This window comes from Equus caballus, chromosome 21 (genome assembly GCF_041296265.1).
Source record: "Equus caballus isolate H_3958 breed thoroughbred chromosome 21, TB-T2T, whole genome shotgun sequence".
In the NCBI taxonomy this organism is placed as follows: Eukaryota; Metazoa; Chordata; class Mammalia; order Perissodactyla; family Equidae; genus Equus; species Equus caballus.
Genome location: NC_091704.1, coordinates 9,242,990 through 9,315,078, shown reverse-complemented (window position 1 = coordinate 9,315,078; position 72,089 = coordinate 9,242,990). Strand labels below are relative to the sequence as shown.

General features: G+C 35.6%; 1 protein-coding gene, 1 non-coding gene and 2 pseudogenes across 2 annotated transcripts; 2 read left to right on the top strand and 2 right to left on the bottom strand.

The window, feature by feature from the left end:
* The first annotated feature begins 19,695 nt into the window (after positions 1 to 19,695).
* Positions 19,696 to 20,658, top strand: LOC138919870 (olfactory receptor 2T29-like). The gene has a single exon (XM_070246458.1). It carries the CDS (start codon positions 19,696 to 19,698, stop codon positions 20,656 to 20,658), a length of 963 nt encoding a protein of 320 aa, XP_070102559.1.
* Positions 20,659 to 40,908: 20,250 nt separating this feature from the next.
* Positions 40,909 to 44,809, top strand: LOC138919960 (olfactory receptor 4C16-like; annotated as a pseudogene).
* A 3,655-nt stretch (positions 44,810 to 48,464) lies between these two features.
* On the bottom strand, positions 48,465 to 48,594 carry LOC138919979 (small nucleolar RNA SNORA18). Its single transcript, XR_011430560.1, has one exon. It is a non-coding gene; the product is annotated as a small nucleolar RNA SNORA18 (small nucleolar RNA).
* Positions 48,595 to 50,781: 2,187 nt separating this feature from the next.
* Positions 50,782 to 51,710, bottom strand: LOC138919920 (olfactory receptor 4C16-like; annotated as a pseudogene).
* Between the last annotated feature and the right edge of the window lie 20,379 nt (positions 51,711 to 72,089).

Sequence of the window (72,089 nt, the reverse complement as noted above, 5' to 3'; positions counted from 1 at the left end):
AATTTATAAAAGCTCTAGACCAAAAGGAAAACAATTAAAATACAGAAGTATGTCCTGTGGACTTGGAAATAGGTAAACTAAGTGAAAGTCAATTCAGAATAGCTATCATCAAAAAAGTCAATGAGGTAAAAGGAAATATAGAGAAACAAATCAATGACTTCTGAAGTTACTTCACAAAAGAGATAAAAACTATAAAGAAGGATCAATAAGAAATACTAGAGATGAAAAATACAATGGGTGAGAGAAAACAGAATATGGACTCCCTGAATGCCCGTGTAGACAACAAAGAGGAGAAAATTAGCATAATCAAATATAGACAGGTTGAATGACTCCAGACAGAAGAAGAAAGAGAACTAAGAATTTAAAAAACTGAAGAAAATCTCAAAGAAATACCCGACTCACTGAGAAAATGCAACTTAAGAATCATCAGAATTCCTGAGGGAGTGGAAAAGGAAAATGGAGCAGAAAGTGAGCTCAATGACATAAGAAGAAATGTGTGTGGAGGAAGCTTTCAGATCTCCTACATTTGTCAGTGTAAAAAGACCTACTCCAAGGCATATAGTAGTAAAAATAGCAAAAATGAGTGACAAAGAATGAATACTCAGGGCAGCAAGGCAGAAGAAAATAACCTATAAAGTAAGCCCTATCAGACTTTTAGCAGATTTCTCTACAGAAACCTTACAAGGTAGGTGAGATTGGAATGGCATATTCAAAACTTTAAAGGATAAAAATCTTCAGCCCAGAATACTCTATTCTGCAAAAATATCCCACAGATTGAGGGAGAAATTAAATCTGTTCCAGACAACAAAAGCCTAGGGATTTCATAGCCACAAAAGCACCCACACAAGAAATTATCAAAAAGACCCTCAGACTTGAAAAAAGAAAAAAACGGAGAAAGGGGTCACAAAATACACAGTAGGGAGACAAATAGATAGAACCAGAATAGGATAGCAAATATTCAACTATAGCATTAGGCTAAAGGGTAGGAAATTACCAAAGCAAAGACAATCTTATCACTGTAACCACCTTAAACACAAGTTGGAATGAGAGATGAAAATAATAATTTAGGAGGGGAGGAGGAAAAGGATTGAATCAATTTAGCCTAAGAAAGTAACAGGCCACCATAAAATGGACTATGTTACGCATGATATTCTGAACACAAACTGCAGGGTAGCCACTAAACTAAAAGAAAGAACAGAGACACAAAACATAAATAAGGAAAAAGATAAAAACCAAGCATAAGAAATTACAGAGGTCAAAACACAAAGGAAGAGAAACAAAGGAACCACAAGAAACCCAGAAAATAATGACAGCAGTAAGCCCTCATGCATAAATAATCACCCTCAATGTAAATGGATTGAAGTCTGCAATGAAAAGACAGAGAGTGGGAAGATGGATTAACAAACAAGATTGAATAGTTTGTTGACTCCAGGAAACAGACCTCAGTTCTAAGGACAAACACAAGCTCAGAGTGAAGGGGTGGAAGACAATACTCGAAGCCAATAGCAAACAAATGAAAGCAGGTGTTGCAATACTTATATCAGACAAAACAGATTTCAATATAAGGCAGGTGAAGAGAGACATAGAGGTCCAATACATAATGATCAAAGGGACACTTCATCAAGTAGAAATAATGCTTATAAATATCTATGCACTCAACACAGGAGCACCAAAGATCATAAAGCAACTATTAACAAACCTCAAAGTAGATATTAAAAATAACACAATAATAATAGGGGACCTCAACATCCCACTCAGATCAATGGACAGACCATCCAGACAGAAAATCAACAAGGAAAGAGTGGAGTTGGACAAAAACCTAAAACAGTTGGACTTAATAGACATATATAGAACACTTCACCCAAAAACAGCAGAATACACATTCTTCTCAAGTGCACATGGAATATTCTCAAGGATAGATCATACGTTGGGAAACAAGGGAAGCCTCTACAAATTTTAAAAAACTTGAAATAATAACAAGCATCTTCTCCGATCATAATGCTACAAAGCTAGAAATTAAGCACAAGAAAAAAGCTGAGAAAGGCACAAAGATGTGGAGACTAAACAATATGCTATTGAACTAGCAATGTCTCATTGTAGAAGTTAAATAAGACATCAAAAAATATCTGGAGACAAATAAAAATGCTAACACACAATACCAGCTCATATGGGATACAGCAAAAGCTAAATTAAGAGGGAAATTCATTGCAATAAGGCACATCTTAACAAAAACGAAAAATCCCAAATGAGCAATCTTAAACCATACCTAACTGTATTAGAGATAGAAGAACAAACAAAGCCCAAGGTAAACAAAGGAGAGAAACAATAAAAATCAGAGCAGAAATAAATGAGATTGAAACAAAAAGGGCAGTAGAAAGGATCAATGAAACGAAGTGCTGGTACTTTGAGAAGATAAATAAAATGGGCAAACCTCTAGCCAGAATTACAAAGAAAAAAAGAGAGAAAGCTAAAATAAACAAAAGCAGAAATGAAAGAGGAGAAATAAGAACGGACTGCACAGAAATACAATGGATTATAAGAGAATACTACGAAAAACTATATGCCAACAAAATGGATAACCTAGAGGCAATGGATAAATTCTTGGATTCCTACAGTCTCCCAAAGCTTAGTCAAGAGGCAGACAATTTGAACAGACCAATCACAAGGAAAGAGATTGAAACAACAATCAAAAGCATCCCAAAGAATAAAACGCCGGGACCAGATGGCTTTCCTGGGGAATTCTACCAAACTTTCAGACAGGAGTTAATACCTATCCTATTCAAGCTATTCCAAAAATTTAGGGAGGATGGAACACTTCCTAACACATTCTATGAGGCCAAGGTCACTCTGATAGCAAATCCTGACAAGGACAGCATGAAAAAAGAGATCTACAGGCCAATATCGCTGATGAATGTAGATGCAAAAATTATCAACAAAATTTTGGCAACCCGAATTCAGCAGTTCCTCAAAAGGATCATACATCATGATCAAGTGGGATTCATACCAGGGACACAGGGATGGTTCACCATCTGCAAATCAATCAACATGATACACCACATCAAAAAATTGAGGAATAAAACCACATGATCATCTCAATAGATGCAGAGAAAGCATTTGACAAGATCCCACAGCCATTTATGATAAAAACTCTGAACAAAATGGAGATAGAAGGGAACTACCTCAACATAATTAAGGCCATATATGACAAAGTCACAGCCAAAATCATATTCAATAGGCAAAAACTGAGCACCATCCCACTGAAATCAGGAATGAGAAAAGGATGCCCTCTACCACCACTCTTACCTTACATAGTACTGGAGGTTTTGGCCAGAGCAATCAGGCAAGAAAGAGGAATAAAAGGAATCCAAATAGGCATGGAAGTAGTGAAACTCTCACTGTTTGCAGATGACATGATCTTATATATCGAAAACCCCAAAGAATTGATTGGAAAACTTTTAAAAATAATCACTAACTACAGCAAAGTTGCAGGGTATAGGATCAATTTACATAAATCAGTAGCATTTCTATACTCTAATAAGAAACTAACAGAAAAAGAACTCAAGAACACAATACCGTTCACAATCTCAACAAAAGGTATAAAATACCTCGGGGTGAATTTAACTAAGGAAGTTAAAGACCTATACAACAAAAACTACAAGGCATTTCTGAAACAAATGGATGACAACATAAAGAGATGGAAAGACATTCCATGTACATGGACTGGAAGAATAAACATAGTTAAAATGTCCATTTTACCTAAAGCAATCTACAGATTCAAGGCAATCCCAATCAGAACCCCAATGACATTCTTTACAGAAATAGAGCAAAGAATCCTAAAATTCATATGGGGCAACAAAAGACCCCAAATTGCTAAAGCCATCCTGAGAAAAAAAGAACAAAGCTGGAGGCATCACAATCCTTGACTTCAAAACATACTACAAAGCTACAGTAATCAAGACAGCATGGTACTGGTACAAAAACAGGTGCACAGATCAATGGAACAGAATTGAAAGCCAAGAAACAAAACCACACATCTACAGACAGCTAATCTTTGACAAAGGAGCTGAGAACATACAATGAAGAAAAGAAAGTCTTTTCAACAAATGGTGCTTGGAATACTGGACAGCCACATGTAAAAGAATGAGAATTGACCATTCTTTTTCACCATTCACAACAATAAATTCTAAATGGATCAAAGACCTAAAGGTAAGACCTGAAACCATAAAGCTTCTAGAGGAAAATGTAGGCAGTACACTCGTTGACATCAGTATTAAAAGGATCTTTTTGGACACCATGTCTTCTCAGACAAGCGGACCAAGAGAAAGAATAATCAAATGGGACTTCATCAGACTAAAGTGCTTCTTCAAGGCAAAGGAAAACAAGATTGAAACAAAAAAACAACCAACTAACTTGGAAAATGTATTTGCAAGTCATACATCTAACAAAGGGTTAATATCAATAATATATAAAGAACTCATACAACTCAACAACAAAAAATCAAACCACCTACCTGGTTAAAAAAATGGGTAGGAGATATGAACAGGCATTTCTCCAAAGAAGATATATGGATGGCCAATAGGCACATGAATAGATGTTCATCATCCCTGATCATCAGGGAAATGCAAATCAAAACACCACTAAGATATCTCCTTACACCCATAAGAATGACAAAAATAACCAAAACAAATAGTAACAAATGTTAGAAAGGTTATGGAGAAAAAGGAACCCTCATACACTGTTGGTGGGAATGCAAACTAGTGCAGCCACTATAGAAAACGGTATTGAGATTCCTCAAAAAATTAAAACTAGAACTACCATATGATCCCGCTATCCCACTACTGGGTATCTATCCAAAGAGCTTGAAATCAGCAATTCCAAAAGTCCCATGCACCCCAATGTTCATTGCACCGTTATTTACAATATCCAAGACGTGGAAGCAACCGAATGCTCATCAACTGGTGATTGGGTAAAGAAGATGCGGTGTATATATACACAATGGAATACTACTCAGCCATAAAAAATAACAAAATTGTCCCATTTGCAACAACATGGATGGACCTTGAGGGAATTATGTTAAGTGAAATAAGCCAGATATAGAAGGACAATCTCTGTATGACTCCACTCATTTGAGGAATTTAAAAATGCAGTCAAAGAGAACAGATTAGTCGCTACCAGGGGAAAGGTGGGGTGGGGGCTGGACACAAAGGGTAAAGGGGTGTACCAACAACACGACTGACAAACGAAAATGTACAACTGAAATTTCACAAGATTGTCACCTATCATTAACTCAATAAAAATTAAATTTAAAAAAAAGGACAAGCCACCAACTGAGAGAAAATATTTGCAAATCACATACCCAAGAAGAGGTTAATTTCCAAAATTTATAAATAACTCATACAACTCAATAACAAAAAAATGAACAACTCATTCAATAATGGGCAGAGGATATAAACAGACATTTTTCCAAAGAATATATACACATAGACAACAGGTACATGAAAAGATGTTTAACATTCCTAATTATTAGGAAAATGCAAATCAAAACTGCCATGAGATATCACCTCACATCTGTCATAATGGCTATAATTAATGAAAAGAAATAAATGTTGCAGAGTATGTGGAGAAAAGTAAACCATCATATACTGTTGATGACAGTACAAAATGGAGCGGCCACTATGGAAAACAGTATGGAGATTTCTCAAAAATTAAAAATCTAAGTGCCATGTGATCCAGCTATTCCACTACCGGTTATTTATCCAAAGAACATAAAGTCAATAATTCAAAAAGACTTCTGCAGCACTATGTTTATTGCAGCATTATTTACAATAGCCAAGACATGGAAACTACCCAAATGCCCAGAAAAAATGAATGAATAAGGGAGATGTAGTATATATACAATAGAATATTAGTCAGCCATAAAAAAAGATATAATTGTGCCATTTGCAACAACATGGATGAACCTTGAGGGTCTTATGCTAAGTGAAATGTCAGACAGAGAAAGTCAAATACTATATGATTTCACTCGTGTGGAAGATAAACAAGCACATAGATAAGGAGAAGAGATTAGTGCTTATCAGAGGAGAGGGTAGTGGGGGAGGGCAAAAGTGGTAAGGGGGCACATATTTATGGTGATGTATAGAAACTACACTATTGGTGATGAACATGATGTAGTCAATACAGAAACTGAAATATGATAATGTACACCTGAAATTTACACATTGTTCTAAGCCAATATGACTTCAATAAAATAATTTTTAAAAAAGGAAAATAAAAATAATCTGCAAAATTTATTTGAAACACAGTGGAACATACAGACATAAAATATTACTCTAAATAACCCTAAGGAAACCCCAAATTCTTCATTCTTTGAGCCAACAGGCCATAGCTCTGGACATATATATGAGTAGGATACATAAGTGGATAAAAATGAAAGGTATCAATATCTGGCAACATTTTATCTCAGAGTAGATTATTAAGTCAATCATCTGTATTATGTTTCACCTATCACTCTAAAAATAGCCACCTATCAAATTATTTTTAAAAAGTAGGTAAATGATTAATTTCAGCTTTTATAGAAATGGCAGGCCTTAGTCTTGGTCATTGTGGGTAAAATGCATCTTATTGGTACTGGGGAAAAAAGGAAAAAGTGAGAATAAAAATTAAAATAAATTATTTGAGAGTATATTCTCCAAAATATTTGTATTATAACTCATTTTAAAATTGCTTTTGTGCTAATAAATGGTCATTACTATTATTATTATTGCTTTTGGTGAGGAAGATTGACTCTGAGCTAACATCTGTGCCAATCTTCCTCTATTTTTTCTATGTGGGTCACCACCACAGCATGGCTTGATAAGTGGTGTAGGTCCACACTGGCAATTCAAACTGGTGAACCCCGGGCTGCTGAGGTAGGGTGTACGTACTTAACCACCATGCCACTGAGCCAGCCCCTAAATGCCCAATTTAAATATACTTTGAGTTATGGTAGGATAAGATGATGACACTTATTATTGAAAGTGCAAAGGTTTTGTGTATTTACTGTGTGAAATTTAGAAAATTTGTTTCTTTCTGACCCTTAGTTTGTTCACAAGGAAATGAGCATAGCAATAATAATAATGATAATGATGATAATAATAATACATAGTTTATTTTGAAATAGATATAATAAGGACAAAATGGGACAAATTAAACACAAATACTTTGTAAATTCCTTCACTTAGTGACCCCCACTATGTGTCCAGGGCTATTTAGTCACTCTACTTGTATGAGGCTGTGAATTATTTTGTTCAGAAATCCCTGAGTAATTCGTTAGGAATGAGATAGATTCAAGTGTGCCCAGAAAATTTCTATTGCAATGGGTTCTATTGTGACAACCTAAGCCCATCGATAATGACTTTCCCAATTCACTTGGGATTTACTATATTCTTGGAGGATTAAAAACAAATATTTCCTTTTCCCTGTTATTTTCTTGCTCTGTAGTCTCAAGTGGATTGGGAGCATGCTGCATGGAGCCCTTGTAATTCACGCCCCTGTGTCTGGAATAGGCAAGTGACATGGGGAAGGAAATTAGCATTTGCCTTCAAATTTAACATGAAAATTCTAAGCTGAACAATTGAAAGCATTATTTATATGCTTGGTTATTGAGTCAAATGAGTTGCTAATGATTATTTTGATTGGCTGTCACTGAATACATCAATCTAGTCATTTAAAAATTGACTGTGAGGTTTTAAGTGTTTTTCAGCCAGCATAGAGTATGTTGTTCTTTTGCTGTTTAAACTTATGTAAGCCATCAAATTAACTTTAATTTTTTAAAAAAATATTTAAATTTTTGTCGTTAATGTGACCTATTTTTTATGATTCTCTGGTGTCCCTTCTGATTCTAATGGTAGGATTTAAAATTAACAGGCTTCCCATGTAAGTTCTAGGGCACCCTTTTTCCTAAAGAGCATAAATACCAAAGTGGTTTTTTTCTGAAAACCACTGTCTGTCCCCTTGGTCGCATATTCCCCACTCCCTTCCCCACCAGGCACCCAGCCTTGCCTCCAGAAGACCAAGGGCTAGGCATTGGCACCTCCCCTTCAGTCCGAAGGCCAGCTCCTTTAGGGCTCTGCTCTGCTGGAATACCCTCATCTCCAGCAGGCTCTGCCCAGTGGTTCATTCGCCCTCCTCAAGCCACCTCAGCTGCAATTGTTCCTTTTGGGCCAGGAAGCCACGATACTTCTCAAATCTAACCTAAACTTCTACCCCTCCATTTCCACTTTCTCCCTGAGTGACACAGTAAATCAAATCATCAATGATGGGGGCACAGTGTCTGGCCTGGCTTCTGCCTTCATGTGTGGGATAGTGAAGATGGAGAAGGCAATGTCCTGAGTGATCTCCACTCTGAACAGATTGGGTGCATTTTAACAACATGCAGAAATAAGGCACCACTCATATGAGAAGTGGCCTGGTAGAATTTTTGAACTCAGAGTTTGAGAGAGACTGGTGGATTTGGCTTCCGATTTTTCCATGGACTTGGAGGCAAGGCATATCAATTTAAAAAGCAAAAGCAAATTCACTTATTATTTTACCCTCAAAATGAGTTTATTCAGGAATAGCTAAAAGAATTGAAATTCAGAATGTGGATGCTATGGCTAGCCACAGGCAAATCCAGAAAACAAAGGAGAGGCACTTACTTTTATAGAGAAAAATGGGGATCAGGGAGGGCTGTTCTAAACAAAAGTCCATTGGGGGAAAGTAACAGTTCAGGGCAGCAATGGCTTCTCATTGACTGAGCTGCAGCATTTCTCATTGGCTGGGCTGTTGCCTGATGGGGAGAGAAATCTTCCTTCAAGAATAATGTAGTTTTATTTCCTGTCAAAGTTGCTGGTAATATCTCTTCCTGTTTAGTTTAATTGACAATGTATGATAGGGCATGAGAGCTCCCCATGCAGGCCTTCCCAACTCTAATTTCATTAAGGTTTCTTTCATTAGTTGGCAATTTTCCTCTTTTGATCAAGATCTTTCTCCAAAAGCATTGCTGATCAATAGTCAGGTTCTCTGCAGGTAGTGATCTTGTCCCTCAGTGCCAAGAAGGACCTTTCCTGGTTGTCATGTCCAACACTGGAAGGAAAGTGCATAGTATTCAGAAAATATTTAGTTTATGTCTGAGTAACAAGGGAGAGGGAGAACTCTCTGGCATTTCCCATCTAAAGTCTACATTTCTCCAAGGTGGTAGGCTTTGGAGATCATCTCGAAGTGCTGAGCCAGCATCACCTTATTGGACATGTCATATTTACAGAGGTTCAACAGGCAATAAGTAAAGAACTTTACAATAAGTATACATAGTAAGATTAAGAGCAATAGTATAAACCCAATTTACAAGATGGTTCTAAATCAGGGGCTCAGACTTAAGTGTAACCAGCTGAATAAATCAAAAGACAATTGGTTATGTGGTGAAATTTGTTGTAGCAAATGTTCTTGCTCTCTAATATTATGTAATTGTGTTTCTATGTCCCTGAAGGCATTTGCCAATGTGCAACAGGAGGTGTTTGCTACCACAGGGATGCCTCTTTGCTCAGCAAGTAGATAATCAAGGGGCATATGATTATCTAAAGCTACCTTTTCCAATGAGTTAAGTGACCATTGCTGAGATAAAATAAATTTGGGTGTGGAGTCAGTTAATAACCACAAGTTAATATTAATTTATGGAGAACTGACATCTTCCTGATGTTGAATTATCCTTCCTGAGAATAAAATAAATTATATTAACTTGCTATGGATTCCATAACCAAGTACCACTAACTGGGCGACTTAGAACCACATAAATTTCCTGTCTCACCATTCTGGAAGCTGCAAGTCTGAGATCAAGGTGCCAATAGGACCATGCTCCCTGTGAAGGAGCCAGACAAAGTTCCATCCCAGGCCCCTCTCCTAGTTGTGGTATTTCCTTGGCTTATGGAGCAACACTCCAATATTCACATGGTGTTCTCTCTGTGTGTGTCTGTGCCCAAGTTTCCCCTCTTTGTAGGGACAAAAGCCATATTGGATTAGAAGCCCAGCCTACTCCAGTGTGACTTCATCTTACCTAATTGCATCTGCAACAAACCTACCTCCAAATAAGATCACTTCCGAAGCACTGAGGGGTAGGAATTTAACACAGCAATTTGGGGGTGATGTAGTTTGGACCATAAAATTTTCTCTCTGGTCCCCCCAAATTCATGCCCTTCTAATATGCAAAATATGTTATTCTCTTCTCAATACCCCTGAAAATCTTAATGCATTCTAGGATCAACCCTAAGTTCATAGTGTCATCCAAGTATCCAGCTCTGAGAGAGTTTCCAGGTATAATTCATCCTGGGGAAAAATTCCTTTCTCTCTATGAACCTCTGAAACCAGATAACACATTATCTACATCTAAAACATAATAATGAGACAGATTTAGGATAGACAGTCCCATTCTAAAAGTGATAAATCAGAAATAAAACAGGAGTCATGAGACTGAAGTTAGTCGGAAACCTCGCCATGTAAATTTCATTAGGTTTTCAGACAAGAACAATGCTCTTTGACTCAAGTTTTTTGTCCACCAATATGATGGCTCCACTCCTGAGCCCTGGGCAGGTAAGTTTCCATTCCTTCATGTCTGTGCTTGTATCTTTCAGGATTATTTTCAAATTTTCCTCATATAAGTCTTACACATTTCTTATTGAGTTTAATTCCTAAATGTCTTATCATTTTTGTTCCTTTTATAAATGAGATTTTCTCTCCATTACATGTTCTACTGCACTATTTCTTGTGTATGTGAAGATAGTGATTTTAGTATCTTTATTTTATATCCTGTTACCTTGTATTTTTTGTTGTTATACATTTTTAAAGACAAAACATGGTAAATCAATACCCTGTATCTTTCTAGAAAGTGAAACATCAAATGATGAAAAACACTAAAAATTGGAACAGAGGGTTGTTCTTTATTGTCAAAGTTAAATACAGATTTTACAGTATAGTACATTTCATTAATACATGAGACTGAACTAAAATATGTAATGAAAATATTCAAATGAATTATTGGAATCAGTAACAGATTTTAAAAATGCAGAGCCATGCAGTTACATAAAGATCAATAGCTATTCTGTCACTATTAATGCTTATTAAGTATTTACAAATTGGAAAATATTCTTTTCAAATTGCTCATAAAACAAACATCTTGAAATATTCCGGAATAATCTCAACTATTACTATGGAAGAATTTTAGGAAAAAACTTTTAAAAAATCAGGTTTAGCTTCTAACCATTTGAATAAACTGTGAAGACAACCATATTTCTAGATGAAAATCCTCAAAAGTTTAACAATATTAATCCTTCTTAAGTATTTATTTTAATTGCATTCTAATAAAAATTCTGTTAGATCTTTTGGGCCAGCCCAGTGGTGCAGTGATTAAGTTTGGTGGCCTGGGGTTTGCCTGTTCAGATCCCAGTTGTAGACCTATGCACTGCTTATCAGAGCATTCTGCGGCAGGAAGCCCACATATAAGATGGAGGCAGATGACCACAGAAGTTAGCTCAGGGCCAACCTTCCTCAGCAGAAAAGAGGAGGATAGGTGGCAAATGTTAGCTCAGGACTAGGCATCCTCAAAAAAATAGGAAAAAAATATATTCTATTACATCTTCTGAACTTGACTGAGAGATTTAAAAGATCAACCTAAAGAAACAAACAGGCAAGAAATTCCCAATTTTGAATGTGAATATAGGGATAACAAGGAGAATTGTCCCACTAGATGTTAAAAATTCTCATGAACAACATCAATAAAACACGATATTTTAAAGGCATTTGGCATGAGGTGATTGGAAAAGAAGAGGTGAGATGGAAATTTAACCACATCTACACCGGTTTCTGGTGTAATACACCCACTATCCCTTCTCATGCAATCCCATTGCTTCTTCCACACATTGCTCATCCCCTAAGCCATGACCTCAGCTCTGTCCTCTCCTGTGAACTCCTGACTCAGGCACCCAGTGGCCTTGCCTCATCTCCATGCACATGTCTATTGGGAAATTTGAGTCTCAAACTCAGTTCTAAGTTTCCTCTCCAGCGTGCCCAGCCCCAGTGTCCTGAGTGCATCGATAGCACTTCAACCTAACATCACCACCCCTTCACTCAGCCACCACGTCTCTCACCAGGACTCACTCAAACCACTCTTTGCATTCTTGCTTCCTGGACTTTTTTCTCCATCAAGCCTCCAGTGATGCTTCTGCACCTAAGTCCTATGATGTCCTTCCTCTCTCTCAATCCTCCAGTGACATCTCAGAGTGGGATTTACCAAGAGGCAGGAGAGTAAAAGCTCTGAAGGCCTTCACTCTGTGAGGCTTTGTGAGTGCTGGCAGTTTCTGGGAGTTGTAGCATGTTATGGTGGGGAGGACAAGCCAGGCTGCAGTCAGGACAAAAGAGAGTGTGAGCATGTCTAGTAAACTGTCCTAAGAGATAATAGAAGAAAGAGACCACTGATTGTTTGTGATTTTCTTTCCTTTTCTAAATGCACATTCACTCTTTGAGTTTTATACATGTCTTTTTTAACCATTTCGCTAAACAAATCTTGATCATCTCTGGTCTTTCTGAGGCTCCTCACAATCCTGGAGGACCTGCCTCTTGGCTCCATGTGTAACCTGATTTTCTATGTTTCTCTAACTTTCTCACCATAACCTGTGGTAATGGATCTTCTTGTCGCTAATCACACATGGCAAGTGAGATTCTGTCTCATGGTCTTTACCCTTCCTGTTCCCTCTGCTTAAACATCCCTGCCCAGACGTTTAATGGCTGACTTTGTTGTTTCATTGATGGATCTGATGAAATTTCACATTATGCATAAAAAAAATTTCCTCATGATTTTCACCCTGCTTTTAACTTTATTCATTGTAGTTATTAATACCTGACATAATGTTGTGCATATAGTAGTTTATTGTCTTCATTTACCACTAGAATATGAGCTGTATGAGGGCAGAATCATTATTTTCACCATCATGAACCTAGAAGAGTGGTTGGAACATAACTGGTACTAATAAATATTTTTGGAATGAATGAATGAAAAACGGATCATTTAGCACTTTAAGTTAGTCTCTGCTTGCAAACAATCGTGTTAGAAATCCATTTCATATCACACCCCCAATAAGTTATTGCTGCATTAGAAGTTAAATTTCCAAAAAACTGCTCAAGCTCATTATTAAAAATATGTAAAGGTGAAAATATTAATGATCCAAAAACGTGTGAGGACTTTCTAAACACAAAGTTGCTGAAAGAAATCATTAAAGTTAATATATTTAACTAAATATTTTTTAAAATTCTTATGGAATAATATATCAAAATTAAATTAAATAAAAATATTATAGTCTATACAACTCACAGAGTCACGATTAATAATATGTAAACACTTTTATATTTATAAAGAAAAGCTTTCAATACAAAAAATGGACAAAAGATATAAACATATTTCACATAAGTAGTTACAAGGGTAAACATACGAAAATCATATAAACGTTAATAATCTAGAAAGGTAGGTTAAAGAAGGATTTTCTTTTCCTATTGACTGAGACGAAAAGGCACATATGATTTAATGCTAGTGCAGGTGAATTTTGAGGTCAAAGCATAATTTGTAGAAGCTTTTGGAAAAGCAATTCAGTTTTGTGTATGAAAAAACTTGAAACTTTATATACCCTCCAGTAAATTGTCTTAGGAAAAGTTACATTCAGAGAATGCTTTCTGTATAAGCACTTTTATTTTAGCAAAACTTATAATTTAGAAATCTGAATGCAATGTCACTATTCAATATTAGAGGGGATTGTAACTGAGGTATAATTAATTTCATAGGACATTAACATCATTATTTATTGTCCAATCATATGCAAACACTATGCATTTCAAATTGAAGAGGTTTAATGCAGGCTTTTGGTTGCGGAGGTGGCAAAAGGCTGGAGAGAAGGCTGGGGAAGCAGCAAGGGGAGTGTTGTCACCCAAGGACCAGGAGTCCTCAGCAACCTTGGAGCCCCACATCCCCCTCACTGCTGAGCTGATGAGACCCTCCCTCTTCGGGCTACTTCTGGGACCCTCCCCTGCTGCAACCCAGATGACTGCATCCCAGCAATGCCACTGAAATTGCCTTTGGGGTGCTGGATCCCACAGCTGCTGCACAGTCCTCAGCTGCCTACAGCTGTTGCAGCAGCCAGAGACCATCACCAGAAGCAGGAAAAAAGATGCAAGTTCTTTCTTCCTCCCACTCTTCAGTGCTCCCAAGCGACTGAACATTCAGAGACTTATAGGAAACCAAGTGATAAAGGAGTCTGGATGAACCATCTGCAGCTGAAACCCAGGAGGGCACAGCTGGCTCCAGACTGCAAGTGTGGGCCTTACAAACAGAAGTCACAATCTGGACAAAGGGTGTCATGAACAAAGGATGGCATGGGAAAATGATCAACATAGTTCCACAACACACATACAAAACAGGCTCTGAAACTTGACTACAAGTTCCATGAGGGTGGGTTTGCTTCTATCTTGTTACCTGGTTTATCTCTACTGCCTGGTGCATGGTATATACTCCATAAATATTTGTAGTTTGAATGCAAGATATAACATTTAACGCATGATTTTTGTCTGGGTAATTGCATTATGGTTTAATTTTAAGGGGATAATCTTTTGTGCTTTTATATTTTTCTATAATTAGCATTCAACATTTAAATTAAAAACAAGTGCCCTAAAATGCAATGCAATGTTGGGACAACATAGATTACAAATGAGTGACAGAAGAAAGAGGACAATAAGTAACCTAATGAAGAGTGATCCAGACAAAGGTGTAAAGGAGACCACCTCAGTTTTAGTCTCAGTCACAGTAGTGATTAGTGGTGCTGTCTTTGATACACCAATTAGACTAAGAGTTTTAGAGTCTGCATCTGTGAAAGATGATAAGAGCAATGTCAATACTTCACAGAATAATTTTGAAGATTAAATGAGGACGTATATACATGCATACAAGAAAACTGTGTTGTAAAGTGAAAAAGGCGAAGGCTATACATAAAATAAGACACAATTCATAGATAAGATTTTATTGGTGAGGTGTGATTTGAGATTATTGCTAATATTGGTTAAGATTTCTAGTGTACAATAAAAGGAGATAAGAAAAAAGACATGAGAAGAAAACCACAAAAGTGCAACAGACATTTTTATTAGCTTTTTAAGCTGTCTTAATAGCACTCTTTTTTGAAGTCCCATATGGGATTTATCAACAGAAAACTTTCATCCACTCCTTTAATGGGCATAATAAAGCCAGAGATGATGTCACTCTACTCTCTCTCTTTATAGAGTTAACAACAGCCACACTCCAACAGCTCATCTAGTTGAGGATTGTGACATCACCTGATGCTGAGTTCAATCAGGTAGGATGACAGAACCGCAGGAGCAAAAGGGTAACAATTGTTTTTCACCTGTTCTGCTTCTGACACATTCTGTTAATTCTTGACCATATTTCCCTGATCTTTTTCCTATCATCTATTTTTAAGGAGAAAAACAAATGTGCATTTTTTAAACTTTTATATATCACTTGTTTTCTGCAACTTACTAATAAATCAGCTTTTGATTTCCGATTATCTGTGAGCAAAAGAATATATATTGCTCTTATATTATTGGGCAATAACTTTGTTTTATTGAGACTGAAATTTTACAGGAAAAGAGGGTCTTATTTTATTTTGAGTGGGGATTATTTCTGCTAGTCAGAACACTGAAATAAATGTCTCAATCATATTTGTGTTTTCCAGATGAAACAGAGAGTGAGTGGTTAATACCCACAGTGTAGACTGTGCAGGGAGGACTGTGTTCCTGGAGAGCTAAGGCAGCAATCCAGGCTCTGGGACCCACACTTGAGCTGAGACATGGGTTCTCCATCGGCCGAGTTGTGTGGTAGTAGGCAGATGTCCTGGAAACCCAAGTTTTTGTTTTTATCTGTAAAGGCACATAATAAGTTGCGTAAGTACCTCATAGGCTCTCAGGGAAGATAAAATGTGCTAAAGCAATAGCACAATTGCTGAGATGCTATCAGCTTCAAATAAGTATTCAATATTCTTCGACCATCACTATTAATAATTCCTCAAGTTAAGTATGCACTAAGCTGTTTACATTAAACTCAAGGAATTGGATAGAGCAGATTAAGAATGAGCAGGGAGGCCAGTTGCCTTGTAGACAGTATACCTCTGTCTGTCTGGTGTCCTAGGTGGGCTGCTGGGGTGACATGATCACAGTCACTGCCATTTACAAAAATGCAACAAAGTTTTGCCCAGAACCCCCGTCAGCCCTCCCGCTCTCCCTCCATTCACTCACAAAACAGCTTTGAGGTCTACACATGTGCTAGTCACTTTGCTGGCCCTTCCTCCACTATGACAACAAACATAGACCCAGTCAGCAAGTGTGTTTTGTGTTTATTAGACTGTTTTTAAAATTTGCACAGAGCTCAGCTTTCATCTGCTATGTGGGGTGGAATTTGATAAGCTTATTTCTTTAATGCTATGTGTCCCAGATTTGTTGGATATTTATATTGACATCAAATTCATTTTTACTGCTGTCTCATGTTTCAGCACCACAGAACATGGGACTGTTACTAAGTTGAATACTGTAATTGGTCTTTGGAATTATTGCAAGAATACAAAATGTATTTGAAACTTGGAAATTGAAATATGCTTGTATTGTAACCACTTCTAAACTCTTCTCAGAAAGAAGTGTCAAATATTCCTCTTGTTCGTAAGGACTTTTACAATTTAGCACTTAACATGTCATAAATTGAAAAATTGCAAACATTTAATCTCCGTAAGAGAAAAGTTAGAAAAAGCTATTACTGATTTTATTCAGAAAGACCAAACGTAGTTTGCTTCTATTGTTCTTTCTTATTTATTTTTGTAGCTCTTTTAAGACTACTTTAAATCATATTTATATAATATTTCTCCCTGAAAAGACTGATGTGACCTCCTTATCTGTAACTAGGTTTAATTCTTTTCTTTGATTCATCTCCAGCATCTAACACATACATAGGCTGTGATCAGCCAAATAGAAGAGGAAACAGTGAAATGGAGTCAGAGACATCTCAGTCACATTCAATTTTCCTTTCTACATCTCATTTTCCATGAACAGCTGATTTCTATAGACAATATAACAGATTATATTTGCAAAACCAGCTGACGCCCTCTTCTATAAATGGCAATGACCTTCTAAACACTAGTCCTTCTCCCTGAAATTTAGAACAAATGGTACAAGCTTTAAGGAGATGGAGTTGGAGAAGCGTGTACTAGACAGAACTGTGATGAGATTCTTCATAAACTTCTCCTTAATCAGGGTTAAAATAAGAAACACGTATTACATATTTATTTATATTTCATATTTATATATATTTATACAGATATACATATTTATGTAGAGTTTATATATATTTATATAAAGTCTTCTATACATGTATATAGTCTGGGACTACAGAAATTATTAAAATTAAATTCGTTTTTTGAGTTAGGTTTTCTTTTTTTATGCTTTATTCTAAAAATTTGTTTAACACTCATTTAACACATTCAAGCTCGGTGATAGTATTGGGGCTGCAAATATGACTAACAAAGAATTTAAAATAATGAACATATATATTTTTCTTAGTGTAACTGAAACAGCTAGCCTTAAACTGAGGAAATTTCACATCTAATTTGCAACTTCCAAATATACAATATAGTGTTATTAGCTATTATTTACAATAGTGGCGAGGCTGTATAGTACATCCCCATGACTTATTTATTTTATAACTGTGTTTGTACTTTTTTGACTCCCTTCACGCATTTTGCCCACCTCCACCCTTTGCCTCTAGTAACCAGCAATCTATTCTCTGTATCTATGAGCTTACTTTTCTTTTTTAAGATTCCACACATAAATGAGATCATGTGGTATTTGTCTTTTTCTATCCTACTTATTTGACTTGCATAATGCCCTTAGGTTCCATCCATGTTGTCACAAATATAAAGATTTTATTATTTTTATGGTTGAATAATATTTTATTGTATATATAGGTGTGTGTTATATGCATATATACACACACATAAATATATATGTATACCACGTTTTCTTTATGCATTCATCCATCCATGGACATTTAAGTTATTTTCATATATTGACTATTGAAAATAGTGCTTCAATGAACAAGGGGGTGCATATGCATCTTTTCAAGTTAGCGTTTCTGTTTTCTTCTGATAAATTACCTAAAAGTAGAATTGCTGGAATCTGTGGTAGTTCTACTTTGGATTTTTTTGAGAAACCTCCATACTCTTTTCAATAATGGCTGCACCAATTTTCGTCATCACCAATAGTGCACAGGGGTTCTCTTTTCTCAACATCCTCACCAGCATTTGTTATCTCTTGTCTTTTAGGTGATAGTCATTCTAACACGTGTGAAGTGATATCTCATTGTGTGTTTTACTTGCATTTCCTTGATGATTAGTGATGTTGAGCATCTTTTCACCTATCTGTTGGCCATCTGTATGTCTTCTTTAGAAAAATGTATATTCATATCCTTTGCCCATCTTTTAATAAGATTAGTTACTTTTTTGATATTGAGTTGTATGTCTTCTTTTTATATTTTGACTATTAATGCCTTATCAGATATATGATGTGCAGATATTTTCTCCTATTCAGTTGATTGCTTTTTCATTTTCCAAATTCTTATATGTATAAATAGATACTAAGATTGGTGAACCAGAGTAACAATCTCATAAGTCAGTAATAGTAACAGCCATCTCTTACATAGATTCTGCTCAGTAAGTACTGTAGATAGCAATTCTTTAAGCTTACAGTATATATGCTTATTCATCTGCAACTAGTAATGTTCCTAGCACTTTCATCATTTTACCTCATTTAACCCTCACCATATCTGAGATCAAACATTATTATCCTCTTTTTTCATTGAGTAGACAAAGAGATGGTGGGTAGAGGATGAAGTGGACCCACAGCCACAGTCCAGCCTCAGAGTTTGGGCTCCTTACTTGGTGCCCCTAGAATATCCAAGAGGTTGGCTATTGGTGAAAAGCCAGACTTGTTTCTGTGATTTCACACAACCGCAGTCCCTCACAGCATAGTTTGATCCTACAGGCAAAGGGTGTTCAAACTTTCAGAATGGTATTTACCCACATTACGTTTCAGTTACTTTCTAAATCTTTCTTATATGGAATATACCTTCCCAAGTTTTTAGGGTCCCAGTTGGATCCTTAAACCAGAGATGTTGATTCTACTCTGACTCCTACAACAAAATTTTCTAGAAATAAGAGGTGTGATTTATCTTTTTTTTAATGATTTACTTTTTGTTTTTGCATGGGGAAGTGATTTTGCAAATTTCCACACTTGATAATAAACAATGTTATCTATCATCGGAAAATCTCATGACCTTGAACTACGGCAATCTTGCTATGAGTGAAGGATTCTATTCACCTTCAGTTGCAAATTCTTAATTTTCTGGTAATACTGTTGAGTTACAGGTAACTTACAATTGCCAAATCTACAGATCCCTGGAACCATCCCCTGGTAGCACAATTGGGTTGGCATGTACACTCACCCACACACACAGACACGGAAACACAAGCTCACAAATCATTAATTTCTGTTGATTGTATCCCATGAACAATCTATTAATCCCAAAGCTCTCCTTGGTGATCTAGGTGAAATCTAATGGACAACACCATGTTGGCGGCCAACAACACCACATGGTCAGATTTCATTCTGATGGGATTCTTCAGTCAATCCAAGCACCCAGTTCTGCTTTCTGTGGTAATTTTTGTGGTTTTCCTGATGACCTTGTTTGGAAACACCATCCTTATCCTTCTGGTATACTCTCAAGCCCACCTCCACACCCCCATGTACTTTTTCATCAGTCAACTGTCTCTCATGGACATGATGTACATTTCTGTCACCGTACCCAAGATGCTGATGGACCAGGTCATGGGTGTGAATGAGATCTCAGCCCCTGAATGTGGGATGCAAATGTTTCTGTATCTGTCACTAGTAGGTTCAGAATGTTTCCTTCTAGCTGCCATGGCCTATGATCGCTATGTGGCCATCTGTCATCCACTCCATTATCCTATTCTCATGAACCACAGGGTATGTCTCCTTTTGGTGTCTGGCTGCTGGTTCCTAGGGTCAGTGGATGGCTTCATGCTCACACCTGTCACCATGACCTTCCCCTTCTGCAGGTCCCGGGAGATCCATCATTTCTTCTGTGAGGTCCCTGCTTTAATGAAGCTCTCCTGCTCAGATACCTCTCTCTATGAGATGCTCATGTACCTGTGCTGTGTACTCATGCTCCTCATCCCAGTGATAGTCATTTCAAGCTCCTATACTTTTATCCTCCTCACCATCCACAGGATGAACTCAGCAGAGGGGTGGAAGAAGGCCTTAACCACTTGTTCTTCACATATGATGGTGGTCACCCTCTTTTATGGGGCTTTGGTCTACACCTACATGTTCCCCAGCTCCTACCACACACCTGAGAAGGATATGGTTGTATCTGTATTTTACACCATAATCACTCCTGTTCTAAACCATTTAATCTATAGTATTAGGAATAAGGATGTCATAGGAGCTCTAAAGAAAATGTTGAATGTGGGAACTGTCTTTCAAGAAACTATCAAGTAGGAAATTTTGGTACTAATGGTTTATTTTCCTTCTCTCTACACATCAGAAGTTTAGGACCTTATGCCAATGTTGTTCCTCAGATTCTCACACAATGATGTGTTGTCCTATATTCATCCCTTTTGAAGGTATTGTTTTCTTATACTGGAAAGCTCTTCATTTTATACTCCTTCTGCATTGAAAATATTTATGCAATCACATCAATATTACATTTTCTGAAGTTGATAACTGCACTGTGACTCTATGGGAGAATAGTCATATTCTTAGGAAATATATAATGAAAATATTTAGAGAAAAACTCATAAGGTGTGCAGCTGATGAGGTAAAGAGAGAAAAAGTGATGAAGTCAAAGGGTTATAATGTTAATAGGTGAATATAGCTAAAAGGTATATGAGCGTTAATTGCATCATTATTATTCATGTTACTTTTCTGTAAATTTGAAATTAATGAAAAATAAAGAGTAAAGTATCAGACTTTCTCAGTTTCTTTGAGTTCCTACTTTCTGCTTGGTGGCAATTTAAATGATGTATCATAGAAATTATGCTCATTTTAATGTGGTTGATCATTACTGTGACAATCCTGTCATCTGCCCACATTTACTGAAGGCTGTGTTGTTCTTCATGGTCAAATCTTGAAGGCATCTAGTGAGTGTTTTACCTCTCTGAGATTCTTAGTAACTTCTGGTAGACTGAGTATCCAAGATCATATAAGTTACTGTGGGAAAAATATTAACCCCATGTGTAAGCTGGATTTAGGGAAGTTTCCCTTGAAGAGGTGGTATCTGAGATGATATTTCAAACACGTAACTTATTAAATAAGGAGAGGAAGAACATCAAACATTCAGTTCTTTATTTCTTCAGCCAACGTTTCTTATGCTATGTTATAATAAAAATAATAGTTCCTAGACAAATGAGTTTAAACTCATAATAAAGCATGGCTACTGTAGCCAAGGAACTTGAATTGTAGGCATGGTTTCTACAAATTGTTGTAGTAAAATAAATAGATTCTTTTGATGCTCATGTGGAAAGGGCACAGCTCATTAGGACACATCAGCTCTAGCTTTGAGATGCAAATTCAGCCAAACAAGGGGGCTGAGAGAAGACCCTGGAGACGAGTGTTGAATGGTGACAAATATTGTTATCAGATGAGTATACTAAGCTGGGCAGGGGGGTTGTGCTCAGGGAAATGATACCATGGAAAAGGTAGGGTATGAGCAAAGGTGAGATGTTTGACAAGCAAGAGATGTAAGTGTTCCAATAGCACTTATTTCCTGCTTCAACGTATAGCCTAGTTTCGTGTCCTTTTGTGACCCAAGGCTTTACAAACAATAGTAAAATGTTCAGACTTGCATTTGAGAAATGTTAAATTGTGGCAATCAATTGGAAAAGTCCAATACTGGAGATAAGGAGACCACATGAGTGAGAACAATAAACTGAAGGGAGTTGATCTAAGTGGAAAGGACCATGGCTTAACACCAGGAGGGACATGTGGCGGTATTTGTGGTCAGCAGTGCCTTGTTGAACCTGTTACATAAAACCACACACATTGCACGTCTACAAATTTCTGATTGGCTATGTCAACTTATAAATTATCAGGTGGTTTCAACAGTACAAATTCCCTTTACCTCTTGACATACTCAATTACTTCATGACCGTAAAATAAGGATGTTTCAGTATTTGGGGAAACAATTTTGGAAGACCAGTTTACATTAATTTTGTTGCAGTCAGAATGAATAAAATTTGCACTCTCTAACGTTTAAAAGAAATGAGAAGTACCCCTCAATTTTCTGAGCTATGATGATACACACATTTGATGATTCCACTTACAACACCCTAGACATGGGGAACAAAACAATTGAATGTGACCTGGAACCATATTCTTCCAAAGATGAAATTTTTGCTGTCTCAAGAAAAGACAAAAAAAGATAAAAATGTTTTCAGAAGCATGACTTTTTAAAATAAATTGTTCAAAATACAATTTATTTATACTTACTTTTTTTCCCAACCTACAGTGTATCTTCCATAGCCTCTACTGATAAGGATTTAAAAAACTGGGTAGCTTGGAAATTCTTATCAAAATTATATATAGTATATAATACTCAGAATTCCTAGACATGGAAGAACAATTTCCCAGTTCCAGAAAGAAAGGAATAAGATGAAGTGTTTCTGGTACTCAAGTGTACTTGCTGACAGTGCCAAACAAGGAGCTGTGCACTGAAGTAGTTTACAGTTTTCACATTTCAGAATTTGTTCATGTTTGTGCTCATGATGCCATCAGTATTTGGCCAGAGATCACTTACACCTCATAAAAAGAGGCTCTCAGGCTTTTTACATTCTCTAAAGGACATTAATAACTATGATTGGACTTCTTGCCAATTTTAGAAGTAAAGCAGCAAAGATTAGGTAGAGAAGCTTGCACTGTTTTCACAAGCATTCTGCTTTTTAAAATTTGTTCAAAAGTTTGTAAAAATAGGAGACTCAAATTAATTTTTCTATGGATGACTCAGGAATTGGGGCTTAATAAAATTTAAAGATGCATATAAAATCACATTTAACATAATTTTTATTGCCTGTCTTCCTTCTTTCCATACTCCCTCAGAATATTTACATTGACAACAACTGACACAAACAGCAGATATTGTCATCATTTTCCTGGTTTGCATGACACTATTCCCTTCCCACTCATTTACTTTACTCTTCTCAGGGCTGACCTCATGGGAATGTGGCCTGTGTGCTTGCATGGGATCTCACACTCAGAAAGACACTTTGCTTGGTTTAATACTCTGTTGTTGAAATCTCAAAATGCTCAATAATTTTATCTCTGAGTATGCATGTGACCAGGGGAGCTAGGCTAGATGGCAGCATTAGAATGCAACTTTGGTCCAGCAATAGCACCTGTACTTGTGGGCTCAGGAAGCATGTACATGGAGCAAATGACCTGGCCTCCCCGTGTGCACACACACATCTGTGTTCAAAGAATGACAGGATGCAAAGGGACTGTCTGGGCTGGGACCTGGAACTAAATGGGTGGTAGTGATGTCAACAGCAGCTGCAGATGGAGCATCAATGGTAGAAGTGGCCACTGCACAGAAGGGAGGAGGATCTCCACCTGCCAGGAACAATGACCCATAATGGGAGCAGGGTCTGACTTATCCATCCATCCCAGAGACCATCCTTGTGTCATTAGCAAAATTATTAACTATCTCACCAGAGTTCCAGGACAGGGAATCCTAGGGAAATTAGGATGTAAACTTTGTCCTAAATTGTTTTAAATAAAAGTACACACATAGTCATTGCAATACAGCATTGGAAGTCATTGGAATTCATCAGCAACATTGCAAAGAACATGTCCACAGGCTTAGAACTTTAAATAAGATGTACAGATAATTTAAAAATTAATATGAAAGATAATCGATGGAAAAGAGCACTCTTTTCGTATGAAGTTTAAAAAATAAATCATTAACCAAAGAGAAAAATAACATTATTTTAACATGTAATTGAAATACAATGATAAAATGAATAAACAAGCATTTGAAATATAAAACCATTTCCTGTGTCTTATACAAAGTCCACAAATTACCGTAAATTTGAGAATCATTAAAATGCCATAGATTAAATTTACACTTAAAATTAAACTATAAATCAAGAAATTGATTTATATTGAAATTGATGGGTTGAAATCTACTCATAATAGAAATCTTTTCAGAAAAAAATTCTCCTTGACTTATCAGTTTTACATGTATTTACAAGCTAGTTTTGTCCAGATATGAGTGATTTTCTTCTGGTCTAGATTAATTTTACTACTTGAACCCTATGCATAACATTTTTACTTACTATATATGATTAGTGAACTTATAACCAGGTCCTGCATACATAAGCAAAAAACTCTGTCTACATTTTCACAGTGCATATTCTTTGAATCACTCTTCTTAAGGCCCCCATCACCTCTTTGTTTCTCAGGCTGTAGATGATGGGGTTGAGCATTGGGGTCAGGATGGTATAGAAGACAGCCAGAATCTTGTCCTCCATTGGAGATTGGAGGGACCTTGGGCATAGATAATTGTAAACAAAGGGAGCATAATAGAAAGTCACCACAGTCAGGTGGGTGTTTCAGGTGTAATAGATCTTCTTCCTCCTTTCTGCTGAGTGCATGAGGTGGACAGCAAGGAGAATGCAGCCATAGGAACATGTAATTCCAATAAAAGGAAACACAAGAAAGAGGGTGGTGCTCATAAACACTGTGTACTCTTAAACTCAGTTATCCATGGCAGCCCAGAGTCAACGTGGCTGGGACCTTACAGAAGAAATGTTCGATGGCCCTGAATGGACAGTAGGGGATATGGAAGACATATGCGGTGTGGGCACAGGAGTTGATAGAACCCATTATCCAAGATTCTATTATCATCATCACACACACTCTTTTGCTTATATGAATGGAATAGTGGAGAGGAAAGCAAATAGCCACATAGCGATTATAGGCCATAGATGTCAAGAGCAGTGCTTCTGCAATTGCTAAAGTCAAGAAGAGGAAGCTACGAATCCCACATCCAATGAAGGAGATAGACTTGTTTCCAAACAGAAAATTGGAAGCCACTTTGGGGACAATGGTGGAGATGTAGTTCAGGTCCATGAGGGAGAGCTGACTAACTAGGAAATACATAGGACTGTGGAGATGACTGTCTGGGAGGATGAGAAGGATCTCAGACAAGTTGCCAAGCAGAACCATTAGGAAAACGAGAACAATGAGAATGAAGAGGACCAGGCCAGTTATTGATGGTGGAAACAACCCCAATGAGATGAAATCAGTGGATATTTGATTATAATTTTCCATGGGGCATTGACATGTTTTTTTCCTAGAGGGAAACACAAGAGTAAGTTAAGTGTAAAACTATAAGCTATTGACTTTCTAACCTTAAAAAGCTATAATTTTTAACTTGTTATTATAGTCAGTGTATTATTTAAAATTTTACATCTCTTAAATGAAGAACAGAACTGATTTTGGAAGAAAGAAACCTTGTTTTCTAACCCAGAGATTAAAATTTGAATATGCAAACATTTGTTGCCAAAGAGTTTTCCAAGAAATCTTTAAAATTATTTCAAAAACATTTCAATTATTACTTCATTAGGATAAGTATGTTTTACTGCCCTACACAGACTCACATTTCAGCAAAATCAGATGTTGTATTCAAAACATAAGCATAGAAAATCTATCTAAATTTATACATGGTAGAGTTCTAGTATCAATAAATTTTTATGACCCTTTAAGCATGATTTTTCTATCATATTTAAGCCCTAAAACTTACCTCTAAAACTACAGTAGCCTATCAGCTCATGTTGAGGCGTTATATTTCTTTCTTAAGTCTACTTGGCAAAGTAAAGGCAAATCAAATTTTCCTGAAGTCAGGTATTATCATTTGTTTCATTTGTTCTGAAATGTAGCATGAATCCTTATTGTCCAGTTCCACTTACACAAAGTCATCCTCTTCTGCCTCCTCATTTAGGTTCTAAATGCTGCAGTTAAAGAAGACCCTTTGCTGGAACATCTAAACACACATTCATTGTAGCTCTCGCGACTCTGCTCAAGCTCTTCCAAATAGCATGGTCTCTGTTTCTCTGCTTCTCTAACATGTGTATATTATTATACATTGCTTTATGAAACTTTGTCTTACTCATTCATTTTGCCCTTTTGTTTACTTGTATTTAATATTGTTTCCAAGTCTAGATAAGTGTGTGAATTTAAGTCCATATATTTGTCATCTCTCCCTCTTAAAACTCAATTCTGATGATAATAAAGAAATAGATATTTTATAAATTAAAAGACAGTAAGTGAGCAAAAGACACAGTGATAGATGAAATAGTCAGGACGTTTGAAATAAGGAATTTGGATAGAGAAATGGTCAGTTACTTAAATGGAAAACAGGAAATGGCACCTTGAGAGTCTTCTTCGTGGATGTAGGAGGAGGAATTATCAAGAGACATTATAAGTTAAGAAGATCCACACAGTATGCGATGTTTTAGTCTTAAATATTATTTTAAAGCCAACGTTACCAGACTTTTAAGGAAGTTCCCAACATGAAGGAGGAAGATTCACAAATATGCATACATACACACAAACCCACATACCTATTCACACACAATCTGCACAAATATAAAGTGAGTTATATGTGGTTGGGAAGATGCAGAAAGAGAGTGCATTTTTAGGAAATGAGATTGCTATATTCAAAGAAATATGAGACATTATTAATCCACCATATAAATATTATTAGATATATAAAAAGGAGTACCATGGAACAAGAAAGTCTTTTGCTAATTAAAAAACATAATAATTGATTTTAAAAATTAAGTGAACCTTTCAAAGGCAAAGTGAAAAAAATCTACCAGAAGTAAAAGAAAAAAACAACAGCAGCATCAAAAGATTGCCATTTTGAAAGTTTAAGAGAATTAGAGAATTAATATAGGGAAACAAATCTATGCTTTTTGTCACTCCTAGAAATGCATGTAACAAAATAATAATGGAGTTAATATTATCAATGGAAAACATTTTTTGAAATTGATATATATATATATGATCTGTCATATTCAATAGCATGTACAGAATATAGAAAAGTAAATAAGAAATATTTTATTAAAATATATTTTCTTGAAAATTACAAATATCTTTGTGGAAACATTTTCTGAAAATTATCAATATTGCCAATATATTTATGGCCCTAAAAGCACCTTGACAGAGAAAATAGCAATAATAATGAAACGAACTATATATGGAGTATTAACCAAAATACTATAAGCTTTTAAAATAATTTATACTTTTATATTTTAGAAATATATACTAGAAGATGGGACAATGCTCTCAACTTTGCCACCTCAGGTACAAAGTGAGATGTAACTATGTTGAAAGGATGATAAAAGGGAAAAAGAACTGGAGGTGGTGGTATGTGGAGAAGGAAAGTCTCCATCCACAGTGGTTGAAGTGATGAGTCAAAAGACGATATATGATGTTTATTAATTATTAGAAGATAAGTATATTGGCAGAAAATACATGGAAATAGAGGATAAAGGTGGTAAAGCAATATGAATTATTTGCCTTGGGGATGTGGAAGGGGGGGTTATGGGAACATAGTTTTACTCTGTAGCTGCTGAAATCATATTCTTGCATTACTTGAAAAAGATACTAAAGTGATGTAAAATTGATGTCACAGTTATAGATTTACCTCACAACTAACATTATATTCAATTGTGAAAGACTGAAAGCTTTTCCTCTAAGATAAAGAACAAGTAAGGATGCCCACTTTTGTCACTTCTAGTCAACATAGTACTGATGGATTAAATAGAACAATTAGGCAAGAAAAACAAACAAAAAGACGTGCAAATTGGTGGGAAGAAGTAAAACTATCTTGGTTCAAAAACAACAGAGTCTTATATGGAGAAAATTCTAAAAAGTCCACAAAAAAGTCTGTTGAAACAATAAATTCAGCAAAGTTGCAAGGCATGAAATCAGTTCTGTTTCTACACACTAATAATGTAAGATCATAAGAAGAATTTAAGAAAACAATTACATTTACAATGTCATCAAAATGTACAAAATACTTAGGAATAAACTTAACAAGGAAGGCAAAAGAATTTGTGCACTGAAACTCAAAAACCATTGCTGAAAGAAATCAAAGAAGAGATAAATAAATAGAAAACCATCCTTTGTTAATGGATTGGAAAACTTAATATTATTAAGATGACAATACTACCATAAACAGACTTCAGATTCAATGAAATGCCTATCATAATCCCAATCAGGTTTTTTGCAGAAATAGACAAATACATCCTAAAATACATATGGAACCTCAAGGTACCCAAATAGCCAAACAGTCTTATAAAGGAATTGGAAAACTCACTCTTTCCGATTCAAAACTTACTACAAAACTACATTAACAAAAAGAGTGTAGTATTGGCATAAATACAAATAAACCAATAAAATAGAGATACTAGAAGAAACACTTTCACCTATGTGGTCAAATAACTTTTGACAAGGGTCTGAAAACCATCCAATGGGGGTGTCTTTTCAACAAACATTGGTGAGAAAACTGAATATCTACATGCAAATAATGAAATTATACCATTACTTGACATCATACACATAAATTCACTTAAATGGTTCCAAGAGCAAAATATAGAGTTAAAATCTATAAAATTTTAAAATAAAACCAAGGGGAAACATTTCATGACATTGAGTTTAGTTATGTTTTGCTAGATATGACAGAAAAACGTGTAACCATAAAAATAATGATCAATTGGATTTCATCAAAATTATCCTCTATATCAGAAGAGATTATTAAACAATTATAACATCAAGTCTGTAGAGAAAGATAGCATCAAATATAACTGTAACCATCTGAACTTGGTAAGAAACCTACAATACAAAAAGTGATAACTTGTGGCAAGAAAAACAGAAGGAGAAGAGAAAAGGACAGAACCTACAAAGGTCAGTGGAGAAAAAATGCTATAAGCATGAAAAAACTGTCTCATTTATAACATCTTTTATGCAAACCTTATGGTAACTATAAAATAAAAAATTAGAGCAGAGTCACAAAACATAAAAAAGAGGAACCTGAGAAACACATCACATAAAACCACCAAAGTGAAGTGGCAGACAGAAATACAAAGAAAATGAATGAATAGAAATATAGAAAAGCCAGAAAATAAAAGATAAATGACACTATTAAGCCCACATATATCCATAATCACTCTAAATGTAAATGGATTTAATTTACCAATCAAAAGACAGAGAGGGTTGGATGGACTAAAATATAACAGCCAACAATATGCCACCTCCAGGAAACGTATCTCAGCTATACAGGCAAACACAAGCTCAGAGTGAAGGGATAGAAGATGATACTCCAGGAAATGGCAAACAAAAGAAAGCAGGTGTAGCCATACTTGTATCAGACAAAATAGACTTCAAGACAAAAGATAGAAAGAAACAAAAATGGACATTAAACAATGATAAAAAAGACATTCCACAAAAATGACATAACATTTATTAATATATGTTGACCTAACATAGGCGCAACAAAATATATAAAGCAACTAAACTGAATTAAAGGGAGAAATTCACAGCAACACTATAATAGTAGGGGACATTAGCATCCCAGTTACATCAATGGATAGATTGTCTAGATAGAAAGTCAGTGAGAAAACACTGGCCTTAAATGAAACACTAGACCGGATCGACGTAATAAATACCTATGGACTATTCCATCCAAAAGCAGCAGATACATATTCTTCTCAAGCGCACATGGAACATTCTCAAAGATACACTCTATGTTGGGAAGAAAGACAAGTCTCAATAAATTCAAGAAGATTGATATCATAAGATTGTTTACTGATCACAATGATATGAAAATAGAAATCAAGTACAAGAAGAAAGCTAGAAAATTTACAAATATGTGGAGATTAAAAATATGATACTGACCAACCATTGGATGAATGAGGGAATCAGAGGAGAAGTTACAAAACACTTGGAGACAAAAAAAAAAAGAATGAAAAGATAGCATATCAAAACTTATGGGATGCAGCAAAAGCAGTACTAAAAGGGAAGTACATAGAAATGCAGGGCTACCTGAAGAAACAAGAAAAATCTCCAATAAACCATCTAACATTACCAATTACCTAAAATAACTAGAAAAGAAGAGCAAACAAAGCCCAAATTCAGTAGAAGGAAGAAAATAATAAAAATCAGATCAGAAATTAATGACATATACACTAAAAAGACAATAGAAGTGATTAATCAAACTAAAAGCTCATTCTTTGAAAAGGGAAACAAAACTGACAAAACTTTATCTACGTTCGCAAAGTAAAAGAGAAAGAAGGCTAAAATAAAATCAGAAATAAAAGAGGAGAAATTACCATAAATACCACAGAAATGCAAAGGAATATAAGAGAATACTATGACAAGCTATGCACCAACAAAGTGAATAACCTGTAAGAAGTAGGTAAAGACTTAGAATCATACAAATTCCCAAAACTCAATCAAGAAGAAATAGAGAATATGAATAGGCCAATCACAAGTGAACATATTGAAACTATAAGCAAAACCTCCCAAAGTATCAAACTCCAGGATGAGGTGAATTCTACCACATATTCAAAGAAGATTTAATAGTCATTCTTCTTAAAATATTGCAAAAATTGACCAGGATGGAACACTTTCAAACTCATTTTATGAGACCAAAATTATCCTGATACCAAAACCAGACAAGGATAACACAAAACAGGAAAATTACAGGCCAATATCACTGATGAACATGGATGCAAAGATCCTTAACAAGATATTAGCAAAGCCAATATTACCATACACTAAAGGGGTCTTACACCACGATCAAGTAGGATTTATTCCAGGGACACAGGGATAGTTCAATATCTACAAGTTAATCGATGTGATACATCACATTAATAAAGTGAGAATAGAAATCACATGATCATCTCGATAGACAGAAAGAAAACATTTGACAGAATTCAGCATTCACTTAAGATAAAAACTCTGAATGACATGGCTATACAGGGAAAGTAATTTAACATAATAAAGGCCATATATAACAAACCCACAGCCCATATACTCAATGGTGAAAAAATGAAAGCCATCCCTTTAAGAACAGTAAAAAGTCAAGGATGCCCTCCTTTGTCACTCTTATTCAAAATAGAATTTGAAGTCCTAGCCATAGCAATTAAAGAAGAAAAGGAAATAAAATGGATCCAACTTGGAAAGAAAGAAATGAAACAGTCAATATTGAAGATAACATGATTCTATATAGAAAATCATAAGGAATATACAAAAAATGATTAGAAATAATTAACAAATAAAGTAAAGTTGCAAGGTACAAAATCAACATGTAAAAATCAGTCGTGTTTCTATACACTGATAATAAACTAGCAGGAAGAGAGATCAAGAATACAATCTCATTTACATTCATAAAAAAATGAATAAAATAACTCAGAATAAATTCACCCAAGGAGATGAAAGACCTATGCACTGAAAACCATAACACATTATGGAAAGAAATCAAAGAAGATATATAGAAATGGAAAGATATTCCCTGCTCTTGGATTGGAACAATTAACAAGGTTAAAATGCCCATATTTCTTAAAGCAATCTACATATTGAGTGCAATCCCAATCAGAAGCCAACGACATTTTTCACAGTAGAACAAAGAATCCTAAAAATCATACGAAACAGTAAAAAATCTTGAATATCCGAAACAATCCTGAGGGAAAAGAACCAAGCTTGAGGTAGCACACTCCCTGAATTCAAAATATACTGGCAAGCTATAGTCATCGAAACAGCACGATTTTGGGGGGGAAACAAGCACATAGATCAATGGAACAGAATTCAAAGCTCAGAAATAAAACCAAACTATGAAGAACTAATCTGTGACAAAGGAGCCAAGAACATACCATGGATAACAGTCTCTTCAATAAATGGTGTTAGGAATGTTGGACAGCCACATGAAAAAGAATGAATGTACACTATTATCTTAGAATATACATGAAAATTATCTCAAAATGGGTTAAAGCCTTTAATGTAAGACATGAGACCATAAAAGCCCTGGAAGAAAACATAGGCAATATGCTGTTTGACATTGGTCTTTTTGTGTGTGTAAGGAAGAGTAGCCCTGAGCTAACATCTGTTGCCAATCTTCCTTTACTTTATGTGGGATGTCCCCAGAGCATGGCTTGATGAGTGGTGCTAGGTCTACACCCAGGATCCGAACCTGCGAACCCCCAGGCTGCTGAAGTGGAGTATGTGAAGTTAGCCACTGCACCACAGGACTGGCCCCTGACATTGGTCTCAGCAGAGTCTTTTTGAATACAACTGGTGCATCCACTATGGGAAGCAGTATGGAGTATCCTCAGAAAATTAAGAATAGATCTACCATATGATCCAGCTATTCCACTGCTGGGTATTTGTCCAGAGAACTTGAACATGCAAAGGCCTAAAGATACTCGCACCCCTATGTTCATTGCAGCATTATACACAATAGCCAAGACATAGAAGCGACCTAGGTGCCCATAAAGGGTCGAATGGATAAAGAAGATGTGGTATTTATACACGATAGAATACTACTCACCCATAAGAAATAACGAAATCCAGCCATTTGTGACAACATGTATGGCCCTTGAGGGTATTATGCTGAATGAAATAAGTCAGAGGGAGAAAGTCAAATACCGTATGATCTCGATCATAAGTAGAAGATAAAAACAACTACAAACAAACACATAGCATTGGAGATTGGATTGGTGGTTACCATAGGGAGAGGGGGAGGAGGGCAAAAGGGGTGATTAGCCTCACATGTGAAGGGATGAACTATAATTAGTTATTGGGTGGTGAACATGATGTAATCTATGCAGAATTCAAAATATATTATGATGTACATCCAAAAATAAATAAATTAATTAATTTTTTAAAAGATGCTTGGTATTATTAAAATATTAAATATATTGACATTGCTTTCATTTTAATCTGTGCTCCATCCTGGAGAATGTGCCCATTGCATTTGAAAAGAATGTGCATTCTGTGGGTTTGGGATGGAATGTTCTGTATATATCTACTAAGTCCATCTATCTAATGTGTTACTTAAGCTCAATGTTTCCTTATAGATCTTCTGTTCAGATGACCTATCCATTAATTGAAGTAGAGTGTTAAAGTCACTCACTATTATTGTTACTATTTCTCCTTTTATGTCTGTTAATAATTGCTTTATATATTTAGGTGCTGCTATGTTGGGTGCATATATGTTTATAAGTGTTATATCTTCTTGTTGGATTTTTTCCTTTATCATTATGTATTGCCCTTCTTTGTCTGTTGTTATATTTTTTGTTTTAAAGTCTCTTTTGTATGCTATAAATATTGCCAACTCAGTTTGCTTTTCATTAGCATTTTCATGGTGTTTCTTTTGCCATCTCTTCACTTTCAGTTTAAGAGTGTTTTTAGGTTTGAAGTGTGTCTTTTTATATGCAGCATATACATGGGTCTTGATTTTTTATCCATTCAGTCACCTTATGTCTTTTTTTGGAGTATTTATCCCATTTCCATTTAAAATAGTTATTGTTAAGTGTATACCTCTTGCCATTTTGTTACATTATTTTCTGAGTGTTGTAGTAGTTCTCTGTTCCTTTCTTCTCCTCTTGCTCTCTTCCCTTGTGATTTGGTGGATATCTTTCATATCACATTTGGGTTCTTTCTCAATGTTTTAGTATTTATTATAAGTTTCTGGTTTGTGATTATGATGAGGTTCATACATAATAACCTATGAAAATGTCAATCTATATTCATGGTCTCTTAAGATAGGCCTATTATGAAAACTCTGCATCTTTACTCCCCTCCCCCAACATTTTATGTTTTTGATGTCATATTTAACCTCTTTTGTTTGTGTATTTATCCCTTACACTCTTATCATGGAAATAGATAATTTTAGTACTTTTTGTCTTTTGATCTTCACATTAGCTGTATAGGTGGTTGAACTACTACCTTTAGTGTGTATTTGCCTTTACTAGTGATTTTTTTCCTTTGATAATTTTCTTATTCCTATTTGTCATCTTTTGTTTTTCACTTGAATAAATTCCTTTAGCATTTCGTGTAAGAGTGGTTTAGTGGTGACAAACTCCTGTAGGTTTTGCTTCTCTGGAAAACTCTTTATGTCTCCATCAGTTTTGAAAGATAAATTTATGGGGTATGGTGTTCTTCGTTGTAGGTTTTCTCCTTTCAGCACCTTCAATATACTGTGCTGCTCCCTTCTAGTCTCTAAATTTACTACTGAGAAGTCAGATTATAGATTTATGGGGATTCCTTTGTGTGTATCTTTTTTATTTTCTCTTGCAGCTTTTAGGAGTCTCTATCTTCAATTCTGGACATTTTAATTGTAATTTGTCTCGATGTGGACCTTTCTGGATTCATCTTTTTTGATGTTCTCTGCACTTCCTGTTCCTGGATATCTGTTTCCTTCCTTAGGTTAGGGAATTTTTCTGCTATTATTTCTTCATGTAGGTTCTCTGCCCCTTTGTCTCTCTCTTCTCCTTCTGGGACACCTATAATACAGATGTTAGTGTGCTTGATGCTGTCCCAGAGGTCCCTTAGACTGTTTTTCATTGGTTTTAATTCTTTTCTTACTTTCTTTTCAGCTTGGGTGATTTCCTCCACTCTTTAGTCAGCTCACTGATCTATTCTTTTGTGTCATCTACTCTGCTGTTGACTTCTTCTAATGATTTTTTTCAATTATGATATTCTTCAATTCTGATTTGCTGTTTTTATATTTTCCAGTTCTTTGTTGAAGTTCTCACTGTTTTCACCCATTCTTCTCCCAAGATCATTCAGCATCCTTATGAGTATTAGTTTGTACTCTTTATCAGAGAGATTGTTTATCTCTGTTTCATTTAGTTCTTTTTCTGAGGATTCTCCTGTTTCTTTTTTGGGATATATTCCTTTGTCTTCTCACTTTGCCTACTTCTCTGTGCTTATAACTATGTATTAGACAGATCAGCTCCCAATGTGTCCTTATATAAGAGATACATTATGGAGCCCAGTAATTTGATTCCATCTTGTCACCAGTTCCTAATGTTGCAGGAGTTTCCCCTGTAAAGGCTACCTGTGTCCTTCTGTTGTGGCAGGGTTACTCTTGCTATGGATTCTGGCCCCCAGGCTGGCTGGTTGTAATTCTAAGCTGTGTGCAGCTCCTATGGTCACTTTATTCACATCATTGGGTGGGGAAAGCCCCAGCACAGATGCCTTCAAGGTCTAATAGCACATAACTGCTGCTGTTTTGCTGTTAAGTGAGTCAGACACTCAGCATGCTTGGTTGCTAGACTCAGGGGCTCACAATTGCTGTAGGTCTTTGGTCACAGAGGCTGTTGTCAGGTTTGTCAGGTGCGCAGCTGGGTGGAGCTGTTCCTAGGCATGGCATCAAAAAATCATTTCAGGTGTTGGAGTGTGGGGCAGATACCCTGTGTGGCTGTTTGAGATGGCCAATGGCACAAATCTGCTGCCACCAACAATCCCCACCACCTATGGGTTCACACATCCAACCAATGCAGTCCTGTCTTACGTGCATTTCCTGCCATTCCAATGCTGACTAACTCAACTCACTGCAGAAGTCCCGCACACCCCACCTACATGGCCCATAAGTTCCCTGCAGGCCTTCTGGTGAGCAGGACCAGTCCTTCAGGTGGTCTGCCTGCCCTGGCTGAGCTGGATTAAATCAGTGCTCTAATGGCTGCAGCAAATCCCTGCACAAACAGGAGAGGAAGAAATCCAATAGCATCTGCCAGTGTCTGTGTCAGCAAGCTTGCATTACATCACAATAATAGCTGCTGCCAATGTCTCAGTCCCTGTGTAGGTGGGCCCAGCTTTAGCCTGCCACTTGGAGATGTGCTCAGAGTTTATCAACTAAGTCTCTTTTACCAAAAGACTATGCAGCTTTCTTTCTGGTGATTTGTGTTGTTTTCAGGAATGGGTCAACCTGTGCATAGCCCCTCTAAGAGCAGACTTTTCTTTCTCTTATGTTCAATAGCTTTTCTGAGGGTATCCTGATTGGTTTTAATAGCCAGCGAAGCCATGCATTGTGGCATTCATCTCAGTTGTGCTTAAGTCAAAGGCTGCTTATTGTGGCAGAGCGCTCCTGCTCAGTTCCACCATTCTTCCAGGAGAGGCTTTGTATCTTAGGTTTGCTCCTGGCCATGAGTACTGTGGCTAGAATGTGGTTTATTCCTCAGTAGAGGGAGATTTCTGTCTCTTGCACATCTGTCAGTATTGCCCCATGTTGTGAAGAGTCTTTTTATCCAGTTTACGGTTCTCTCTGAAAGGTAATTGTTCCATTGGTAGTTGTAGATTTGTTATATCCCCAGGAGGAGGTGAATTAAGAGGCCTCCTATGCCACTATCTTTCCAACAATCTCCTATTTGTTAGAAGTTTTTTGATTCAATCTTCTTGTTTGTTATTGGTCTGTTCAGGGTTTCTATTTCTTATTGATTTAATCATGGTAGGTTATGTGCTTCTAGGAATTTATCTGTTTCTTCTAGGTTATCCAGTTTGTTGGTGCATAATTGTTTATAATAGTCTCTAATGATTCTTTATATTTCTGTCATCCCATGAAATTTCTCCTCCTTCATTTTTGTTTTCATTTATTTGAGACTTCTTTTATTCTTTCTCTAGCTAAGGCTTTATTGATTTTGTTTAACTTTAAAAAAATCTTATTTTCATTGATTCTTCTATTGTTTTTCTTTTCTCTATTTTATTTATTTCTTCTCTAGTCTTTACTATTTCCTTTATTCTGCTATTTTTGGGTTTATTTAGTTAATGTGTATTCCACTACTGTTGAGTGAAAAGTTCTGTATGTGTATCTTAGTTCAATTTCATCTTTTGGGTTGTCTAATTCAGCTGTTTCTTTATTGTTTTTCTGCCTAGATGTTCTATCCAGTATTGAAATGGGAGTATTGAAGTATCCTAATATTACTATATTTTGCTCTCTTTTTCCCTCAGTCATATTATTATTTTTATTTATTTATGAACTTTGCTGTTGGATGCATATATATTTATAATTGTTATGTTTACTTGATGAATTGATCCTTTCATCATTATATCATGTTCTTCTTTGTCTCCTTTAAGCATTTCTGACATAAAGACTCTGTTGTCAAGTATAAAGTATAGCCACAGCTCTTCCCTCTCATTTATTATTAGCATTGGGGACTTTTTGTGCCTTCATTTTCAGACTTTTCACTTCCTTAAATCTGAAGTTGGTTTTCTTATAGAAAGCATATAGTAGAGTCTTACTCTTTTAAAAAGTCAATTCAGCTGCTTTATATCTTTTGATGGAGATTTCAATCCAAATACACAAAGAAATGATTGATAGGCAATGACTTATTATTGCTATTTTGTTATTTATTGTGAAAGTGTCTTGCATTTGTTACTCTATTCCTCTCTTGCTGTTTTCCTTTCCATTTTGTTAATTTTTGTACTCACCTTCTTTGATTCCTTTCCATTTTTCTCTTTTGTATCATTTGTAGGTGTTTTTACGTGTGGTTAATGTGAGACTTACATTAAGTATCTTAATATTATAATAATATATTTTAGTGGTGACATCTTAACATCAATCACATCTACACTTTTACTTCACTCCTCACATTTTATAACAATTTTATGTTATTGATGTCACAATTTATATATATTTATACTATCTCTATTAAGCAACTTTCATAGTTATAGTTATTCTTAAAATTTTTGTCTTTTAATGTTTACACTAAAATTAAGAGGAATTTATATGCTGTGGTTAAATTGATTTACACATTGTGATTTACTACTTTAGTAAAGTATTCTGCATTTGTATTCATATGTAACTACGTAAAATGTCTTATAATTTCATATGTGTTCATGTTGTTGTTTATTGTATTTTTCTTTAAATGTGAAGCCCCTTTAGCATTTGTTGTAAGTCAGGTCAGGTGGTGACAAATTCTCTCAGGTTTTATTTGTGTAGAAATGTGTTTATATCGTCTTTTTTTTAAAAGATACTTTTTATGTGTATTGAATTCTTCATTTGTGATTTTTTCATTCAACATTTTGAATATATCATCTCACACCCTTCTGTTCTGCAAAGTTTCCACTGAGAAAGGCAAGGAGGGGTAACTTAGGGCTCTGGTTTGGAGCAGCTTTTTTTCTGGGTGACCTACTTCCTTCTTTTGTAAGTGACACTATTTTCCTTCTTTCTGTTCTTTGTCATCCTCTCCACCAGTTATTTGTTTTATTCTTCTTTTTCCCCGGTAGTTTTGGTCAGTTTGAAGCATCTAACTATTCTGAATCTTTGTATGTGGTTAACAAGCATGAGGCAGATTAATTTGCTATTCTTGTAGGCTGAACAGACAAATCAAAAGTTAAGTTTATTACATGGTGGATGTTTATGACTAACAAAGTAAGGAAAACTTTAGAGAATAATACTTTCCAGGAGGCTAACAACTTACATCATTATTTTGTAAAATATTCCCCCTGGAATTCAGACAAAATTTTTTAAGTGTTCTATGAGAATGTCACTATCAAAAAAGAATGGTCAGACTTGACACTAATTCAGAGAGTCTTCTAACAGATAATTTACAGATATTTCCATCTTTTTACACACAGATGCATCATTATAAAATAATCTAAAATAATTTTCTAATATGTTTTTATATTTATTTTGTCTATACTGTTTCCACATACAGTGAGAAAGGAACAGAAAAAAAGAACTTAGTTTTTTTGAGATTTGCTGTTAATATAAGAAATGAATAGAATAAATATAATTGTTGAGGAAGAATGATCAATTGAACTCAATAAATCTTGTATGAGCGCAACATCTGTGAAAAGGTATCGCGTAAAAAGCACTGTAGGGATAGAGGAATGTATTTCCTGAGTTAAGGTTTATTACAGTTTCTAGAGATGGCACAATGCAGAAAATTTAACACATGATTTTGATGTAAGGTAGTGTGATGAGATGAATCCTCACTAAGAGCTTTGGATTCTAGAATGTTAGAAATGATGTACCTGGTTAGGAATTCTAGGAAAGGTTAATGGAGCTAGTGACCTACAGGTAACTTCTGGAGAATGCCGAATTTTCCATCTCCAAAGACAACTTTTAATAGAGTTTCTGTATCAGGATATAAGATTATTACTCCCTGTATGTTTCCAATATGATACCATTAGAATGTAATTTACGATTTACACATTTCTGAGATTTAATTTAAAAGCTGACTAGTTCTCAGAGAAAGCTCAGAAATTATGTCAATGAGGAGGCTAAAAACTGAAAGATAACTTGCCAATATGTGAGAGGGGAGTTACTGACAATATTTTGGATAAAAATCTTCCCTTTTCATCAATATTTGTCCCTGTCCAATGTTCTTCCACATGTGATATTATCCACTTCCCTCTCCACAAGACTCCTGCTCTCTTTAGAAGATTTGAAAAGAGGAACAAATAAATATTAATTTCATGTAATTTGGGCCAAACAGATATAGGAAACATAAGTAGTGGGTATTGAGATTCATGATGAATTTTTGGTTCTCAGTTAAAGCTGTTTCCAGGCCATCTCCTGAACAGATAAGCACAAATTATGTGAGTCAATATCCAGAGTGAGGAGCTCAGAAGAATAAATTACATTACTCTTTTATTTGGGGATTTAAGGGGTAAAGAATCTCAGGGCAACTTGCTAACATTCTCACAGAATATGGTAAATTCTGTGTAGAAATTAAGTATAGGGATTCTCCCAAAGATAGGAGGCTAGTGTAGCTCAACTAGGGAGGAGTGGATGGTTGAAGAGACAGTGCCTAAGTGCTTCCCACTGTAGCATCTGCAGTAAAACAGAAACACAGAAGGAGCCACCTAATAACTTGTATTTCACCATCATCAATTCTCCACCTTTTCCCACCTGCTCTTTTTAAATACTTCTTTGTCAAGCACCCATTCCTAAACCAACACGTTCTCTTATCCTTGTTTTGACAAATTTAGCCACTTCAAAGTCGCCTTATTTTGTTTGAAGAGTTGAGGTGACTACAGCAATTATTGGAAGATATGCTAGGTTACTGATGCCATTTTGTCTTTGGATCTTTGTAACCTGTTGTATCAGATTCCCTTGAGAACCTGATGAAAGGTGTCAAAACACCTTTGAAAAAAAATTTGACGTGATTATACATACATCACACATAAAAACAAGAATAAATATTAGGAATATATGAAAAATGGATCTTCTTGCACCCCAAACATTTATGATTCATTAACAAAATGCTTTAAGATGATCATTTTATGGGTATCAGAGTTTCAATGTCTTACATGCCATGTGGTACTGTTCAGAGTATGACATCCTCTACTCCAGTTGTACAATTTTCAAAAGTTATTTAAAATTGATCTCAGGTTTTTTTTCCTTTTCCTGGTTTTATAAAGTACAAGCACATTTGTCTCTCTAACCTACACAGCAGACAGAAAGCCACAGCAAATTTATGTTGTGAATGTGTTTTGTAATCAGTATGGTGCAAAAAAAATGAGGTAAATATGAGCACTTTTAAGGAGTAGTAGAAAATATTCAATTTAAAAGATCTTACTGAGCAACCCCAAAGTACAAGGCATTGAGTTGGAACAATGCAGAATAAAATCCTGAGAATACATGGTTTTCAATATTCTAACTCCAGGAAGGAAACTAAAATAAGCACATTCTTTTTTTGTGTTGAGACAATAGTATCTATTATTATAAGAAAAGCTATAATGCAAGCGTTTAGAGAACAGGAGAATGAATTTTCCTTTTCACAGGCAATCACTGAAAGCCATGTAAAGGATGTTTCTCAGCATTTTGATCCTAAAGTTCACAGAAGGTTGAAGCAGCTAGAAATAGAAAGATATTACAGCGAGAAAGGAGAGGGCAAGAGGAGTTTGCATACTGTACAACTATTTGTGTATTTTATTTTTATTTATGTTTTTTCCTGAGGAGGATTTGTCCTGAGATAACATCTTTGTCAATTTTCCTTTATATTATATGTGAGTTGCTGCTACTAGTTATTTTAAATCCTTGGCTAGTACATTACTTCTATTACAGAGATCACACCTGTTATATTTACTAATCTTAGTATAGCCCCATTGCATGGTGAACATACCCTGTTTATACACAGAATCCAATAAATATTTGTTGATTTGAGAACTATATTGTCCTTTTTCTAGATCAGAGGTTATTATAGGTTACTAAATAGATTAAAATTCCTTTGTTTAACACAGGAGGAGATTCCCTGAAGTATGCTTGAGGCCACAGAGAATATTTCTCAGAGAAATTAATAAATATATGACTAAAGTAGTCTAAATTGTTTAGAACATGAAATGATGGAATTGAGCACTGTGGTTGCAGATTTGGGTCTAGACTTTTAATGTCATCAAGAAACTATTGATTAAATATTTGATAAAGACCCACAATTATTGTTAAACAAATTAAATATAATTATTATTTATAACTATATTATAAATAAATAAAATAACTTATAACTAAAATAATTTATAATTATTGTATGTATTATATAAATATAAATTATAAATGAATAAAATATTATAAAATATTATATGTCATTTTAAGTATATATGTCCAAATGTAAGAAAGAATTAAATTTATCCTGGAAACAGACAGGTTAATAGAATTGATAACATCCATACCAAAAACTACACTCTCTAGTGTGTGGCCAAAATCACTGACTGAATAGAGCATGAGAGAATTTCACATCATCTTGCTTCCAATGCCTACCACAGTTTCAAATGCTAATATTATAGGACACATCACTCAGTGAACAAAGGAAATGATAAACTCATTGTAATGGTTATGATGCCAAGACTCATTTCTCTTATAGTTTCAGATGTTTGTCCTGGATCACAAAGTCCAAGAGGACTTTTATTTTTTTTTTATTGTTGACACTCCAAAGTGAATAACCTCATCAGGCCTATTCCCAAAAGTTGTTTTTGATTTGGAGGAAGATGAGAGAAATTTCAGGTTTATTGAGAAGAAAATATACTAAAAGAGGGAAAAATATATAACTATGATTGTGTTAGTCTATCACAGGTTGAGCATTGGTCAACTCACAACTTACAAGGCAATATATTGAAGTTTTGGGTGAGATTGGGGAGAGAGACAATAGGATAAGTAAGTCTTCCAGATTATATTTAAATGTACTTTATTTCAGTTTATATTTTTACTTTCATACAGTGTCTTGTCCAATATCAACTTGGCAGGGAATATCTGGAGAAAGACTTTGGTCTTGGAAATAACGGCAATGATAATATTTGTTTTCATATTTGAAAAAAAAAAGAAATCTTCATTGAAAGAAGTGACATGTCCACATTTAAGAATCGTTGACTTTGCTAAGACAGAAATAAAAAAATAAATAAATCAGTTACTGACGATCTAATATCCCTCTTTCTAAAGCCACATCTCCCTGCCATTTCTTCTTCTCTACTCCATTTCATTGTTTCATGAAGGTGGGGTTTGGGTGGTTACAGTCAAGATTTGGTCCTAAACCATTTGCTTGGTTATGCCCAAACACACAACCACTCTAGGTTTATGATGCTTAAGCTAAAAACTTGAATTGTGACAACAAACTATTAAGTAATATCCCTTCTTTAATTTAGGAGTGTCACTTCAGGAGCTCTAAGGGGCGCTTTTCAGAAACTGATGAAAGACAGATAAAAATGGGGATATTTGATATATTAACAATTAAAGAGCGTTCATTTCTGTCTATTAGTATTTGCCAAGAACTAATATCATAATAGTGCTTAAAGTTTGCAGTAGATTATTCAAAGACTATAAGTGTTACCTGTTTCTCCATTCAAGTGGAATATCTGGGATATAATGTGCAGACAAGTGGAGAACATTATGTGTTTCTAGAAAATATATTATTTGTATAAATGTTTGTAACAATGTTGTATAAAGGACTATATAAAGAACACATTCTTTATCTTGTTGGGAGTGGTATGTGCATTGTTTATTATTATTCTTGAACCTACAAGGGCAGTCATGTATATCCTAAATGCCAAGTGATGCACCATGCAAAACATGGGCTCCAAGACTGACTGAAATAGAAAACTGAAGGGTCCGGCCCCAGTGGCACAGCGGTTAAGTGCACACATTCCGCTTTGGTGGCCTGGCATTTGCCGGTTTGGATCCTGGGTACAGACATGGCACCACTTGGCAAGCCATGCTGTGGTAGGCATCCCACATGGAAAATAGAGGAATATGGGCAAGAATGTTAGCTTAAGGCCAGTGTTCCTCAGCAAAAAGAGGAGGATTGGCAGCAGTTAAAAGAAAGAGGGAAAACTGAAGAAAATAATAAAATGAGGGTTAGCTCTTAATTTTGTGTGTATTAAATTGGCAAAATTAGTCAGCATAATGTCAAAGCTAAAAAAGGGTTGCATTTGAAGAGTACTGTAGGAAAAGTATCACATCCACAAGTTTATTTGAGACTCAATGTGCCCACTGAACTGGTCATTAAAAATTTAGGAACAAGGTATGGAAGAGATGTTGAGAAATCTGTCAGAATGTACTTCATGAAGAGTATTTAATTTTGCTTAAAATATTCCATGATTTCCCATAGTACCAAGAATTAACTTGCTTTAACTATCCCATAATATCTCATGGCAAAACTTATGTTAATTCCTTTTTTTTTTCACACAATTTAGTTCACATTCATCCCTTCTTCTCATTCATGAAATCATTCAGCTGAACAATAATGTTATTGAGTTCATTCTGCTTGGGTAAATTAAGGATCCTGTAAGGAAAAAAAATAGTTTGTCACTTTTTTGATTTTCTATTTGGGTACATTGTTAGATAACTTGATTATTAGACCAGCTAGGCACATGGAAGTCCAGTGTACTTCTTCCTTTTCCACTTCTCCTTATCTGGCACCTGCTGCTCTATGTCCATATCCTCTAGAATGATTGTGGCTGACCTTTTGAAGAAGACCACTATCTCTTTCAGTGAGTGCATGATCCATGTCTTTTTAAGGCATTACTTTGGTAGCCTAGAGATATTTATCCTAATCCTCATGGCTTTTTACCACTCTGTAGCCAACTGTAAGTCCCTGTGCTACACAACTAAGACGAGTTATCAAGTCTGTGGTTTACTAGTGGCTGTGGCCTGGGGGGAGTCCTGTATACATTCTTCAGCTCAGATTTTTATGACTTTGAGTTTACCTTTTTGTGGTCCCAATGTGATTGATCACTATGAAACCTACCTGTACAGACACCTACGTGGTAAATCTACTCTTAGTGTCCAATGGTGAAGCCATCTGTATAGTGAGTTTTGTCATGGTGATGTTCTCCTATGTTATCATTTTGCATTCTCTGAGAAACCACAGTGCTGAAAGAATAAGAAAAGCCTTCTCCACCTGTATCTCCCACATCACAGTGGTCATCGTGTTCTTTGGTCCTTATATATTTATATAAACATACCCTGCAAACACCTTCTGCATGGACAAGATGACACCTGTCAATTGGAAAAGCTTTGTTCAACCTTCTAATTTGTACACTGAGAAATGAAAAAGTGAAAAATGCAATGAGAAAGTTGTGGAACAAGAAGTTGGTCTCAGATGCCAAAAGAAGAATGGTAGTTTTAATTTCTCTTAATAGTTTGGATTGACCTAGCAGTTCATAGAGAATATGATATTCTTATTGTGGAGTTATTACAATCCTAACTTGGGGCATGAGAGTTACTTCCTTCAGGAAAATAAAGAATGTGAACACATAAGCTGATTAGTATCGAGTAAAATATATGAAGGGGATGTGACAGCACCACGTATAGTCTGGTATGGAAGGCCCATTGCCTTAGAGGTTCACTGCTGTTTCTCTGACTTCTGCCTTCCCAGTGTCACCTATGGTTTTTATCTAGTGTTTTTCCTGTTCTTCATCATGTTGACTACTGATGCTTCCTGCTTCTAGATTACCCTCCTCCCCATGCTTATCTCTACAGCCTAGCTACTTTTACCTCTTCCAAAGGGTTTCATTTATTAGACACTTCTGTCTCAACACATTTGATCATCGACCTTCAACTTAATTGTTCTTCCTGATTCAGCAGAAAGTATCAGATTCAAGTAACTGTAAAAAGTCCATATAGTAAGGAACAAGATAAAATCTAGTAATCCTCTTTCCAATTCTTGAGCATTTACTGAAAATTCTAAGCTTGTGTTTACTTAGATCTTTCTCAAACTGAGAAAATGCACCTTCCTGAGGTAGGTCTTGGATCTTAGGAAGGCTGTGACTGTTGGTTTTTGTACTCAGAATAGCATTCTTTTGGTAAAATCTACTTTATACTCTCAACTTGCTTCTTTCTTTGGGGCAGGTGGTGGTATTAAGTTTTCTTTTGAATCATGCGAATTAATTGTAGCATAGCTGGCCCAAATTAAGTGTGATATATTAATGTGGTCTACAAGTAGAGAGAGTAATCAATTGATGTTACTGAATTTTAAAATATTAATAGAATAAAATAATGAATGAGATAACCTTAAGAAGGATATTTATGTTTCAAAATGGCAATATTTACATGACAGTTGTGAATTATAAATTTCCTTTCTGAAAAAGGCAAAATGTGGGAACTGTAAAAAACCAGTCATTGCTAGGGATTCAATGAGAGAGGAGAAGAGATGAATAGATGGAGGACAAGTCATTTTTAGTGAAGGAGAACAAATATTTATGATACTGGAATGATGGAAACATGACATAATGAATAACCCAAACCCCATAAAACTGTACAATACAAAGTGTAAGCCCTAACGTAAACTATGAACTTTAGTACAAGTGTGACAATATTGGTTTACCAATGTAACAAATGTAGCAAACTGATGCAATATGTCAGTAAATGGGGAAGCTGAGGGCGACAGAGAAGATATGTGGGAACTCGCTGTACTTTTTTGAAACTTTTCTGTAAGCCTAAAACTGCACTAAAAAATAAAGTCTATTTTAAAAAGTTATATTCACAAGGGAAAATTTGACATATCACCATGATTTAAAATATTTTATTTGAATTATTTATACTAATTTATTATGTAATAGAAGTATATATTATTAAGCCACATAGTTATATCCCCAAGTTTTTTACAGTTTACTCTTCTATGCTATGTAAATACCATTAATGAATATATATAAGATGTGTTTTCTGTGTGAAAACAACCCTTAATTGTGATATTATTATATAAATGCAAGCATTAACTTAAATGATGTCATTGGTCGTGGATAATTTGCATATATTTGCATATATGTGTATATATATGCCACATCTTCTTTATCCCTTCAACCGCTTATGTTGTTTCCATATCTTGGCTATTGTAAATAATGCTGCAATGAACATGTAGGTGCATATATCATTTTGAATTAGCGTTTTTGCTTTTTTTGGATAAATATCAAGAAGTGGAATTGCTGGATCATATGGTAGTTCTACTTTTAATGTTTTGAGGAAGCTCCACACTGTTAAAATTTTTTTTTAAAAAATCTAACTATATGCTATCTACAGGAGACCTATTTTAAATTTAAGAACACTCATAGACTGAAAATGAAATGATGGAGTAAGATATTCCATGTAATTGCTAACCAGTAGAGGGCAGGATGACTAAACTATTATCAAATATAAAATAGGCAAAAGAGACAAAGTCATTACAAATGACAAAGAGTCATTTCCATAGGAACTTATGACAAATATAAATATATATGCATCCGAAATCATAGCATCAAAATACACAAAGTGAATATTGATGGAACTAAAGGGATAAATAAACAGGAATACAACAACAATAGAAGATATTGGTATCCCACTTACAAAAATGGACAGAACATTTAAACAGAAAATCAATAAGGAAACAACAAACTAGAACAACACTATTGGTGAGATGAACCTAACAGACACATCCAGAACATTCCACCAACAGCAGCAATACACATATTCTTTTAAAGAGCACACAGAATTTTCTTCATGATAGACCATATGTTAGGGCACGAAATAAGTCTTAACAAACTTAAGAAGATTGAAATCATTCCAAATATCTTTTCTGAGCACAGTGGAGTGAAACAAGAAATCAATAACAAGAGAAAAGAGAAAAATTCACAAATTCATTGAAATTAAAATAAAACACTCTTGAATAACCATTGAGCAAAAGAGGAAATCAAAGGGAAACTGGAAAATGTCTAAGACAAATTAAAATGAAAACATAACATACCAAGAATTATGGGATGTCCCAAAAGTATTGGTAAGAGGGAAGTTTATAGTGATTAACACCTAAATTTTTCCGTATTTATTTATTTCTTTGTGGATGTACATCATAATATATTTAAAAATTCTGTGTAGATTACATCATGTTCACCACCCGAAAACCAATTATATTCCATCCCCTCACATGTGAACCTAATTACCCCTTTTGCCCTCCCTCCTTCCCCCATGGTAACCACCAATCCAATCTCCAATGCTATGTGTTTGCTTGTCGTTGTTTTTACCTTATACTTATGAGTGGGATCATGTGGAATTTGACTTTCACCCTCGGACTTACTTCACTCAGCATAATACCCTCAAGATCCATCCATGTTGTCACAAAATGGCTGAATTTCATCATTTCGTATGGCTGATTAAAGTCAACAAATTTTTATTTAGGGAATTTTACATATGATTCCTTCCTCTGCCCATCAAGCTTACTTTAGTTCCACCAAAATTTGAGTCAAGATTAATCTACACAACAGCCCTTTTACAAAGAACCTGTGCTTTTTTTTAGATGAAATATATCTGATATATAACGTGGTGTAAATTTAAGGTGCATACGTTAAGTTGGTACATTTATATATTATAATATGATTCCTTTAGAAAAGAAAGAATTTAAAAAATGCATTGAGAACAGTGTTATATTGGTGAATGGAAGTTTTACCATTCTGTAATGAATGTAGAGAAGTCTTTAAGAATACTAGTAAGAAATATTTCAAAGAATGGTAAAAAAGATAAAAATAAATAAACAAATAAACATAACCTATGTTTAATCCACAGTTGTCATTGTTAGTCAGCCCACAATTTTTTAGTTGAGTTTGTTTTATCTCCACTTGAATATGGATATACTGATGACACACTTCAAAAATTTCCCACCTAGAAACTTTGGGAATTAATTTCTTCAAGAAATTTACTTTAGGGTCTTCTGAATATGAATTAAGTTCAAATCATATTCACTCCTAAGCTTCCACACCAAAGAATTGTACAGATATTTAAGATACTGTCAATACCTAAGATTAAAAAAAGTCAACCATTGGGTCTTTTATACTTTTAGGAACTCTGTATTGTAGTTCTTTCCCACAGATCTAACAAATAGTTCTGTGAGTAAAGCAAACAACATAGTTACTTGACAAGGCATTTCCAATAATGTGAGTCTACATAAAAAGCCCCATTGGATAGAGCTCAATTCAAGATTTATATTTTACCATTCTGTGTTAACATCTCCCATAATAAAGTGCTCCCATGGTTCACACTTGTACTTAGCAGCAAAGTTCTGCGATTTTCTCATGCATTTCATTTTCTCCTAGAGCAAGAATGCACATTCTTGCTTAGACTTTCTTGCAGCTTCCCCCTGGTTAGTTGGTAGGAAGCAATAAGGGGTATAGGAGGAAGCCCACGAGGAAAGCAAATACCATTGCATGACAACTTGTTCAAATAAGGTAATGGCATGGTGTCTAGGTTAAGGAAGACTGTTCTTTCCTCTCTTTCAATGGAGAGGAAGCTACTTATGATAATCAGGAGGGTGCAAGATAATTTGTGAGTTCATGGTTTTCACCCTTCCCTGCACAATTATGTCTGTCTAGATCTCAGAGTCCCACTCTTTTCTTATCAGAATACTGACTTCAACAAAAAATTCCTAGTGAGGTTGCATATTCAGTCATCTTTACCGTTCTATCATCTTTATTATAAAATCCTGGACAAAAATTAGACCATAATCTCTGTGGGCAGGAGATGCATCAACAGTGGGCATGGAAGCTCTGTGTTAAAAGTAGGTCCATCAGACATATTAGATAGAGTGTATCTGCAGAGGCACCTAAATTGGATCCAATACACACCCCTTTTCATAATTACTTTGTCTTGAAATAGAAGAAGACGTCAGCTAAAACTATGCCAAGTGGAATTGACTATTTTGCAAAGCTTACAAGAGCAGAACCAAACTCCAGCAGCTGTGATCAATAATAAATCCTTGAGATGAAGGAGCCTTGAAATTCATAGAATATGAAAAAAGTGATGTATATATGTCACTAGAGTTTATTGTGGAATTCACAGTTTTACATTCCCACATGGAGAAATAGATCATTTTCTCAAGCTAAAGAAATTCTAAAGTTCCTGGTACAATAAAATTAATATAAAACTAGTAATCTTAGTATAATTAAGTAATTTATAAATAAAGGTAGAAGTTCCAAATAAACAAAAATACTCATTGAATTTTCTCTATGGATAAAAATACAAATAAGAAGAGAAATTGAAATCAGAAGATTCTTAGGGTTCATACAATGTCTGTGGTGTTGATGAAGGGTGACAAATGGTGATATCCATCTCCATTGCGTAAACATAATTTTCATTCAAATATCTCAGTCTCATTCAGATTACTCTCTTTTCTGGATTATATTAAATCTAACTAAAATTATTCATATCAGTGATGTAACTCTTCTGCTCCAAAGCCTAAAAATCCTCCTCTGGGTTACAATATTCTTTCTTTAATCAATTCTTATTTTCATGTTCCCTATTATCAACTGCATATACTCTTCTAGGCCATATAAATATATCCATATTAAATTGGGCCATCTATTCCATAATCATAAGAGCCTAATCTTATGAACAAATTATTATAATTGGCATGATTCAAGAGAAAACTTAAAACTTTCCCAAAATTAGAATGGATCATTTTAGGAGCAAAAAGTAATTTTTACAAACAGAATAATATTGAGTATAACCTAAATAATGAGAACCTTCCTAAGATAAAAAAGACTCCTTCAGAAGGGTGAATGCTCTCACAGTGTTCTGTCATTCTTCTAGAAGGACCTAAGTAACATATGATAATAATTCAAAGTATAACCACAGCACATAGAAGAGAGATTATCTACATTACATGTCTTGTCCTTTGCAACATGAAGCTTCTATAATTATTTAAATCTGGTGCTTTCTTTGAGTCAGGAAGTGCAACAAAGTTGAAGGTCCATGATCAGACACTATGATCCCACAGTACTTAATAAATGAACAGTTTGGAGGAAACCTTGCCAGGCTGTGGATATAAGCATGTAGAAGTGTAAGTATAAATAGAGAACACAAAGACTCAATATGAGGAAAGGCAGAGAAAATACTAGATCAAAACACAGTGATATTAGGCAGGCAAGAGAGGCAGAGTAAAGCATGTGTCTTACATGACTGTTTCTAGCTGGGGCTGCCTCTATTTCTATGTAAAACTGACTCAATGCTAATCAGTATATGAGTTCATATTGCCTATCTTCTTGGAGAAACTAATTCTTATGTCCCACTTTAGGATTATGTTAACTCTACAATAAGAGGATGATGTTCTCTATGGACTTTTTTGATCAATCCTAATTATAAAGAAAATTTGAAACTTCTATTCATCATTTGTCACCTGAGATCAACTTCATGTTCCATACTTTCCTCATGGCATTTTTCACTTCTGCATTTCTCAGTGTATAAATCAGAGGATTGAACAAAGGTGTTCCAATTGTATAAAACACAGCTATCATCTTGTCCATGGAGAAGGTGTTGCAGGCTGTGTGTATATAAATATACAAGGACCGAAGAACAAGATGACCACGATGATATGAGAAATGCAGGTCGAGAGGGCTTTTTTCCTCCCTTCAGCACTGTGGTTTATCAGAGAACGCAAGATGATAACATAGGAGAACATCACCATGACAAAACTCACTGTACAAATGGCCCCACTGTTGGACACCAAGAGTAGATTGACCACATAGGTGTCTGCACAGGCAAATTTCAACAAAGGCTGCAAGTCACAGAAATAGTGATCAATCACATTGGGACCACAGAAGGGGAAATTCAAGGCCAGAAAAATCTGAGCTGAAGAATGTACACAGGACCCCACCCAAGCCACAACCCCCAATGCACCACAGACTTGATGGCTCATGATGATCGTGTAGTGTAGGGGCTTACAGATGGCCACATAGCGGTCAACAGCCATGATAATTAGGATGAAGATCTCCAGGCAGCCAAAGAAATGTGATGAAAAGACTTGGATCATGCACTCATTGAAAGAGATAGTGGTCTTCTTCAAAAGGGCATCCACAATCATTCTAGGGCCTATGGATATAGAGAGGAAGGTATCAGATAAAGCTAAGTGGAAAAGGAAGAAGTACATTGGACTTCCAAGTGCCCGACTGGTCTTGATGGTAGCAATAATCAGAAAGTTACCCAGCAAAGTCCCCAAATAGATAAGTAAGAAAGTGACAAACACTATTTTCTTCCTAACAGGTTCCTGGGTTAACCCAAGCAGAATGAACTCAGTCACATTATTATTCAGCTGCATGATTTCTTGAATGAGAAGAAGGAGTGTGAAATGGTTCACCTGCAAAAAATAAGGGAATTAATTCATGGTGGTATGTGTAACACATAGTATGATATACGATGTTATGGAATATTTTAACAAAAATAAATGTTCCTTATCATGGGCATTTTAGCTGTTGCTTCTTAGTAACTCACCTCAACACTTTGTTCCACAGTTTGTAATGTGGCTCCATTTTATTATTAATTTCATTATTTTTCCATATTTAATAAATTGGCATCCATGCTTGGATGGTGTATCACTTGGGATTTTGGATATATCTGACTACTTTTGGAAGTTCATAATATAAACGGAAAATTATACCCCACCCCCTATGCATAAATAATATCTTCTTTACACATATATTTATCATTGTATATTTGTTACACATAATTCTAGAAATGTCTATTTTTTAATATATATTATGCTTCCCCTCACTGGATGCTAATTTCCAGATATTAGAGCTTGAAAAGAGAAACAGGAAGTACATATATCCTCTAAAAAACATGATGTTACCTTGTGGTGCTCTTATGATATTTAGTATTTAATATATACTAATGTAGAGAAGTGAATATTCCTTAACAGTTGGCAATAACTCAAATATCCTTATTTCTACTTTTTTCTTTTTCCCATTTCTGAAAGACACCCCTTAGAGGACCCAAAGTCCCTAAGGTTGCATATAAATGAAAGGGGGGTGTTATAACTCAACAGTTCTTGTTTTCATAATTCAAGCATTTAACTTAAACAATTTACATCTGAAATGATTTTGGGAGGACACCACGCAGTTCACAAAGGATCAGATGATGGTTGTAATCTCTAGTAGAGTTTGTATTATCCAAGCACCTGAAAACTCCTTTGTTCTTGTAACAAACCAGTGATTCAGAGGAGGGAAGGAGATATAATTTTAGACAACAGGAGTAGTGGGCAGTCAGTAACTGACTTCATTCAATTTATTTCTGTCCTGGCTAAGTCACTGATGATTTAACTTTGAAATTTAATTTATTTCAATGAATATTTCTCTTTTTTCAAACTTAGAAAGTAATACTATCACTGCCTTCACTTCTAAGAAGAAAACTTTTTATCTACATCATTCTTTTCAAGATAATTTTGAAAGGGACTATATACAAGTAAAAAATTTGGAAGGCTTACGTATCTCATTGTGTTCCTCTTCAATCCTTCAATACACTGTCTTGAAAGTTGTAAGTGGCCAAAGCACAACTATGATAGACTAAACAGATGCAAATTTCCCTTGTACATCTTTTCCTCTCGGTTGGTAAACTTTCTTCTCCTGAGCCCACTTGAAATATACCTTATGTTCCTCCAAATAAAAAACTACTCTCAGGAAAGTGTCTGATTAAGTAATTTATATTAGGATACCAGATTTTTAAAAAACTCTCTTTGCGCTATGAAACTTTTGGCAAAGACCTTCAACTATGAGGAAACTGATCCTTAGTATCTTAATCAAAACAATAAGCTCATTCTTTCATTCTTAACTTGAAAGAGTGATCAATCATGAAATATTTGTACTTGAAATTAAGTCCCATAATTGTGGCCACTACTTTGAGTGTATGACTTTTGATTTGTGCTATCAACCCCATTAGAATGTTCATTTATAGAACAAGTTTATTTTATTTTATTGTTTTGCTAAGTAATATTTACCCTGAGCTAACATCTGTTGCCAATGGTAGAGGTATCATTTTTTGTTTGAGGAAGATTGACCTTGAGCTAACATGTGTGCCAGTGTTCCTCTATTTTTATATATGCAATGCTTCCACAGCATGGCTGATGAATAGAATAGGTCCAGGTCCAGGATCCAAACCCACAAACCTGGGCTACTGAAGTGGAGTACGTGGAACTTTAATCCCTTGGTCATGGGGCTTGCCGTAGGAACAAGTTTATTTATACATCTGCACATATATTGTTTAAGATAAATTAAGAATTATAAATAAATATATTTTCATTAATTTATTAATAATTATGAGTTCTCATAAATATTTAGTCAGCAGTTCAATCAATAGTCTCCTTCCTTCTTAGAATGTCACTTCATTTCTAACTACTTCAACTGTCCCAAAACTCCAGGACCCAACTGCTAAGAAACCTTCTCTGGTGGCCTTCAGTGACTGCTTTATGATAAAAGAAATTCTCTCTCCAGTTCCCTAAGGGCTTCTTTGATAGCTTTTCTTATAATATTAGTTAAACTCACTTATATGTGCTCTCTCTTTAGCATCCTTTTTGGAATAAAAATCTTTGAAAATTATGTATTCTCAGATTTTATTCTCCACAGTTCAAAACTCAATGCCTTGTACAATGTAGGTGCTGAGTAAATGTTTTTAAATTGAATCTTCTCAATTACTTCTTAATATATTTATCTGATTGGTTTAGTGCTATTCTGGTTACAAAATGCATTCACATCATTAATCTTCTGTGGCCTTCTATCTATTATGCATGGTAGACAAACATACTCCCAATTTATAAATTCAGAAAAAAAAACTGAAATGAATTTTAAATAACTTAGTAAATCATCTCCACAATCTGGAGTAGAAGATGGTGTAGTCTGAACAGCACCACATGGCCATGCAAGATTTGAGACCCTGATACCCACAAAAATGATCATCTTAGCATTTAACTATTTTTTTTATCATGAATCCTTGGCCCTTACAGAATACGAGGAGAGCCTTGACATGTGTCATATCCTCCTGATATTGATTATGTTTTTGTTCATGTCTTTGTGGATGATCATATGTAGATTTTTTTCCAGAGGTATGTTAACACCTTTCATCAGGTTCTCAAAGGAATCTGACACAAAAAATGGGTAACAATGATCTGAAGACAACACTAATAAAATAGCACATCTTAATAACTGTTGTACTTACCTGAAACAAGTTTAGCCAAACTTAGAATGGCTAAATTTGTCAAAACAATAATAAACAATGTGTTGGATGTGGAGGTAACAGAAAAGAGCTGAAAAAAAAGCAGAGAGATAAAGGTGGAAAATAGATGAGGGTGGAATAGAGTTTTAGGTGGATCTTTCTAACCTATCCTATCTGTTTTATTGCAGAGGCCACAGTAAGAATCTTTACTCTCCTTAACAACTCTCTCTTAAACTACTCAACCCTCGCTGATTTTGTTACACTAGAATTCTATCTTTGGGAGAATCTCATTTTATGTATACGCAAAATTCACCATTTACTGCTGGAAGGTTAACAGGTTGACCCAAGATTCTTTATCCCTCAAAAGACCAAATTAAAGAATGATAAAAAGCTCCCCTCCCACACATATGGGACATTACCTTTATCCTTCATTACATAGTTTTTAGCCTCCACATTGTCATTTCTGAATTTTCCATGAGTAGCGGTTATTCAGTTTTTCAAACTAAATCTGAGATGCACGTAAACTGCAAATTCTGTTCTTATGATGTCATTTTAGAAACATGCAGAGATTAGTAATTCTATACTGTAACAAACAACATTATATTTAAAGCTGTCACTTGGAGATGACATTCTGCAGAAGCTATGTGAAGGTCACTACCTCTACTAACCTTTTCTCTAAGCTCTAATCAGGCATAATCTTTTCTAACTTTTCATGCCCATAGTGAGGACTTATCTTGCTCAGCTACCTTACATGAGAAGCATTTGTGAACATTTTTACTCTGCCATCTCAAGAATCTGAGGTAAACCTTGGGGCATGGAATTCCTCCTTTTATCCACACACAACAATGGTGGCTTTTCACGTACTTTGTGCACATAACATATTTGTTGAGTTCAAAAGACCTGTTTATTCTAAAGCTTATATTTCATTCTATTTATTTACTATATTAAGAGTAAATTTTTTAAAAACATTATTCTTTTATCTGTTCCTTTATCAGAAGAAGTAGGAGCAATATAAACACACATAAAATATATTTAAAAACTAATTTGCATTATTCTGTAATGATGCCTTTCTGGGTACAAAGATGTAAATAACCTGTCACTTACCTGTTAGAATACTCCAGAGTAGTGTCAAGTCTTTCCATCCCTTTTTGAAAGCAGCCATCCCACAGAATACTGGGAGAAAAATTCCCCGTTTTAATTCCTGAGGGAATATTTTGACATAATGATGTAAAATATAAGCATCCTAGAGAGTAGTATGCCCTAAAGTTTCCTTTTCTTTGCTAATCAGAAGCATCCCAAATGCTGTATTAAATTTAACTTTGATTTGTCTATTTAGCCCACAAAAGAGAAAGTGAACCCTCCTCATACTCGGTATCCAAATACAAACAAGGGTTTAGAGGTATTATGTGTGTTAGGCTGACCGAAGATATCAGGGGAAGAAGAGGAAAACATAAATGGATGGCAGAGAGGGTGATAGAGAAGAGGAAGAAGAAAAACAGTTTCTTTGGTGGAAGAGGAAGTAGATCAGCAGGAAACTACTCTGCTCCCACCTAGTTCCCTAAATTACCCCTCTGTGCATTAGGAGAGACGCTTTCCTAGCTCTTGTAATTTATCTGCAAGTACAACCCAGGGAAGGCAGTATGGTGTCCCGCAATGAGAAGTTCTATTCTGTGTGCTATAGCCATCCTTCATGAAGGAACAACAGATTTATACTGAGAATTAATATGCATACTGAGCATTGATTGGATATCTCATATTTTTTTAATTCAATTCTATGTGTTTTTCTAATTAATGTTAGTAAACAGACACTTATTTTGGAATACACTTTATTGAAACACTGTTACTTCACCAAATATTTATTGAATACATTTTGTGTATTAGACTCTATTTATCACCCTACATAAGTTATATCATTTCATTTACATAACTATTCAATGAGGTAGGTCTTAACAATGACATTTCATATAAAAAAACTAAAACTCACAGAAGTTAAGCAGCTTGCTCAATTGCATATTTAATAAGTTCAATATGGAGATCTAATCACTCTCTTTTTCCATGGTTTGTCTTCTTTCCACACATTTTCGTGACACCAGCCCAAATTGAAAACCTGGTAGTACTAGACAGTGATGAGGATGAAAAAAATTTCTAATGGCTAGCAGTGGTATCTCAGCTTGGGGAGTTTAGAATATTAGGGCAATGATGACAGGGTCTGGTAGTCATAGGATATACAAGGGAAAATGCTCAGTAGACATTTGGCTTTTTTTAAAATTGTGAATCTCAAGTTAGGGCTGTAGAACTAGATTGTGAAATCATTACTGGTAAATGATAGTTTAAATCATGAGATTGAGTGAGGTCACCCAAAGAAAATAGATAGTTTGGAGAAGTGAGTAAATGACAAAATGTAGAGTTTCATGAACATTTAAAAGAATTTCTGAAGACTCTTAATAAGCATGCTTAAAGGATCATGAGTAAAATCATGAAAGCACAGTGATTTGAAATCCAAAGGATTAGGCTTTCAGGAAAAAATGAGTGAATCTTCTGCATAAGAAGGCCACATGAGTACTAGTGTCTAAAACTCAGATACATGAACATCCTGAATGAAATGATCGATCATTGAGAAATTAAAAATAGGAAAATGTTGCATAAAGACCAGAAACCAGGAAAAAAATCCTATTTTATTCTTCAAACTCTTACTGAGTTCTGGAAATTTTAGATAGTCATTGAGGGTAGGGTTCATGACTATCCTGTTCTCCAGCATATCTACAATAGCAAATATTTATAAACAACAGTTCACATTGTGCTTCAAATTATCAATTGTTTACTAGGTGAATGAATGATTAAAACAATTCAAGCCTAATTGAAAATAATTTGAAATTACCTTTTCTGAAAAATTACCTATGTAATGGTTAAAGAAATAGGTTGAGATTCTCTCTGAACTACAGTAAAACCACTAATTTAGGACAGAGGTAGATGTGAGGTCAGGTCTTGGGACACAACAAATACTCCTTTAGGAATCCCTTTCATTTATGTGCCTCAAAACCATTTAGAATCAACAGCCCTGGGAGACATCTGCTGGGACACTGAAAATGTCAGGTTGTTCTTATAATGGAGTATGATATTTCTCATGCTGTAGTGTGGAGTACAGCCCTCAAAGAAGGATGTATTCAACCTTTGGTGTATATTTGTTTTGCTATAAAAATATCTAAATACTTCTGTAGATTTATCCTGCCTTCATCATAAGGATGCTAAAGATGAGTTACAAAAAACTATCTTATAGGCCTTGAATTGATTGTTTTTGCTGGACACAAGTCCATTTTACTTCTTGGAGTAACTGCAAGTTGATTTTCTTCTGAGAAACCACAATTTCTCCCTTTTCATTACATAAGGTATGAGCAGTGCTATCTCCCAAAGATGGGTATCATTCTTGTGTGGTCAATCAGAAAGCATTTCCCCAGGTTGTAATGATTGGGTCATGTATCTATTGGCAAATAAGATGCAATCTCAGTACTTTTCTTGAACTATTGAGAAAAGTCTTTTTTTTTTCCTAATAGAGTTTCTGAGAGTACAGATGTGGAACTCTTCGTAATCTTACCATGAGTGGAGAAAGCCGTGTAGAAAATGGAACCAACACAAAATGAAGCAGAGGCAACAGACAAGCAGAAGAAAGTGATTCTTATAATAGAATTCCAAATGTAGAATTCACTCATTTCCAAACATTTTTACTGTATTTTATTTGATTCATTTTATATTATTGCCTTTTACATTTATTTAAATAATATAATGAATATTTGTAAGCTTACTACTATCCCAATATGGTATCTACCTACCATTACCAATAATTAAATCAATTTTTAACCTTTTCCATATCCTGCCCCCTGCCTCACCTTAAAGATAACCAATTTCCTGATCTTTTAATTGCGCAATTATCTTGCTTCCTAAAAACAGAATATCTTTATCACATACGTATCTTTTTAGTTTTTCCTGGTTCTGAACTTAGCGTACTATCTGCAGACTTCTAGGAGTTGTTTTTATTTTTTCATCCACTTTAATGCTACTAACTTTTATATCAGTTGTTGAATATAGTTGTAGATTCATTTTCACTTCTATATATACTCTATTCCGTGATAATTTCAAAATTTTTTCATCCATTATCCTCTCAATTAGTATTTCACTACTATGAATAGTAATTATGAACATTTTTAACCATGTCCTCTAGAAATGTAATTGAAATGTTGCAGGATGTGGCAATATTCAACTTTAAAAGATAATGTAATATATTTCCACAAGGAGTCCGGGAATTTTAGTCTAAACCAAAAAAGGAGAGGAGTGGAATATTTACAAACATATCATAAAACTATACATGATGAGTGAAGGATTAAGTAGATGAATGTTCTGTACTGTTGTTACTGTTTTAATTAAGAACATGAATAAATTTGTAATACACAAAACAACCTGGGTTTATATTTTTTAACATAAATTTAAAAATGTCAATTCTCAGCCACTTTATCTATGTCACACTGGGAATAAAAATTTTGTACGCTAAAATAGACTCACGTCCTGTGAAAGGAAAAGAGTTTCTTTGAGGCAGGAAGACACCCCTTTATTTATCAATTATCATTAACATATGTGATCTAGAAAGTTAGATATGAGGTTTATGACTATGCTTATATTAAAGAGAAGCATATTTATAAAAAGATTTCCATCTACTCCTACATACCTACATTAATTGAAGATAAGTTGCAGGGTTCAAGAGTGGCATGGCAATGAAAGAGTTAAGAGTATTGCATGACATTATAAAATTCTTTGTTCCCTAGAATATAGCCTGGGCTCAAAAATATAGCCAAGTAGAATAAGATCTTCTGTTTGGAAAATGATAATGAGATGTATCATGTTTGTTCTCTTATTGATTTGTTAAAGAGCTCCAAATATAGATGAACTTTCAGAACCTTGAGTCCCAAGGGGACCCAGTTCCTTCTAATGGCAGACTCTGTCTGCAGATAATTTAGCCTATAAGAAATCTCTTAAAAGCAAAGAATTTAAGAAGATGGCCTAATTAAAGATAGATTTATCTTCATCTTATTTCATAATTTAAAAACCCAATATAAAGATTTGGGGGGAAGATGAATGCATGAAGCTCAGAAGATGTTTAGGGCAGTGAAACCCTGCATGATACTATAAGGATGGATACCTGACATTATACATTTGTCCAAACACATAGAAGGTACGCCAAGAGAGAACTTTAAAGTAAACTAGGGAGTTTGGGTGCCTATGGTGTGTCAATGTAAGTTCATCAGTTGTAACAAATGTATCACACTGGTCAGGGATGTTGATAATAGGGGAGGTTATGCAAGTGTTAGGGCAGGGGGTATATGGGAAATCTCTGTATCTTCCTCTCAATTTTGCTGTGAACCAAAAACTGCTCTGAAAAATAAAAAGTGTTTAATAAAAAAATCCAATATGATTTATTAGCTAATGTATAGACTTTTATAGACATACGCCAAGTGTTTCTCCAAAGTGTAATTTTTGGAGGTCATAAGCTATATTGAGGCAATGACAATGAAGTAGTCTTCAGATTAGCCTTACTTATAGAGATTCCTTGGAATCACTGTATTTGCCTTTGGCTCATGAAGGAGGGAAGGACAAAAGTGCATTCCTTGAGGTACATGCCAATTGTGGTCAATATCTCCTGCCAACATGGACACTTGGTCTCCAAGGCTGATGCAATGCTTTCATTACTCAGAGTGCTTGTTGCCAAAATCACTTCCACACTAATAGGCACTGTCATTTATCAACTCCCCAGTGATTACTTCTTCTAGCAACAGTTTGTTTTCAAGAGGCTTCAGAGCTGAATCCTACTACTGAGCTACTGAAAATGGCTCTTACTAGCAGGACCCAATGTCCAAAACATAATAAAAGATCCTCTGAAGATATTACAACAGACAGCTTGAAAGGTGTCTCTGTCTCCAGTGCCCTGCCCAGTCAAGAACTGTGACCGAGGCCTCTTTCCTTTATCTCCAATCCACAAGTTCATGACAACTCTCTGTCTTTACACAGAACCTCTTCCTGAGATCATACTTCTCCCTCTTCTCATCATTCAGAACAGGGGCGCAGCACCACTTTCACATCCACCATTTTCACATGTGTCTCTTAGAACTAAATTTCCATTGTTTATATACATGGTACCTAAGTGTACCTTTTTACTGTGTAGACTGTTTCTCAAATTTGAGTACCTTGCAGAAGACTTGTAAATTAGGATGCTCTGAAGTTCAGCTTCAGCCTTGGTATTCAGCCCAAATCATTCATCAGCTTAGACTTCGGAATGTGAAAGGCTGAAGAGCTAACTGCCTACATCAGTGTCATTGCTGACATCTCTGCCCTTTTGAGATATGACTGATGGGTTACCACCATGTCCAACCTGCAGGATGGTACTATTACAATCTAGTCATGATATGCAGATTCACTTTCAATATGTGAATATTTACTCTCAAGTATTGGTGAACATTCTAGATATGGCTTGGAGACAATATCTCCTTATTTGTTTTATTTTTCATTTTGATTTTCTTTGGGGTATGAAACATTAAGCAGAGTGACATTCTTACAATATTAATAATTATAATATTAAACACTTTTCCAAAATGTGAACATAGACATGACAACCACAGCTGCAACTAACAGTAAATCACTTCAGCAACAAGCAAATAGGATCACAAAGAAAAATAAAATTGCACAAATTTTTCTTCCTTTATTTTTCTTAATCTAACATCTCACTGATAAAGAATGGAATCCTATTTTTTTCTTCTTGCTTCAAATTAATAAAATTATGTGATAAGGCTAGAACAGTTCTGAAATATTTAAATTGTGATATTTAATTCTGTAGTATTTAAATTGATTAAATATATGAAATTTATCTTTTGAAAATATTTTTCCTTTTTATTTGGTTTGGACATTTGTAGAGAATGATGACTATTGGAAAGGGTCTTGGAAATTCCTCCATTGAGATGTTGAAGAAATTTCCCAGGATAGGGCAGAAAAAAAAGGAAGACTAGAAATAAAAGTTAAGAAACAGGACACTGAGTCAAGTTAAAAACGCACAATCTTTGGAAGGAAGGAAAATATACTCTTCATGAAGCTAACTGGGGATTGTGCATGCTGTAGGTACCACTTCTGGTACCCACAAACATTTCCAAAATGACCTCTTGAGTATGCGTCTCAGAAGGACATACTACAATGGAAATTAACCTATGCCTCCCAGCTACTGGAGTAAGACTGAGCACTATCAATTGCCAAGATTTCTCTCCTTGCTGTGTGGCATCAGAGAAGGATGCTAGCACACCTGAGTATGTAGGCAGGTCTCTGTGATATCAGTGGTCTTTAGTAAAATTAACTCATCATGGTGATATCTGGTATCATCTCTGTGGGGCACATTGTGTGGGGACATAAGCCGGTGAGAATATAGCATCAGAACTCCCCACATTAGGTCCTAAGAATCCATAATGAAATGTGCTCGTAGATTGAAGTGCACTTTGGTTGAATTTATACTTATAATTTGATTGCTTTTGGTCATCTTTGGTATTGGTGTTAACAAATTCTAAACTCAGGACACATGGGTTCTTGGAATGGAAAAAAATTACATTCATACCTCAAATGGCCATTTCTGCTACCATCCTAGTTGTCAAAACCAACCAGCTGCCTGAGTGTGAGCTTGGCCAATGACCTGAGCTAACATTTTTTGTAACATCTTTTTATTTTTACTCTTTGTGTTATTTATTATGTCTGATTCTTTTGTTGTAAATATGCTGTTGTACATTTTGGGAATTTTCCTCTTGCTGACATTTTGAGATGGCACAGTGGACACTGTATTTCTTTTTTTTTAATTTATCATTATCCAGTGTGAAGAATTTCCAGAGAGTGCTTTTTCTTGAAAGATCCTTGACCTAAACGAATTAAATATTTCAGAATAAAATAAAACTCATAAAAGTAATTTTTGCTAGTGTTATAAATGCTAAAAATCAAACTTTTATATGAAGATTAGAATTTTGACATGTTCTGTTATTAATCTCCTTGATTTAATTTTTTAAAAATATTTGGAAATATTTCTTAGCTAGAACAGGCTATAGAATTCTTCCCAAAATTGTATGTAGCCAACATATTCTATTAATATTTACATTAACTGTCAATCTATTTTCCTATTTAATTATTTGAAATTTCTTAATTGTCTTTGAGCTATTTAATACTACAGTTGTTATGACCATTGCTAATATCGGAGCATTGTACTCTTGCAAAACTAAATATATATACCTTAACTTGATTGTAGAATGTCAACACGTAAAACATCCATAGAGGCTCAGATTCTCAGAACTTCCCCAACTGAAATCTTTCTCTCCCTCCTGAACTCAATAAATTTATTGGAGCCCCATCCCAGAGCAGCAGCTGCAACACAGGCCTGCTTCCCCAATCGCAACCCTGTTCCATCCTAGATAGGGCAAAAGTCCTAGGGTTTTGATAACTCTTGTACATAAAAGAAATCAGTGAAGAGTTAAATATTCAAACATAAACATATTGGATCATAGGAAGCTGAGCTCTTCTGAGAACATGATGCTGGACTTTCTCAATCATTCATGTCTTTCCTTGAATACTCATATGACCAGAAGAGAGTCCCAAATTATAAAGCACAGGTCCTCCTCCTTGCTATAATTTCAAAAAAAAATCACTGCTTTTACTTTATTTTTTCCCTCTCATTTCTCCCCAGTCCTTAATTTTTCCATCTGTTGAATTTTGTTATAAAACCCTCTCTCAATTCAAACTGTGCTTGCATCATTATTACAAAAGACAAAGTTGTGAAACAATTTTTCCATAGCTTCCTGAACTACATTGATAGATATTTTTTATTTCAAGTTTTGTCTAAATATATTTACCATAATATAATGAATATTTTTTCCAGATAGCTGTACAGTTCCCCACCAACTTTTTTAATGATTTATTTTTTGCAGTAACTTGAGACATCACCTTAACTTTATTCCAAAATGTCATACACATTATGTTCTACTTCGAGGTTTGTGTTCAGTTTCACTGATATGTCTATTCTAAGGCTAATACCACAAGTTTGTAATTATTGTAGCTGTGTGTTATATTTTAATAACTGGGAACACTTTTCTCCCATTTTTTTGTTCAAATTTACCTTCCCATGTTTTGTATATTTATTTTTCTATATGAACAAACTTTTCTAATTAAAAAGTGTATTATTAGTAATTTTACTTGGGAATTCTTTAATGTATAGTTCAACTTGTGGAGAGTTGAGATTTTTAAAATGTTGAGTATCATTAATATATCAAGTAGGATTAGTGATATTAGAGGAAGCAAGGCTGTGACTCACATAGGACCTGGACTAGTTTGGGTCTCTCACCCATTGGAATAGAAAATCTCATAATTCACAGGACACCAACTAGATTATTCAGAAATGCATTGCCTCAGTAGTGAAGAAAAGTTAACCATAAACTTACCATAAACTAAATATTGCTCTAGTCTCACTTAACAAAGTTCAAGAATAATTATACAAATGCAAAATATCCAGGAACAAAGGTAAAATTCATAATGTTTATCATCCAATCAAAAATTACCAAGTATGGAGGGCAGGACCAAGATAGCAGAGTGAGTAGCCTTCTTTGTCTCTCCCCCTTCGAATCTACAACTAATTGGCATACATTGCTTAACAAAGGATATCCATATAGCATCTCAAGATTCCTGAGAGATCCGTTCTGCTATACATTGGAAGGCAGATAGACTTCCCCCTGGGAGGAGGTGGAGATAGGTGAAAACTCTCTGACTCCCAACCCCCAGACAGCCTAGTACCTGCAAGAGGCTCTCTTCCACCGGACTCCCCCATAGCATCGTCACACACCAAGGGCAGGAGTATGCATGAACTGGTGGAGCAATGGTGGAAACAGGTGACTTCAGCACTACCTAAGCCCCCCGCAATTATACCTGAGCTGAAGGGGAAACTCCAGGGTCCCACACCACCAGCAGGGAAAGCCTTTGCTCGCCATTAGCAGAGAGGCCTCACCCAGAATTTAGAAAGCCGGGAAGCTCCCAAAGAGCAGAATTCCCAACAAAGCAACAGCCCACCAGCCACCGCCAGGCCCACAGACTCTGGCTGTGCCCAAGACAGTGCGAGAGGCACCCAGAGATCCTGTGGGCATGCTTGGGGGCCGGGTGGAGCTCCAGTGCCTGGCTCCATGGCCCAGGGGGAAACTCCAGGCTCCCACATGGCTGGCAGGGAAAGCCCCTACTCACCATTAGCAGAGAGGCCCTGCCCAGCATTCAGAATGCCAGGAAGCTCCCAAAGAGCAGAAATTCCAACAAGGCAGTGGCCTGCCAGTCACCACCAGACTCAGGACACTGGCTGTGCCTCAGATGATGCAAGAGGCAGCCAGAGATGTCATAGGTGTGGTTGGGGGCTGGATGGAGATCCAAAAGCCTGGCTCCACAGCCCAGGGGGAGACTCCAGGGTCCCATACTGGCAGCAGGGAAAGCCTCTACTTGCCATTAGTGGAGAGGCCCTTCCCAGCATCAGAGCACTGGGAGGCTCCTGAAGAGCAGGATCCCAGGCAGGGCAGCAGCCTGCCAGCCACCACTGGATGCATGGATTATGGCTGTGTCCCAGATGGGGCAAGGGGCTCCCAGAGATTCCGTGGGAGTAGTCTGGGCTAGGTGGAGCTCCAGTGGCCTGGCTCCATGGCCCCGGGGGGAACTCCAGGTTCCCACAGCAGCCTCAGCAAAAGCCTCTGCACAGCAGTGTGGAGAGGCCCCGACTGGCAATCACAAGGCTGAAAGGCCCTGGGGCAAAAGTAGCACAGCTAGGTGAGCCAAGCTCAGACTGCAGAAGATACCTATAGCTCTGCTGGGAACTATAGTGGACAAGTGAGAAGTTATGGGCTCTGACAGTGACAGAGCCACAATTATAGGTGACCCTGCTCCCAGCTGCTGGCAAAGCCCATAACACTGCTGCAGACCCCAAGGAGGGAGCGTGTCTAGGTGGTATGCAACAGTAGGCACCAGCAGCCTGAGGCCCCCTTATGATTGCCCCCACAACTGAGGAGGGACCACACAGGACCACTGTTATTATGAGCAGGGGCCCAGGCACAGTCAGTAACAGCTGACAGGGTTCCTGGTCGGTGCAGTCTAAACAGCTGCTCCCCACCCACACCAGTGGAAACAAGTGGAAACAGTAACTAAACTCTATCTCTATGCGGAGGCACAAATCCACGCCATCAAGCAGTATGAAAAAATATATTAAATCTCCTGAACAGAAGGAAAATGACAAGTACCCAGAAAACAATCCCAAAGACAATGACATCTATAACCTAAATGATGATGAATTCAAAACAACCATTATTAAAAAACTCAACGAGTTAAAAGAGAATTAAGATAGACAACTCAATGAGTTCAGGAGCTGTGTCACAAAAGAGCTTGATACTATAAAGAAGAACCAATTAGAAATACTGGAGATGAAAAACACAATGGAGGAGATTAAGAAAAATCTGGACTCTCTGAACAGTAGGGTCGATAATATAGGGGACAGAATTAACAATTTGGAGGATAAGAATATAGAAATGCTGCAGACAGAGGAGGTGAGAGAACTAAGACTAAAAAGAAATGAAGAAACTCTCTGAGATTTATCCCAGTCAAGTAGGAGATGCAACATAAGGATTATAGGCATACCAGAGGGAGAATAGAAGGAGAAGGGGGCAGAAGGCCTGTTCAAATGAATAATGCCTGAGAACTTTCCAAACTTGGGGAGAGAGTCGGAACTTCATGTGAAAGAAGCCAATAAATCTCCAAACATTATCAATGTAAGAAGACCAACCCCAAGGCATATAGTAGTGAAGCTAGCAAAAGTCAATGACAAAGAGAAAATACTAAGGGCAGTCAGGCAGAAGAAAATAACCTACAAATGAACACCCATAAGGTCATCAGCAGATTTCTCAGGAGATACCTTATAGGCTAGAAGAGAATGGAATGAAATATTCCAAACTCTGAAGGACAAAAATCTGCATACAAGAATACTCTACCCAGTGAAAATATCCTTCAAATACAATGGAGAAATAAAAACTTTCCCAGATAAAAAAAAGTTAAGGGAGTTCATTGCCACAAGACCTCCTCTTCAAGAAATGCTCAGGAAGAACCTCATAACTGAAAAATCAAAAAAAGGAAAGGGGTTACAAAATCCAGAACAAAGGAGATAAGTAGAAGGACAATAACAGAATGTAGCAGCTCTCCATCAGAACAGCTTAGCAAAAATTTAAATAAAACATTAAAGATAAAAGGAAGGGAAACACCAAGAATAAATATAACCTTTTCATTCTAATGGCAAACTCGCAACACAAGAAGGAAGATGAAAAAAAAAATCTGACAACAACAACCTAGAGGGGAAAGAGAGAAGGGATGGAATGTTTTAATTTAAGGAAATAAGAGGCTATCAGGAAAAGGACTATATCATCTACAAGTTGTGTTATATAAACGACCTGGTAACCACTAAACAAATAACAAGAATAAAGACACAAATTACAAATAAGAAGAAATCCAATACAGAAATTTACCGACCTGAATTAGATATCCAAAAATCATGGGACAAGAAAGAAAAGAAATGCAAAGGAACAGGTAAACAAGAGATAAATTGTCAGCGGTAGGCCCCCACGTTTCAATAATCACTCTAAATGTAAATGGATTGAACTCTCCAATTAATAGACACAGACTGGCAGGATGGATCAAAGAATAAGATCCAACAATATGCTGCCTCCATGAAACACATCTCAGCCCCAAAGACAAACACAGACTCAGAGTGAAGGGATGGAAGACAATAGTCCAAGCTAATAATGAACAAAAGAAACAGCTATTGCCATACTTATATCAGGTAAAGTAGACGTCAAAGCAAAACAGATAAAGAAAGAAAAGGAGGGGCAGCATATAGTGATAAAAGGGTCACTCCACCAAGATGACATAACACATAAATATATATGCACCCAACACAGGAGCACCAAAATTTGTAAAGAAATTATTAGGAAAACTAAAAGGACACATCAACAACAATAGAATAATAGTAGGGGACCTCAACACCCCATTAACACCAATGGATAGGTCATCCAGACAGAAAGTCAACACGGAAATTATAGAATTAAATGAAAAATTAGACCAGATGGACTTAATAGATATATATAGAACACTTCATCCAAAAACAGCAGGTTACACATTATTCTCAAGCACGCATGGAACATTCTCAACGATAGACCATATCCTGTGAAACAAAGCAAGCATCAATAAATTCAAGAGGGTTGAAATAATATCAAGCATCTTTTTGGATCATAATGCTATGAAACTAGAAATCAACTACAAGAAGAAAACTGGGAAGGGGCAAAAATGTGGAGACTAAACAACATGCTGCTGAACAAACAATGGATTATTGAAGAAATTAAAGAAGAAATCAAATATTATCTGGAGACAAATGAAAATGAAAACACATCATACCAACTTATTTGGGATGCAGCAAAGGCAGTCCTAAGTGGGAAATTCATTGCAATACAGGCTCACCTCAATATGCAAGAAAAATCTTACATAAACAACCTCAAACAATAACTAGCAGAATTAGAAAAAGAAGAACAAACAAAGCCCAAAGTCAGTAGACGGAGGGAAATAATAAAAATTAGAGCAGAAATAAAGTATATTGAAACATAAAAGACAGTAGAAAGGATCAATGAAATAAAGAGTTGGTTCTTTGAATAAATTAACAAAATTGATAAAGCCTTAGCCAGACTCACTAAGAAAAAAAAGAGAGAAGTCTCAAATAAATAAAATTAGAAATGAGAGAGGAGAAATTACCTCAGATACCAAAGAAATACAAAGGATCATAAGAGAATATCATGAAAAAGTATATGCCAACAAATTGAACAAGCTGGAAGAAATAGGTAAATTCCTAGGCTCTTAAAACCTCCCAAAACTTAATCAGGAAGAAATAGAGAATCTGAACAGACCAATCACAAGTAAAGAAATAGAAACTGTAATCAAAAACCTCCCCAAAAGTAAGAGTCCAGGACCATACAGCTTCTCTGGAGAATTCTTCCAAACATTCAAAGAAGATTTAATACCTATCCTCAAACTATGCCAGAAAATTGAGGAAAATGGAGCACTCCCTAATTCATTCTATGAAACCAACATCACCCTGATCCCCAAACCTGACAAGGACAACACAAAGAAGGAAAACTACAAGCCAATATCACTGATGAACATAGATGCAAAAATCCTCCACAAAATTTTGGAAAACCAAATACAGCAATACATCAAAAAGATTATACACCATGATCAAGTGGGATTTATACCAGGGGCACAGGGATGGTTCAACATCCGCAAGTCAATCAACGTGATTCTCTACATTAATAAAATGAGAATCAAAAACCACATGATCATCTCAATAGATGCAGAGAAAGCATTTGTCAAGATCCGACATCCATTTATGAAAATAACCCTCAATAAAATAGGTATAGAAGGAAAGTACCTCAACATAATACAGGCTGTATATGACAACCTCACAGCCAACATCATCCTCAATGGACAAAAACTGAAACCTATCCCTCTGAGAACAGGAACAAGACAAAGGTGCCCACTTTCACCACTCTTATTCAACATAGTACTGGAGGTGTTGGCCAGAGCAATTAGGCAGGCAAAAGAAATGGCAGGAATCCAAAGAGGCAACAAAGAAGTAAAATTCTCTCTGTTTGCAGATGACATGATCTTATATATAGAAAACACCAAAGAATCTAGAGGAAAACTGGTAGAAACAATCAACAGCTACAGCAAAGAAGCAGGGTATAAAGTAAATATACATTTCTATATGCTAACAATGAAGTAACAGAAAAAGAACTCAAGAACTCAATCCCATTCACAAGCACAACAAAAAGAATAAAATACCTTGGGATAAATTTAACCAAGGAAGTGAAACATCTATACAATGAAAACTACAAGAATTTCTTAAAAGAAATTGATGACGACACAAAGAGATGGAAAGACATTCCATGCAAATGGACTGGGAGAATAAACATAGTTAAAATGTCCCTACTGCCTAAAGCAATCTACAGATTCAACACGATCTCAATCAGAATCCCAATGACATTCTTTACAGAAATTGAACAAAGAATCCTAAAATTCATATGGGGCAACAAAAGACCCCGAATTGCTAAAGCAATCCTGAGAAAGAAGAACAAAGCCGGAGACATCACAATCCCTGACTTCAAAGCATACTACACAGCTACAGTAAACAAAACAGCATGGTATGGTACAAAAACACGTGCAAAAATCAATGTAAGAGAATTGAAATCCCAGAAATAAAACCACACCTCTATGGACAGCTAATCTTTGACAAAGGAGTTGAGGGCCTGCAATGGAGAAAAGAAAGTCTCCTAAACAAATGGTGCTGGGAAAACTGGACAGCCACATGTAAAAGAATGAAAATTGAGCATTCTTTTTCACCATTCACAAAAATAAACTCAAAATGGATCAAAGACCTAAAGATTAGGCCTGAAACAAGTCTTCTAGAAGAGAATATAGGCAGTACACTGACTTCAGTTTCAAAAGAATCTTTTTGGGCACCATAACCCCTCAGACGAGGGAAACAATAGAAAGAATAAACAAATGGGACTTCATCAGACTAAAGAGCTTCTTCAAGGCAAGGAAAACAGGATTGAAACAAAAAAACAGCCCAGTAATTGGGAAAAAATTATTTACAAGTTATTTATCTGACAAAGGGTTAATCTCCTTAATGTATAAAGAGCTCACACAACTCAACAACAAAAAATCAAACAACCCGATCTAAAAATGGGCAAGAGACGTGAACAGACATTTCTCCAAAGAAGATATATGGATGGCCAATAGACACATGAAAAGATGCTCATCATCACTAATCACCAGTGAAACGTAAATCAAAACTACACTAAGATATCACCTTACACCTGTTAGAATGGCAAAAATATCCAACACCAAGAGTGACGAATGTTGGAGAGGCTGTGGAGAAAAAGGAACCCTCATTCACTGTTGCTGGGAATGCAAATTGCTGCAGCCACTATGGAAACAGTATGGGGATTTCCCAATAAGTTAAAAATAGAAATACCTTGTGACCCAGCCATCCCACTACTGGGTATCTATCCTAAGAACCTGAAATCAGTGATTCCAAAAGTCCCATGCACCCCTATGTTCATCGCAGCATTATTCACAATAGCCAAGACATGGAACCAACCGAAGTGCCCAGCAACTGATGATTGGATAAAGAAGACATGGTATATACATACAATGGAATACTACTCAGCCATAGAAAAAGAAAAAAAGTCATCCCATTCACAACAACATGGATGGACTTTGATGGTATTATGTTGAGTGAGATAAACCAGATAGAGAAAGGCAATCCCTGTATGACTGCACTCAGAGGTGGAAGTTAACATATAGACAAAGAGAACTGATTGGCAGTTATCAGGGTAAAGTCGGGTTGGGGGTAGGTCACAAAGTGTGAAGTGGTGTACCTACAACATGACTAACAATAATGTACAACTGTAATTTCACAAGGCTGTTAACTATCATAATCTTAATAAAAAATTACCAAGTATGCAAAGATAAAGGGATACATAATCTAGAATATTGGGAAAAAACAACCAATGCAAACAAACCAAACAATTACAGTGATTACAAAATTAGTAAGTGGGTATATGAAAACAATTATTATAACTATATTAAGTATTTTCAAGAAAGTGGAGACAAGATTGGTAAGTAGAGACATGGGAAATATAAAGAAGATTCAGTTGAAATTCTAGTGATGAAAATACAATAACTGAAATGCAAAAGGTTTCATTGATGGCAGATTAACAGAAAATTGATGGCAGATTAACAGAAAATTGGACACTGCAGAAGATTGGACACTGCAGCAGAAAAGGTTAGTCCCTCTAAGAAACAGTAATAGAAACTGTCTAAAATGAAAAACAAAGAACTAAGGGACTGAAAAACAAATACACAGAGTACCAGTAGCCTATGGGAAAACTTTAGACAGCCTAACATGAGTAACTGGAATCCTCAAAGAATAGATTAACAGAAGAGACAGGAAAAAATATTTACAAAACTAATGATAAAAGTTTTTCCAAATTTAATGAAAACTATAAATCCATGAATCCAATAATACAACAAACCACAAGCACAAAAATCAGGGAAGAAAAATACGCTAAAAATACATCATAATAAATTGGTCAAAAGCAGTGATAAACAGAAAAGTTTAAATGCAGCCAACGAGAAAAGAGACTTTATGTACAGAGATATAATGATAAAAATTCTCACCAGAAACAATGTAAACCAGAAAACACTGGAGCAACATCTTTAAAGTACTCAAACAAAGATTTCCCATCTAGAATTCAATGCATCAAAAACATCTTTCAGAAACTAAGATGAAGTAAAGACTTTCAGATATGCA

Coding starts and splice junctions, on each gene's coding strand:
- LOC138919870 (XM_070246458.1), top strand. CDS start 19,696: ATGGACAACACCATGTTGGCGGCCAACAACACCACATGGTCAGATTTC.